The 72,089-nt window shown below is 36.5% G+C and overlaps 3 long non-coding RNA genes across 5 annotated transcripts; all 3 read right to left on the bottom strand.

Moving 5' to 3' along the window:
• Nucleotides 1–12,540: 12,540 nt before the first annotated feature.
• Nucleotides 12,541–16,231, bottom strand: LOC140140846 (uncharacterized). Its single transcript, XR_011857310.1, has 3 exons — nt 16,219–16,231; nt 15,190–15,319; nt 12,541–13,894 (listed from the first exon to the last, which is right to left on the bottom strand). It is a non-coding gene; the product is annotated as an uncharacterized lncRNA (long non-coding RNA).
• Nucleotides 16,232–16,661: 430 nt separating this feature from the next.
• On the bottom strand, nt 16,662–23,054 carry LOC140140845 (uncharacterized). Of its 3 annotated transcripts, none has more exons than XR_011857308.1 (4): nt 22,397–23,054; nt 20,348–20,551; nt 17,706–17,857; nt 16,662–16,752 (listed from the first exon to the last, which is right to left on the bottom strand). It is a non-coding gene; the product is annotated as an uncharacterized lncRNA (long non-coding RNA). The 3 variants fall into 3 exon arrangements; XR_011857309.1 differs by lacking the exon at nt 16,662–16,752 and adding an exon at nt 16,869–16,999; XR_011857307.1 differs by lacking the exons at nt 16,662–16,752; nt 17,706–17,857 and adding exons at nt 18,995–19,045; nt 19,761–19,914 and having other exon boundaries at nt 22,397–23,053.
• Nucleotides 23,055–54,852: 31,798 nt separating this feature from the next.
• On the bottom strand, nt 54,853–70,486 carry LOC140140256 (uncharacterized). The gene is made up of 4 exons (XR_011857230.1): nt 70,387–70,486; nt 69,664–69,777; nt 61,616–61,732; nt 54,853–55,630 (listed from the first exon to the last, which is right to left on the bottom strand). It is a non-coding gene; the product is annotated as an uncharacterized lncRNA (long non-coding RNA).
• Between the last annotated feature and the right edge of the window lie 1,603 nt (nt 70,487–72,089).

The raw sequence follows: 72,089 nt of genomic DNA, 5'->3' as shown, positions 1-72,089 counted from the left end.
TGTTCGCCGTCAAATAGCGGCGAAAGACGGAAAATGGTCAGTTTCCATTGTACATTGTTTGCCGGTAAACACTCGATGTACAGCATCAATAGACACACCTCGAAAGTTTGCCGGCGAAAGGTCATGCACTGGGGTCAATCCCCGGGTCAATCGCAAAGCATTGTGGATTTTTTGTAGTATTTTCTTAATTTTTTGGCTAAAATAATTTTCTGGCTATGTAGAGCTGCCGGCATATTTTTTTTACTACCATACACCATAGATCATCTTAAAAAAGCTCCCACAGGCAGCACCTGTACCTGTTTCTGTGTGTTTACTTGTTTAGGGGTAATAATTGCATCAATTAGGCTTACTTGTTTAGGGTTGGGGAAAAGACAATTTCTTGTTTAGGGTAGCAAATCATGCTACTTATACTTGTTTAGGGGTGCAAATTTCAGTATACTTGTTTAGGGTGCTTTTTGAGAGTCCACGGATGTGCCTGATACCCCCTTCACCACTACAGTGGCCCCCCGGGCCAATTTTCTATGCTTTACCTCAAAAGTAAAAGGGGACATTTCAACCAGTAAAAGCTAACATTTTATGGAAAATAAATACTAATCTATTTTGACAGAAATGTTATAATATGGCTTTAATAGGCCTACTGACTTTGGTGACAAAATGTGACGGGCAGAGGACCCGACTTCAAGCAAAATAATCACAGACCTATATAGATTGACCCAACTGCGATTTATGCATGGACCTACTATACATGCAATTTAACGTATTCCCTTCTCCTGTTCTCCCTTTTCTCTTCTTTCCTGCCGCCCCCCTGAATCCGCGCCTGCCTGCTAAAACATGTAGTTCTTTCAACCAATTTGTCATTCAAAGACACAAAAACAAATCTTTAAAAGACCCATTTTCAGCAATCTCCATGACCACAGCCAGCGCTGTGAAAAGAAAATCGAGATCAATCTGTGACCAGATGACTGACTGTACATAGGCCCGGGCTGTAGGCCTATACCGGTTACAATAATTGGGCCGGCTCCGACCGGAAGTTCCAACAGGTGCTGTGTATGTGTTTATATGTTTATTGTGCATTCACATACATACTTTAGGTATCCCAGGCAAACCTTAGTTAACACATTTGCTAGTCAGCGAAATTCGCCGAGACCGGGGCCCAAACACATATTTACATAGAAATTTGAATTTTTTTTTTCGAGAACAGGTCCGTGAAGGAAACCTACATAAATATGTTTTCTATACTTCACTTGACCCAAATATATCATTTTTTATGGTGATGAGCCAGTCGCACATGGAATTTTAGAGGGATTTTGATAGCAGTTCCATTAAATGAGACTAAGATCTAGAAACACCCCTAAATGCCGTTTTGGGGAATTTTGCTAGCAGAATCTTTTTGATGAAAGTCAATCTTTAACAAGATGTAACTTTGTTACGGAAAGTGCTATGACAAAAATGTTTTCAGTTTTGGCTTTCTTTACTCAAGGGCTTTAATTTGACATGTAAAATGATGCAGTTTGATGGCAAATTTGAATTCACCTAGCATACCTACACACTTAGCCATCGGTACGAAGAAATCGTTGCTCCAAAAATGATTGCAAATTACACATTTGTAATCATTTTCACCACAAAATATCATATGAAAACACAGGTGAGCAATGTATGAATATATGGAGTGGTCAAACAGGGTGTTAATTATTTTCAATATTAAAGGAGTATTTCGTGATCCTAGCATCCTCTATTTATGTCATTTTTCATTAGATATCCACGAAAAAACCTATTCCCAAAATTTCAGTTGATTCCGATTTTGCGAGTTATGCTCCATAGACAATGCATTGTAATTCACGATATCTTTGCTAAAAGAAATAGAAAAAATAAAAAAAAAATATTTTGTACATAAACATTATGTAGCCAGAGGTTTCCAGTGATATAAAAATCTCAACTTTTTTTGAGAAAAGTGGGGGATGAGGCGGTGGATCACGAAATGCCCTTTTAATATTCTGTGACATTTAAAAAAAAAAAAAAAAAGCGCAGTGATTTATAGTGCGCTAGGCGTTGATCCACAAGCCTCAGCACACTTTACAGGTTGTCGCTGACCACTACGGCCCCACATCATTTAATAAACCATTAAACAACGAATCAGGGACTTTGCTGCTTCAAGAGCGCACACCCTAGACATTCCACAAATAACCATCGCAACCAGGATCAGCTCCCCGAGTTTCATACGGGTTACAACGAGACAAATTAGCAGTAAGTTCCTTGTCCAGGGGAATTTCAAGCTAACTCAATTTTTCCACGAGAGCGTACTAGGCAGTGGCGTAGCCAGTGGGGCCGGTGCCCCCCTGCTCGTCATGGCCGTCGGTACATGTAAAGCCGTCGGTAGACGGAAGGTGTTGGTGAAAAAAATTGGGTTAACAATAGGCTATTATTCACCGGAAAAGGGGGAGAATTCTCAAAAAAATGATGAAAAATTGTGAATGATATTGAATTTTACATAAAAATTGTGTGGTTTAATGTTGATATCGCTTATTAGACTTTTTTTTTTTTTTTTTTGCTCTTTAGTTTCTCAAACCATGCAAAAAAATTTTGGGTCAACAAATCACAACTTCCGTCGGCAAAAAATATTTCCGTCGGTACATTTACAAGTTGTGCCCCCTCGGTTCAAAAATCCTGGCTACGGCCTACGCCACTGGTACTAGGCACCACCAGGGTTCGAACCCGCAACCTATCGCACCATAGTTGAACGCCTTATCGATTGAGCTAACTTGACATTTATAATGAAAACAATTAACATTGAAGACACCCTATGCATATGTATGGCACCTGCTACGAGAACATCAAACGTTCGAAATTTGTACAACTGGGCCTATACTAAATACACATTCAAGGCTTCAGCGTTTACAATTCGATTCATCACTCAATCATCATAGCAATGAAACTGAAGTCAATTCGTATATTCCCAATACTTACAAACTACTGCAACTACTTTAATCTCGTTTGTTCTCCGTCTAAAGGAAAATCGCCCCAAAAAATCACAATTTCGCACAAGTTTACTTCATAAACTTTTAATTAGCATCAACGCTACATTTACGCATGCGCAGATGGGCAAACTACTATATACAGCTTGTCGATTTACATCTAGGGAGCACACCACTAAATAAATGTCAGGCCTGATAAATGGATTTATAAAGTTATAGATAATAACGAAGTTCCCCTCTGGGCTTACAACAGCGACCCCTGTTATATTTTCATTCCAGGGCTCAATGCACGGTGGACCTGAGCGTCAGTATTATATTGTCTATTATTATGAAGAGTATTATTTATTTTCTTTTTAAATATATTGTAAATATTTGTACTTGTAACTTGTAAGTTTAAGATTACAACTTTAATTGTAAATATTTATATTTGTAACTTCAATATTAACTATACCAGTTTGTTTGGTGAATGTTAATAAAATATATTGATTATTGATAAATGTCTAGGCTAATAAATGTCCTGATTCAATATATCATATAGGCCTACACGTAAAATACAAGAGTAATTTTTCCTGGATTTCCTTACAAAGTATAGGTAAAAAGAATGAAATATGCTTTTTTTAGCTGTTATGCCGCTATTTTTCATAACTTAGCATAATTATGGGGATAGAAATCTGTATATGAATGATGTACGCATACAAATGAATAAAAATTAGCCTAAAATTTCAATTAGATTAAAATTTAAAATGAGCAGATATTGGCATAAGCATGCATAAATTTGCATAAGTGTGCATAAATTAATATAATTATGGGTCTAGAAATCTATAGGAATGGTGTAAGCATATGCATACAAAATTATTCGAAATCAGCCTAAAGTTTCAATTAAATTAACCATTAAAATGAACAGACACTATCATAATCAAGCATAAATTTGCATAATTGTGCAGAAATTTACATAATTATGGGGATAGAAATCTGTATATGAATGATGTAGGCCTACGCATACAAATGAATAAAAATCTGCCTAAAATTTCAATTAGATTAAAATTTAAAATGAGCAGATATTGGCATAATCATGCATAAATTTGCATAAGTGTGCATAACTTAAGGGATCTGGAATGAGCGTTTTGAGCGTTTCGGCAGTATTTTTTAAGGGACATGAGAGCACATCAGACATATCGAATTGCATTCTGAATACGGAGAATGTCTTTCTGATATCAAATAATTTTCATTTTTTGAAATTCACGATATGATACAAATTTTATGACAAATTGTAAAAATTTGTTATTTTTCACATTTTTGATATAACAGTCCTCGAAGTAAATTTTATAAATCTAATGATATATTCTTAAAGTGTATGTAGCTGGAAGGAAAAGCCATAAAATGTGTATTACATTGCGAATTTCAAAAAATCAAAATTATTTGATATCAGAAGGACATTCTCCGTATTCAGAATGCAATTCGATACGTCTGATGTGCTCTAATGTCCCACAATAAATACTGTCCAAACGTTCATACCCCAGCCCTTAACATAATTATGGGTCTAGAAATTATAAGAATGGTGTACGCATACAAAATTATTCCACATCAGCCTAAAATTCCAATTAAATTAACCATTAAAATGAGCAGAAATGATCATAATCATGCAGAAATTTACATAATTATGGGGATAGAAATCTGTATATGAATGATGTACCCATAAAAATGAATAAAAATCAGCCTAAAATTTCAATGAGATTAAAATTTAAAATGAGCAGATATTGGCATAAGCATGCATAGATTTGCATAAGTGTGCATAAATTGACATAATTATGGGTCTAGAAATCTAATGGAATGGTGTATGCATACAAAATTATTCCAAATCAGCCTAAAATTTCAATTAAATTAACCATTAAAATGAGCAGAAATTATCATAATCATGCATAAATTTGCATAAGTGTAATTAACATAATTATGGGTCTAGAAATCTATAGGAATTGTGTACGCATACAAAATTATTCCAAATCAGCCTAAAATTTCAATTAAATTAACCATTAAAATGAGCAGAAATTATCATAATCATGCATAAATTTGCATAATTGTGCAGAAATTTACATAATTATGGGCATAGAAATATGTATATGAATGATGTACGCATACAAATGAATAAAAATCGGCCTAAAATTTCAATAAGATTAAAATTTAAAATGAGCAGATTTTGGCATAATCATGCATAAATTTGCATAAATTAATATAATCATGGGTCTAGAAATCTATAGGAATGGTGTACGCATACAAAATTATTCCAAATCAGCCTAAAATTTCAATTAAATTAATATTTATTCCATCATCTTTATTCAAGCAATTTAAACATACAAATTTAAAAGAATAAAGAAACCAACAAACATCCAAGACAACTGGGGCCTTTACTGACCACCAGGCATGGCGTGAACGAAATACAAATTACACATACACAATCATTAAAACACCTAAAAAAGATACAAAAAAAAGATACAAAAAAATATATTAAAATGAGCAGAAATTATCATAATCAAGCATAAATTTGCATAAATTTACATAATTATGGGGATAGAAATCTGTATATGAATGATGTACGCATACAAATTTTTAACAAGGCGGTTCTCGAACCACGAGTCTCGCCTGCTTTCGTGACCACCTGCTTTTGCGATTACTTTTGGTAGAGGTAAATGAATTTGGTGGTTATCGGCTGGGCACAATTATCTGGCTGATGGTGATTGGGCTTTAAATGTTGACTGTAGGCCTACCCACCAAGTTTCATGCCCCTACAACAGTTTGTACTCATTTGACCTCAGATGACCCCTAGTGACCTCGAAATGACCTTCCAAAAATTTGGCTTTAAATGTTGACTGTACCCACCAAGTTTCATGCCCGTACAACAGTTTTTACTTAATTTGACCTCAGATGACCCCTGACCTTGAAATGACCTTCCAAAAATTTGGCTTTAAATGTTGACTGTACCCACCAAGTTTCATGCCCGTACAACAGTTTTTACTAATTTGACCTCAGATGACCCCTGGTGACCTTGAAATGACCTTCCAAAATTTGGCTTTAAATGTTGACTGTACCAACAAAGTTTCATGCCCGTACAAGTTTTTACTAATTTGACCTCTGATGACCCCTGGTGACCTTGAAATGACCTTCCAAAAATTTGGCTTTAAATGTTGACTGCACCCACCAAGTTTCATGCCCATACGACAGTTTTACTAATTTGACCTCAGATGACCCCTGGTGACCTTGAAATGACCTTCCAAAATTCGGCTTTAAATGTTGACTGTACCAACCAAGTTTCATGCCCATACGACAGTTTTTACTAATTTGACCTCAGATGACCCCTGGTGACCTTGAAATGACCTTCCAAAAATTTGGCTTTAAATGTTGACTGTACCAACAAAGTTTCATGCCCGTACAAGTTTTTACTAATTTGACCTCTGATGACCCTGGTGACCTTGAAATGACCTTCCAAAATTTGGCTTTAAATGTTGACTGCACCCACCAAGTTTCATGCCCATACGACAGTTTTTACTAATTTGACCTCAGATGACCCCTGGTGACCTTGAAATGACCTTCCAAAAATTCGGCTTTAAATGTTGACTGTACCAACCAAGTTTCATGCCCATACGACAGTTTTACTAATTTGACCTCAGATGACCCCTGGTGACCTTGAAATGACCTTCCAAAATTTGGCTTTAAATGTTGACTGTACCAACAAAGTTTCATGCCCGTACAAGTTTTTACTAATTTGACCTCTGATGACCCCTGGTGACCTTGAAATGACCTTCCAAAAATTTGGCTTTAAATGTTGACTGCACCCACCAAGTTTCATGCCCATACGACAGTTTTACTAATTTGACCTCAGATGACCCCTGGTGACCTTGAAATGACCTTCCAAAATTCGGCTTTAAATGTTGACTGTACCAACCAAGTTTCATGCCCATACGACAGTTTTACTAATTTGACCTCAGATGACCCCTGGTGACCTTGAAATGACCTTCCAAAATTTGGCTTTAAATGTTGACTGTACCAACCAAGTTTCATGCCCATACGACAGTTTTTACTAATTTGACCTCAGATGACCCCTACATGACCTCAGTGACCTTGACGCACTAACCAATACAAACCGGTTCTGTCTCGGGTCAAGATGCACCCACCCACCAAGTTTGAGGAACGTGCGACTCATAGTCTCCGAGAAAATAGGCGGAAGGCAAACTTTAACCAAAACTTTAACCAAATTTGTCACATACACACACACATACACACATACGCACATCTGCACGGAAAAGTGATTATATAGTCTCCTGCCTTATCAGGCGAGACAAAAATCGGCCTAAAATTTCAATTAAAGATGAGCATTAAAATGAACAGAAATTAAGCATTTTTTATTATTATTTGTGTATAAATTTACATTTTTGTGGGGATAGAAAATTATTCAAAATCGGCCTAAAATTTCAAACTAACCATTAAAATGAGCAGAAATTGGCATAATCATGAATAAATTTACATACTTATGGGCCTAGAAATAAATAAGCATATGATGCATACATTTACATAATTATGGTGATAGAAATCTGTATGAATAATTCAGGTATGCAAATTATAAAAAATCAGAATAAAATTTCAATTAAAAATGAGCAGAAATATAACAATCATGCATAAATTTAAATAATTATGCCAACTGAGCCTAGAAATCTGCATTATTTTTGTAATTTTTCAAACACTAAAGATGGGATATTTATCCACATTTAATGCATATTATTCCAAATTGGAGGCGACACATAAGAATCACAATAAGATATTATGCCAAGTTAACATTAATATTTTATTACATAAAATAAGAGAAAACATTTATAAACACAAACAATATTTGAAATATTTACATACAAATATGGATATGTTATGAAAACTTTGCTTTCCTATTTGGTATGGTACTATTATGTGCAGCAGGAAATGTGTGGAGAAACATGATTTCATGTAATGCAATTCTATAGCAGGTATATAGATTTGTGGAGCTTAAAAGTCATCATAAACATCTACCAAAGAGTAATTACCCCCCCCCCCCCCTTAAGGGATGGGGTATGAAAGTTTGGACAGTATTTATTGTGGGACATTAGAGCACATCAGACATCGAATTGTATTCTGAATACGAAGAATGTCCTTATGGTATCAAATAATTTTGATTTTTTGAAATTCGTAATGTAATACACATTTTATGGCAAATGATTAAAAATTTAACAGTACTCGAAGTAAACTTTATTTTTAAAGTGTATGTAGGCGGGATGAAAACCGACGATCAATTGAAAATTTTGACCTTTCGTATTGAAGATATGGATTTTTTACCCAAAACACAAAAAAAAAAAATGGGGTCTTTTTGGGAAAAAGATCCCAATCTTCAATATGAAAGGTCAAAATGTTCAATTGATCGTCGGCTTTTCCTCCCAGCTACATACACTTTAAGAATATATCATTAGATTTATAAAATTTACTTTGAGGACTGTTATATATCAAAAATGTGAAAAATATCAAATTTTAATAATTTGTCATAAAATTTGTATTATATCTTGAATTTAAAAAAATGAAAATTATTTGATATCAGAAAGACATTCTTCGTATTCAGAATGCAATTCGATATGTCTGATGTGCTCTCATGTCCCACAAAACGCCGATTCCAGATCCCTTATGCATTTGAAGCAGAATTTATTTCTGTGCATTATGACAACCTCATTCGAGAAATTAAAAAAAAAATGCACTTGTACGGAGATGGTGATGGGTTCAATGCACGCCCATGCACCTTCGGGACTCCTGCATTAGCTGCATCAACATCTCAGTATGTATGCACTATTTTGTACAATTTCACTCCCAACAAGTGATACATGTTTATAGAACAATGAACAATGAGCATTCTATTTAGCAATATTTCATTAATTAGATGTTATAATGATGTTAGACATTAATGACTGTGCATCATTTGTTTTGCGGGTATTGTGAAAAATTTGCTTTTGGAACCGAGAAATATCCTGATGAGCACAGCCCCTAAGGATATTCCAAGGTCCAAGCAAAATATTTCAATTTTTCACAATACCCTGAAAAATAACTGATGTAAACTCATTCAAAACACTCACGTCACTTTCAATTTATTTGATTTAAAAAACTACAATTTTAACTTTACCTTTAAAAAAAATGAATAGCTGACAGTGCTTAATTATGGAATGGACATGTACAAAATATAGTAGTTGTGAGCATGCAAATTGTGTGTTTGTTTTGTTTCGGCAAAAAAAAATACTGTCTTGAATAAAAAAATCCAGAAAATGTGAAATCTGGGTCGGTCAGGCCCATTGAACAGGGTATGTCCGTATGCACAAAATAAGTCTTACTTTAGACCTGAACTAACTATGGAGGTTAGACTTGGGAAGGATCCCTTTAATCTTTTCTTTTCCTCCTTAACTTCTAACCAAGTCCAAAAATTAAACTGTATCCATTTGATATTAAACTGCATGTATTTGCCCTTAATTAGGGGTTCATTCATAGGATTGAGGGCATGATTGCTGTTTATGCCCGAGGCGTGAGCCGAGCCTCAATCCTATGAATGAACCCTCATACATACCTAACATTCTTCGCAATTCAATACAGATGAAAATAATAAGGGTTTACAAGTTTAAATAACATTTCCATACCGCTTTCCTTCATAAATTGGAAGAAAATGAGTAGGCCTACTTGCAGGAAGCAGCTCGGCTCATGAGGTCAACGGCCGGGAGTCAACGCGTGATACGCGTCATCTTTTGCGCTCCACTAGCAAATCGTGGATCATGTTAATTGGGTTCCAAAGCTGCGTCACGCAGCTTGTACTGGTCATAAACGGAATTTATGACCAGCAAAAAAGGGCCCAAATCCAATCAGAAACGTCGTTATATCGTGAGTATGTATGTATGAACAAGAAATAATATGGAATAAGGTATGTAAATACCAAAAAGTTACTTCTTCTTCTTCCTATATATGTGCATACCTCAAATTGAGTATTGTCGCACGGGCTTAACGTGCACAGTTTTTTTTACCTAGGCTATGCCCGATCCTGGAACCTAGGATTGATTGCAGATATCAGAACCGGGGATGGTCCCCCTTCTCTTTTCGAATAGCTCTGACACTTAACGTGCACAGGGTTTGACTCTTCCTGTACACGGGACCAACGGCTTTACGTGACTTCCGAATCACGGACGAAGCACATACACTACCTATATCTGCACGTGATAAGCAGTGTATGGGGGCGAGAAGAAATTCTTCAATTAAATTCTGAAATTAAATACTGAACTGAATTGAAGGATTCCTGACCATATAGGCACTATTTTGGAGGGAAGAGAATTTTCACCTAAGGCAAGCCCAAGGCTCGAACCCTCGTCGATCGGATCTCCCGCCCGCAGCGCAACGCCTTAACCACTCGGCCATCTCGCCCTCACAGAACTACTTCTCCACAGAACTAACCTCCATAATTAGACAAGGTCTTAAGGTAGACCGGGTCTAAGTTATTTTGTGCATACTGACCTAAGGGATTGTGATTAGGGACCAATCATGTATTAGATTTAAATATCCCTAAATATGTGGGTACTGGGTACTGAATTGTTACCCTACATTTACAGCGCAGTAGAAACGACTCGATAAAGGTGAAAGGATTAAAATGCAGGTGACGGTGAATGCAAGGTAATGCAAGGTGCTCAATATAAACACGCTAAATGAAACAGATTATAACAGATTATAACTATTCTTTCTAAACCTTTCACATATTATGGTGATAATCTCAAAAATCTACTAAAGTTGGATCTTTTTAGTTGTTGAAGTTGAAGTTGATAATAGGCCTAACTGTAATTAATGCAACAATATTTTCAGATAAGGCCAAAAAAGGTTTGTCTCAAAGCTCACAAGTTCTTTGAAAACAAATGCGAAATGTGATTTCTTTTTTTATTATTTTATTATTTTTACTATTCCCTACTCGGTATTTTGATGGTGTTTTGAGAAAAATAGTCTGATTTTTCCGGAAAAACCTTAAAAACTTTGGTTTTTTTATACATTTTTTTTCAAATCTCTGTTACAAATGTGCGCGCAAGCTTTGAGACAAACCTTTTTCTTTAACAACTTTTGTTAGAACCATATTTATTTTATTTTTAAAACAACCACATTAAAACAGTCCACACTTGAAGAATTTTGTCAGTTGAAACATGAAATCACATATGTTTAAAAAGAAATCGGAATGGCTGAGAAATTAAAACGTGAATGACTTTTGGGTTGATTCAAAACGTTGCAGCATCATTTGCCATGTAAAAGGATATGTTTTGACAATGCAAAATGCTCCTCTAAAATGGAAAGATCAGCATGATCAGGAATCATTCTATGGCACATGTGCGCCACTGACTTTAATAGAACGGAACGTACTTGGCTATATTAACACCTCATATTCAATTTGAATTTGCAACTTTTGAATTGTCAAATTATATCAAAGGGATGCATTTTTTGGCTGCCACCACTAGCAAGTCAGAAAATCCACCTTTTGTCAAGAAGCGGTCGATTACTTGACTTTTGACTTGAATCTTAAATCTTAAATTCTGCAGGAAATTCAAGACAAAATCAAAACATGGACTTTATCTCTTTTTCATAATGTCTAGGAATAAATACCAGACCCATTTGAAGAGGTAGGAGGTCATTTCAAGTTATTCTTAACTCACATGGTTTAGGAATAGAGAAAACTCCTTAACCAAGTGACATGGTGATGATTTGAAATTACCTCCACTTGATTAGGTATTTATTCCTAGCTAGGGTGCATTACATGGTTATGGGCCTGCAGACCATGACTGCATTAAAAAGCTTTAAAAGAAACCAAGTTCAAAATGTTAACAACATCAAATGCAAAAGCCACATGAGATAATAATTACAAATGAAAACACAGAATTGTTATCTTTGGTAGACTGTGATTGACAATAGCAAATGATGTTTACTGCTCTTGCTTTCATGTCCAAACCTTAAAGCCATAATACCGTATATGATTTTGGTCAAATTTCAATCCTGTTATTCTTTGTCATATATTATGAAATATTATTAGTAAGGTTTTCTGGTAATTTTAAGTCAAAAGAATGAGGTAAAATGAAAGAAATACCACTTACTATCTGAACTATGTTGTTCTGTGGGTGGTTTTAATGTCTTAATTAAGACTAATTATAAAATTGCTCTGTTTTCCTACTAGTCCAATGAAATTGGCTAAATCCAATTAGCATTACAAATATGCTGAAATATCAGGTTTGAAAAAAATTAGCCAATTCATTTTAAAAGATTGTACATTATGGCTTTAATATTAATGTAAGTTGTAGGAACTAACAAAAATATGTTCCAAACTACTTCTTCAAATATACTAAAATGCTTGAATAACAATTCTAGTTTACTATACATTTAAAGCGGGATTCAATCATGTTTCATTGTTGTTCATCACCGATTAACAATGATGCATCCGCATGGTTTACTTCGAGAGAGCAGCTTTAGATCGTAGTAAACCACACAGACGCGGCGAAATGCGAGTTGTTAATCTGTGCTGAACAATGGTGAAACATAGTTTCAACAACGAAAACAAGCTAAAGATCATTAAATTCACATGATTCTTTCACTCTGAATGTCAGCTTGTCATTGTGACTCAATCAGTTGATATTATAGCAATAAAACTGAAGAACAAAGCAGTAATGTTTAGCTGGCTGCTACCTCCATGTTACGCAAAAGTTCCAGGCATGATGAATTTTACGTGCTAATGCGTAATATGCAACCTGGCGTTCACTTATATGCTATTGGACTGTGGATTCATCACCGATTAACAACGCTTGGCTCCTGTACAAACGTAGGAAGAGTTGTTGAAGACTTGATCCAAGCACAATGATGAGAATATAATGTCAGGAAATAAAATGAAGTGGCAAGTTGCTGACAATTCTTTATTGTGATCACATTACATATAAATGGTTCACAGGTTCTAAGTTCCCTTAAGTTGTTCATAAACTTTGAAAATATTCTACAAATTATTATAGTAATCTCTCTTTATTGAGGGTAAAAAATAAATTATTGGTGGTCGGTTTTATTTTACACATGGTCCAATTCACAATGTCAAACATTGCATCAAAGTTTGGAACATTTTAATTTCACAAAGCTTGCAGAATGTATTCTACAGTATGTCAGACCTGCTGGATTGTTTGAAAGTTGAATGGACCAAAGTGCAACTTTCAATCAAAACTGCATCTTTTCTTACATGAGCCATTGTGACCAAACAATGTGTGGCCAAAAATGCTTATGATAATTAATAATTTGGTAATTTGGTAAAACAATGAGGGAACTGGTGAACCCTTTATTTCAAAATCTTTCATTTTCATGAACGTCAACTATAATCATCATCGATTACACTCAACTTGGCATCCCAGCCAATGACAACTCTCTTGGCAGTTAGGTCAGAGGTCAAAATGCTTTTGTCATCTGCTTTGATCCAATCAAAACTTGATTTGACTTGATTTGCTTCTTTTGGGGAGTCTTGTTAGATGTTCAAACCACTTTGGTCTCTTGCTTTGTTTATTTCACTCCATTTGCTGCCATGGCCAGTCTCTTTCTCCTCTTTATATCATCTGATGTGTCCAGATAAGTGCCTAAATATTTGCATTTTTCCCATGCAGTCTTACCATTCCTTTTTATTTTGTGTTGTTCAACCTTGTGCACCGACTCAGACAACTCGTACAATGACTAACTTTAGAGTTTCTCAGCACTTCAGAACTTTTCACTTTCCACTTTTTGCAATGATGAAGGTCAGGTGAAGGCACCTTATGCATGATAGAAAAAACAGAGAAGTTTGCAGAAAATTGCCAACTATATACAATGTAGATCACCCTATACGCCAGGCATCTCTGAAATAAAACACATTTTAAAAGCTTAGTCAAATTTTTATTTTAAAAAGTCAGATCCAGTTCATATTTGTATAAGGATTAATAATCAAGACCATATATTTTCTGTTTCTAGCCTTTTCTAATGTATTTCTTTAAGAATCTTGCCACTTTTTCATTTTTAAAATTCTTGTTTGCTTGAAAGGTATCAAGAGATGCACTCTGCAGACATCAACAATTTTTATTTTGTATCATATATCATAAATTTGGATCCTTGTACTAGTTGCTATAATAACTGTTTTGTTTCCATTTCAAAACTATTTTGACTTTGCAAACAGCTAATTAACATGGTATCATTTTCAGTATTTTTTGCTATCTACTGCTGATAGCAATGACAAATTACACATCACTAGCTTGATGCATTACTGCATTTTTTCGCTTTATTTACAAATGTTTTTCTTATGTATTGAATAATACAAAGTAATTTTAAAATATTGCTTGGATTTGAAAAACAACTGCATGATTCTTGTGGGTTTTGTTTTTCATTTATTGAATTTGAAGGGACTGGGGAAGACATTGTGTTTCACTTTAATTTATAAATTATCACTTGCCTCATTAACTGATTTGTTGGATATTTCAACAAATTAAAAATGTATTCAGTGTTCTGATTTTAGTTTGGATGGAATGATTTAGAATTGATATATTTTACTCCATCAACGCTAAACTGAATATATTAAGCAAGTTTATGCATGTACTATGTATTAGGTATAGTTTGCATGTTAGTCACTTGGAAAGCAACCTTTATCCAAATCCAGGTCGATCCTTCATGTAATTATTTCGTGTAAACTAATCCTAACCCTAATCCTAACCCAAACCCTAATCCTAAACTAACCCTAACCCTAATTTCGTGTATAATTACATGAAGGAGTAACCCAAATCCACACCACCCCTGTTAGAATTTGCAAATATCTTCCACAGGGATATCAATTTCAAATGGAATGAACACATTCAGCAGCAGCTCCATTTGGATTTCATACACCCTCTGAGAAAGATTTAACCTTAATCTTCCACTGAAGGAGGATGAGTTTCAAATAGAGCTGCTAATGTACATGTTTCTGGCATTTGAAATTCATAACCCCCTTGTGGTAGATATTTCCAAAATCTTCCACAGGGGTAGTGTGGATATTGAATGGAATATATGGCCTAATACATAGATAATGCCTTGATTAACTTTGACAAGAAAAATAGGAAAGAATCTTGTAGATTCTAAGCCTAAAAAGCCTGAATTGAAAAAGTTGCAAAAACTACATGTATCTCACCAGGAATTCCACAGATCATTCTAACAAAATGATCAAGGTTAATGGATACCGTCTAACAGAAAGATGCCAATGTTGCAGTTGGTGCAGTTCTTTGACCCAGAACCCATGGAATTTCCCAGGTAGAAGAATGCTGCAAGGCAAAAAATTACAAAGCTTGTCAGTAGCCATAGTAGAAGTACATTTAATACAAGACAGGCTGATGATTCCAATATAATTATGTGGTGTTGTTGCCACTGAGTATGTAAATATGTAAACATTCCAAAGTTTGCTAGAGGTGCATGGTTTTCTCCATATTTCTCCATGGATGAGGAAGCTATGTGCAAAACTTGCTATTCGTTCACCACGAAATTTTCCTTTCCCCGCACAATTTAATTTCACAAATTTGAGGTTTTCCATGCAATTCTCTATGAAATGTTAATGAAAACGGTCCTTTTTTGAAGCGTCACAGCCATGCCAATCATTTGCTAATTCTTATAGTTTTGCATATTAATGAATCATCATGCCAAAATAATGTTTGTCTTCACATGTATGAAGAAACTTTGATCTGTTGGAACAGCACACAAGTGCATTTAATACTAGTTGGGGATGTACAGTAGGGGTGAAAATAGTGATTCTGTATGCAACCTTGTCAAATGTAGGGACACTCCAAATAGAGGGCTTTTTCAAAATGGCCACCAAAATGCCTAAAAAATTGCCACAAATTGTGTGATTTAGGTATCATAATGTTAAAAGAATATACTACGTTGACATGTTTTTTCTTCTTCCTGTGTGTTTCATGTGTGTTTTATGTGTAAAAGCTCCACACAATTTGCTATTTTTTTCTACACAAATTATTTGTCCATGAACACAATGCCACAAATATGATCAACAAACCTCTACACTCACTGACTGGTTCAAGCGTGTAATCGTGAACCATGATCAGTGGTAGACTTCACTTTGTTGAAAGTGAAAGCATGCAATGGGCTATTCCATTTAAAATCAAACCTCCTGTGAAAGATTTTGGAAATATCTTCCACTTAACTTACTTACTTGACTTATTTCGGTGGTGTCCTCAAACTTTTTGTTCTCCATTGCTATCCTGAAGTCTGCTGCTTCCAATCGATGATCATTCAGAATGTCTACATAAGTTATAGTGGGTCTTCCAGATTTCCGCCTCCCATGCTAGGGTATCCAATGAACCATTTTTGATGGGGGCTCCTCACTTCTACTGATCTTGTGGCTTAATTTTGGAAGATCTCCATAAGGTCTGCATTTGATATGTTACTTGCAGGTATTTGAAATCATCGACCCCTCTAGTACTATACCGTCATTTGTTGTGATGCTTTCTCTCTTGTTATTGTAAGACATGAACTTTGTTTTACTTCCATTCATCTTCAGGCCCACTATTGCAGCTGAAGTCTCAACTCTGTGAAGCAGTTCTTGTTGTTTTCCTCAGACAACAGTGCAATGTCTCAAAGTCTGTCACCACCACCTCTCCTGCTTCACCTCTTTTCCAGGTGGAATCCTAGCTCCTCTTCGCTTCCATCAATAGCCATTCTCAGTTTCCACATGTACCTCCACAGTCTACATAGAAAAGAACATTAAAATTCATTTAAGACCTGCTGCTCATTTTTTTTTTAAAGCAATTATCAAAAGTTTTACCATTTGAATATATCTTTTCATTCAACTTTTAAAATCTCATTAGATTTATTGGAATGACATGGTTCAACATCAGGCATGCAACCCAACCAAAGTCATATCAAATCAAAGGCATATCTGTATACTTCCCCTTAAACTGTTAAGCCTCCCAGCACTTTAAAGCATACACTTTCTGCAAGATAAGGGTCAGGAGAATCTAAATTTAATCTAAACAAATAACAAATAAAAATTGCAAAAGCAGCATCTAATTAAGAAAAATGGCCTATGATGAAAACACAAATATTTATATGTGAATACAGATTAAACATTGAGTTATATTATTACATAGTACAGTTTTGAATGCTACCAGACTCTAGAACAGATGATGGGAGGTTATTCCACTCTGATATGGTATTTAGAAAGAAACTGTATTTGTACACATTTGATGATACTCTCATGGACCGGAACTTCAGGGGATGATATTGTCTAAAAGTTAGTTTAGACATCTGATGCATAGAAAACCCAGAGTCCTATAAGATTTCATAGATAAAATGCCGACTAGATCACCCTTTGGAAAGCTCAGTCAAAGCCAGATCCTACTCATTTTTGATACAATCCAATGGGCCCTAAACATTAAGCAAATTGTTACTACTAAAAATTAAGCAATTCTTTGTTTTTAAGCCTTTTCAAATGTATTTCTTGAATTTAAAGTTTCCCATTTTAAATTTTGTGTGGAAAGTCATCAGGAGATTCCTATTTACAGATACACACCCTTGTGTTTGTTCATCTTCAAATTGACTGAAATACTTTGAATCAAAACACAATCACAGAAAGATTAGTAATATTTCTGCAAGCATTTTTGGTCTGCAAAATTTAAGACAAATGATTATGCTTTTTACCTCATCCGGTTTTGTCCATTTATATAGTAAAGAGAGAGCAGTGGGACTATCATGCTCCTTAGGTCATCAGTCTTCTTGAACACTGTTGAGGTGTGTAGCAAACTCCTTTATTTTGATGCCTTAGCAAAGGTGTGGAAAGATGCCTGTAGGCCCTAAATGAAAAAAAAAAAAAAAAAAAGCAATATTAAACAATGTATTCTTTTTATCAGTATTTATTTATACCTACCATGCTGGCACAGATAGTTTTGATAAACAAAGCAAGAAATGGGAAAAAATAGTGCAAGAGGAAGGAGAGAAGGCCACTCCCCAAAACAATTTTGTACAATTTTACTCTTAGCCCTTACTTTGAGAAAGGAAATTGGAATTCAATCTCAAGCCCACATGCAAAGGCTGTTGTTATACCCCCTATGGGCCTGCCAGAAACCCTCTCAGCCTGCCTAAAGATCCCCAATTTTAACGACCCATGGCTCATAATTATTGCACATGTAAAGAACATGCATCATTGGCTTAGTTATGAATACACATTAAAAAACTTGTTTTCTTCAATATGAAAGGTCAAAATTTTCAATTGATCGTCGGCTGTTCCTCACATCTACATACACTTAAGAATATATCATTACATTTATAAACTTTACTTCGAGGACTGTTATATATCAAAAATGTGAAAAATATCAAATTTTTATAATTATATCGTGAATTTCAAAAAAAAGACAATTATTTGATATCAGAAAGACATTCTTCGTATTTAGAATGCAATTCGATATGTCTGATGTGCTCATGTCCCACAAAAATACTGTCGAAACGCTCATTCCAGATCCCTTAACTTACTTACTTGACTTATTTCGAGTGGTGTCCTCAAACTTTTTCTCCATTGCTATCCTGAAGTCTGCTGCTTCCAATCAAGCGTCATCATTCAGAATGTCTACAAAGGGTATAGTGGGTCTTCCAGGTTTCTGCCTCCCATGCTTGGGTATCCAATGAACCATTTTTAATGCAGGCTCCTCACTTCTACTGATCTTGTGGCTTATTTTTGGAAGATCTCCTAGGTATTTGAAATCATCGTCTACTACACCATCATTTCTTGTGATGCTTTCTCTCTTGTTATTGTAAGACATGAACTTTGTTTTACTTCCATTCATCTTCAGGCCCACTATTGCAGCTGAAGTCTCAACTCTGTGAAGCAGTTCTTGTTGTTTTCCTCAGACAACAGTGCAATGTCGTCAGCAAAATCAAAGTCTGTCACCACCACCGGTACAAGTCTCCTGTTTTTCCATGGAATCCAGCTCCTCTTCGATCAATAGCCATTCTCATTGCAAAGTTTCCACATTTACCTCCACAGTCTACATAGAAAAGAACATTAAAATTCATTTAAGACCTGCTGCTCTTTTTTGACAAAACGCAATTGTCAAAAGTTTTACCATTTGAATACATCTTTTCATTCAACTTTTAAAATCTCATTAGATTTATTGGAATGACATGGTTCAACATCAGGCATGCAACCCAACCAAAGTCATATCAAATCAAAGGCACATTTGTATACTTCCCCATAAACTGTTAAGCCTCCCAGCACTTTAAAGCATACACTTTCGACATCAAATTAAGAAAAATGGCCTATGATGAAAACACAAATATTTATATGTGAATAAAGATTAAACATTAAGTTACATTACATTATTGCAGTTTTGAAGTATTGAATGCTACCAGACTCCAGAACAGATGATGGGAGATTATTCCACTCTGATATGGTATTTAGAAAGAAACTGTATTTGTACACATTTGATGATACTCTCATGGACTGGAATTTCAGAGGATGATATTGTCTAGAAGTTAGTTTCTTGAAATGTATTTCTTGAATTTAAAGTTTCCCATTTTAAAGTTTTATCTGAAAAGTCATATCAGGAGATTCCTTTTTACAGATACACACCCTTGTGTTTGTTCATCTTCAAATTGACTGAAATACTTTGAATCAAAATACAATCAAAGAAAGATTAGTAATATTTCTGCAAGCATTTTTGGTCTGCAAAATTTAAGACAATTAATGATTATGCTTTTTACCTCATCCGGTTTTGTCCATTTATATAGTAAAGAGAGAGCAGTGGGACTATCATGCTCCTTTAGGTCATCAGTCTTCTTGAACACTGTTGAGATGTGTAGCAAACTCCTTTATTTTGATGCCTTAGCAATAGGTGTGGAAAGATGCCTATAGGCCCTAAATGAAAGATTGAAAAGAAAAAAGCAATATTAAACAATGTATTCTTTTATCAGTATATTTCTACCTACCATGCTGGCCCAGATAGCTTTGATAAACAAAGCAAGAAATAGACAAAAAATAGTGCAAGAGGAAGGACAGAAGGCCACTCCCGAACACAATTTTGTACAATTTTACTCTTACCCCTTACTTTGTGAGAAAGGAAATTGGAATTCCAATCTCAAGCCCAGATGCAAAGACTGTTATGTTATAACCACTATAGGCATGACAGAAAACCCTCTCAGCCTGCCTAAAGATCCCCCAATTTTAACGACCCATGGCTCATAATTATTGCACACATAAAGAACATGCATCATTGGCTTAGTTATGAGTACACAATTAAACAACTTGTTTGTTTTCAACAACAACATCTTCTATGAACATTTTTGTATACCTTAAAGTCAATCGCCTTTAGTGTATCTATTGGTTAACTGCATGTAGAGTGCTATAGCAAAAACACGCATTGGCCACAGTTGTTGAATGCTGTGTTGTTCACTGCTGCATCATACTCTGCCATATCAAGCCAGTCATCTTTGTCATCTTTTTATGGATTGTCATCTTCATCAATACTGGGATTGCCTGCCTGAGGAAATTAAACCTGTAATTTCAAATAATTCAAAGTGTATTAATAATTTTAATCTAACTAGCCATGACAAATGAAACGAAGTATTACAGGAAATTTGGAAGTAATGCATCATATAATTTTGCTTTTTCTATTGTAAAGATTAGTTAGTATTTAATACTAAGCAAGCTCGGTCCCTGTGTGTGATTGTGATTTACTATATCCAAACATATTAAGTACATTTAATTATACATAACCACCTTAAATGCTGCTTTCATGTTACACAGTGTAACATCAGGGGTGTTCAGAAATAAATTTTGCTGGTATGGCCCGATTTACCTTTTGCTGGCACCTGTGCATGGCAACATAATTGCCACCCTGGCTAATTGGATTTAAGACATCCCTTCCCACAACTGTAACCCAAGTTTTTTCCAAGCTGTCCCACTACCAGGAAAAAAGCACACGAAAATTTGAAAAAGTGTGTGCGTAGTGCACGAAAGTTTGCTATTTCAATGTTAAAATTTGGAGATGAACCAGACTCACCGAGTCAGTGATCAAAATTTCCAAATCGTCCACTGATCTGCTACTAATAAAAAGAACATTAACAGGACAAATGTGCATGAAACGCGCGAAAAAATTGCAATTTTAAATGCTGAAATCGTGCCAAAGGAAAATGCATAGGCGTTTTACAACTTTGGTTACTTTTGTCCCGTTATTTTGATCCAGCTAAGGAGGTTTTTTCAGGCATGAGAGGAGTTGCCCTAGCACTCATAATGATTAAGGCTTACATATAGAAAGGATGGAATTATAATATTTTTAAGATTCATGTTTAAGTTTGAGATGAAAAAAAAAGGAATTTCCAATGGGACGTCTCACAGATCTACTGACAGAATGGCTTTACCAAGATAAATGCACTTTGCAGCAATTTGGCATTTGAAAACCCTAACACTTTTGATAAGTTAAAGAAGATATGAAAAAGGAGAGAAGATGAACAAAGAAGTCACTTGGCACCCCGGGGATTCGAACTTTTGACCCCCCCTTGCATGCCAACCACATGATTACGGACAGGTAGCTACAGAGGTTATCACTGCATGGGCAGCAATTCTGTGAGCATATAACACTTAGGGTGATTGTGTCATCGCAGACCCTGGATTCATGAATGCGCAGCATTTTTCATTGTGGTATTTTGTGGGTTTTTTTGTGTTGGGGTTTATGGACCAAAATGCAGTTCATTTTGGTCTAAAATAGGAAAATGATCATAAAATTTGTCAGAACAGTTCTATCAATACAGAGTAGGAGAGGACACTGACACATGCAGTGCCGGATTTACCTTTTTGGGGCCTTAAGCCAGGCCAAAATTGGAGGCCCCAATCTCCATGTGAGGAAGGCATATGTATTCAAGTAGCCAGGTTTTTTTTAAAGGTAAGGGTGCATACTTTTAGAGGCCTAAGATCAATAGTGCCAGAGACAAGCATATTTTATTCCTATTTGAGACATTTGCATGTGAAGTACACAGAAAATTTTATATTTCAGACAATTTAAGCTAAAAATAAAGGTAAAAAAAACTTTCTTTGTCCACATCAGCTCAACGCGCCTGGCCAACATCATTGTAGGCCAACAATATAGCGCCCAAATTACAAACTTATTGTAGTTTTATCCCTCGCTCTCATGGTGATGTGAGAGACACTCATACTCTAACCCCTTGTACCACACCCCCTCCCTCCTCCCTTCTCTCTTCCTTTCTCTTTTCCTTTTTCGAGATCGCCAGGGGGTGTCAAGAACACTTTTCATACCTTTTTATATACCCTTTGTATATATAACCCAACATAACAGATGTTTTGTGAACAATGTCGAAACCGGTGTTTTCTAGGTATGTCTTACCTCAGTTTCTTTTTGTTATTTGTCTTGACCTCCTCTTCAATCTTGATCATCTTTTGAACAAGCAACAGTGATGTACATATATAGCAGGTTTACCAGAGCTTGAAAAAGGCATGGAAGTATTGGTTCTCTACAATAGTGAAAGGCTGTATCCACTGATGAGGTTCAGGAGGGACTCTCTCTTCTATTACTACTTCTAGTTATGGTATGTGTTGGGTCATTCATGATTTCTGTTATCATATTTCTGCCACACGAAGGAGTCCAGCACCAGCAGTTGTATTTTGTTGATATTCAGTGTAACTGCAAAAATCAAAAATAATGGTTGAATTAGTTGAATGAATGGATACTTTTAATCATGTGACTTCACAAGGGTTACAAGAAGACAAGTTGAGTGGATCCAGTGTTAATAATATCCTTCACATATTTAATGAATATGGAGTGTTTGATATGACAATGTAGTGACACAGAAGCTAGCTCACAGATTGTCATCTGGAATCTTAGTTTAGACCCAGATACCAGGTTATTCAAGTTCTCTAACCCGATATAAGACACACACACCTACCCCCCCACCCCCACACACATCTAGACCCAAATGCCAAGAGCAAAATTGTACAGATTTGTTGTGAATGGACATTATTTTCCTCGCTCTTTTCCTTTTCTTTTCATGCTTGACAGCTTGGTTTGAGCAATAGCCTGTTTCCATAAGGACCAAAGCATGTGTTCATCCAGACTGACTGGTTAAACAAACAAACAAATAAAACAAACAAACAAATATCGCACCCTCTAGTTAATTGTGACCAGATGTAAACAAGATTTTGAGCCGAACAAGTGAGGTAAAAAGCATAAAAAAGTGGAATTTACTACTAGCGCCCATGCATGTTACTCCCACTGTTGTAATACGATACAATCCTCTGGGTGTGTTTATGTGTATCCCGCACGCCGTGTACGTACTGTGCATACATGTTTGACTAATATTGCCATTGTAATAATAAAACACCGGTTCCATCGTTTTATTCAAAATCTCGGATTTTGACAAAACTACAGCACCTAAAAGTCTTGATTTTTGTAGAGTATCTTTATTGACTAAAGTAGATTACAATCGTGCAAAAACGGAATTGTTATAATATGGCTTTAACATAAATTGAAACAGAAAACATCTGTACCAACTGGTTTTTGTTTTGTGACGGTAAATTTTGTATGTTTAGATCAAGTCACAATCGTAAGCCCGAAAACCACTTCAAGGTAGATGCATAGTCCAGCTGCAAGTTGTTCTTTTATAAGGTTACATCAGGAAATCCAAATTAATCAATTTTCATTCAAATTGATGTTAAATTCTTTCTCAACATTCCTGATTTAACAAAATTTTGAATTTTGACCCCTGTATTATCTTAAATATCCCACGGGTGATAATAGTTGTGCCTCATACTCCAGTCCCAAATGTGCAAAAGACTTCCCCTTACCCTAACTTGCATATTTGGTTTTATTGTACATGGTGGTTCCGATTCATTCTGCATCACCCGTAGAACAATAATCAGCAAAAGAAAATGTTTCATAAAACTGGCATAACCATCATATATGCCTTTCTTTGCAGCTGGACTACTGAGTCGGGAACACTTAACGGATACAAGACGAATGTTGAGGGCCTCGTTCCTCAAGACAAGACACCCCATGGCCATTGGCCCAGCTTACAAAGGCTCAAGAGGGCCGCGCACGTTAGAGAACACGCTGTGCATCTGTTTATGTTCTCGCCCCACACCATAGCGGGTAACCAAGTGGCACAGTCCCCTCGGAGGTGACATAGACGAAGGACATCATGTAAACCAATCCCTCGCTGGCACTATGACATTCAATAGAGGCATCGTACTCTACGGCATCTTCCCAGACAAACGATACAAACGCTAACATATATTGTATAGGAGGGATGCACGTACCATAGCAATGTACTAATTTTGAATTTGCTTATTTTTTTTTACTTTTACAGTATTTTCTAAATTTGGGTACATATTGACAGCTAACAGCCTTGCTTCAACTAGAATTCCTAAACCAAAATCAATATAATTGAATACCTAAGTGGAAGAAGGGCCCAACTTCATCAAAACTGTTTTTGAGATATTAAGAAAAAACTTAAATATTTGTAAAAGTTTTATAGACAGAATGTTTTCATCTTCAAGGGACTTTTAATACATGAACATGCAATATTACATACATTCAAAATTATATACGTTTCCATGGCAATGTACAGTTCTTAATACGAGCTGAAGTTGGGCCCTTCTTCCACTAATATATTATAGGTGCGAGTTCCGTAAGCAGATGTGTTATAAATAGCTAAGAGGCGTTTGATAATCATCCATTACTTGCACAAGTAGAAGCATGAAAATATGTTAGCAAGAAAGTTTATTGTAGAGAAAAGTAGATTTCTTGGATGAACAAAATTCCTCTTTAACCCAATATTTGTGGAAGATGGGCCAAACTCCATGGAGTTGGGCCTTTCTTCCATGAAAACCATGATTAAGTGTATGTGGAAGACTATTTAGAGAGTGGATTTTGGTTCATCTTTCACACACAAGAAAGAACAGTTTGCAGGCAATAAAATGCTGGGTCTAACTCATTTTTGTAAAAAAATTGAATTAGGCCCTTCTTCAATTCAGGTATTGTGCCCAACCTCAAAATGTCCGAAACCTTATTGTGCATGTACTATGATAGTTGTCGCGCAAATAAAATGCAGTTCCTAAAGTTTTATTATTGATTTTGTGTTATCATCAATCAAGTCAGCATCCTCAACACCATCCCCAAGAGTCATATCACCTTCATCATCACCCTGCCAAAATATTCTGTCATCTTGTTCCAACTTTGCCAATCTATCTGTGAGAGATCCTTATAAAGTCTCCATCAAGAGTCAGTAAGATTAATCGAGACAATAGGATATGTTGTTGAAACTGGTATAGAAGAGTCTTGTATCACAGACAGGAAACTCAGAGACTAACCCAACCTGTCCAAGCCATGTGTAGGAGAATAACATCAGCTGAAATGAGCTACAGGGAACCATGCTCACCCAAGTCAGGAATCTCTTGCGCCGATGCGCTTGCAGTGCACGCTTATGCACTTGCAGTGCACAGATGCCCTTGGCTCGCACCAAGCACTTGCCCCTCACAAATCAAGCCAAACTGAGCTTCTGACAAAGGCTAGGTAAGGGTATGGTAGGGGTACCTGATCAGGATGCTGGAATCTAGTGGGTAGTCCCACATTTGAGACCTACATTTACAGGAATGTTGCTACCGGGGGGGGGGGGTGGTCTCAACTTTGGTTTAGGTAGGGATGAGCCGCTGATACTTCAAAAAGTACCCGACCGTAAACCAAAGGACTAGAAATTCTACCAATTTTTTTATAAATTTTTGCAAATTTGTGTAAGGAAAAATTTGCACTTTTTTGACAAAATTTTGAAGAAAAAAACACCCTTTCAAATTTTCATGAAATTATGGCCATCAATAAACCAAAATGGCTGAAAATCCACCGAAGTCTAAATGGCTGAAAATGTACCCCGAATCTGCCGTACATCCCCATACCCTCATTTCCAAAAAGACCCTCCCCCTTGGTTTTTGCTGTCCAAATGGGTCATGTTTTTCATAGCAAAATGACTAGGTGACAAAATAAAAAATTCTACGCCGGGCAGTCGGACTTAATGACCAAGTACTGCGCCGGGCAGCCGGACTTGATGACCAATGAAGATGGTGGGATCTAGAGGGTGCCTATACACTTGGGGAAAACATATATAGGGATGTGCTATCCAAATAGGTTTATTTGCCAAAACCTTGCTTGACATGGATCAGGCCCGTACGCAGGATTTTTTTGGGGGGAGGGGTGCTGATTTTGAAAAAGCGTACTTTTCCCAAGGGGGCGATTTTGTGAAAAGTGGACTTTCTTTCCAAAATATGGACCTTTTTTGATATGAAAACCATAAAAAAACCCTGATTTACATGTAATCTGTAATTTATATAGGCCTCTTGTCAATATATACATGTATTTGAATGGGGCTTCAACTTTGTCAATACTGCCGTCTCTTCATTTTTTGTCAAATTTTTCATTTCAAAAATACCAAATGACAATTTGAATGACTTATCCTTTACTTTTAAGCAATTTATTATCAATTTTGATTTTTTTTATACTTGCGCAGCTGGGATCACTGAATGGTTCTTTAATCATAAACCATTCACTTGACCCTGGCAGACCAGGGTAGAGTTAGGAACGTTCCAATGAGTCCATTCTAATAGCACCTAACTTATACACAAGATTGACCACAATAATATGATTGAATTCCTGATGCAGAAAAATACACTGAATCAATTCTGAAGAAATTGTGTTAATCGTATAGGGCCAACACACTAGCTACTAAAAACTTTTTCTTTCATTTTTTTATTGGATTTTGGTCTAATTGTAGCTGAGAGTTTATATTTTCTGATATTTATTTTTTTTCTGAGGAAATGGTGTTCATTGTCAGATATACACCCTATATGCATATTTTTGATTGGTAAAATTGGAAAACTTATGCATGTGAATAAGTAACTAAAATTTACTCCAGTCGGCATTATTTAATTACCAATTTTACGATTAAGGGGATACTACACCCCTGGCCGATTTTGTGCCTATTTTTGCATTTTTCTCAAAAATTATAGCGCATTGGTGACAAGTAAGATATGTATATGATAGGGGCAAGGACAACAACTACTGCATTGAAAATTCAGCAACTCAAGGAAAGTAGTTCTAATTTGCAATTCAAGTTGCATAATTCCACAACTTTGTGCTGGAAAAACTGGCATAAAGAGACAATGCCCATGATTTTGTTTCAAATGGATACCGATAGTTGTTAGTTTACATCTTAGCTTTACATTAAGTGGCAAATTTAATATCCCAGATTACTGAACTCACACAGGTTGCCAAAAACATTTTAGAGAAGAATATACTGCTCCTGTGTGTATCATTCAGCAACGCCAAATTTGCATATGCAAATTAGGAAATATGGTGGTTTGGAAAAGCTTCTCCTACCTTAATCATTCACTTACCAAAACTAGTTTACCATTATACTATTCAACCTGTGCTGTTAATATACATGTTCTGCTGCTATACATTAAAAACAAATTTGCACAAAGGCATTTTGCATCATTCCACAAAGCTTGCCCTAGAAGCTTAATTCATTTACACAAAACCCGCAAGAATAAAGCCCATAAAATTGAAATCTTGAATTATATATTTGAAACATGATTTAAAATAACATATATTTTGATTTCAATCAATCTACACTTTAAAAGTTGAATAACAAGTAATTTAATAACAAATAAATATAAAAAATATATTTAAATGCTGAAAGAATCCATGTGTTTTGTTTCTTTGTTACTTTTTAAACGTCTTTCTGACTGTCTGCTTCTTCTTGCATTATGTACAAGATACACCAAAGTGCAGTTGCACTGGGTTGCAGAATTGTACAGATAAAAAATATCTGCCAGAGATCGCTACGTGGACATTTCTGCAATGACCCCTGAGGTATGTGCATCTAACCATGGTGGGGTGGGGTGCAGCACTTAAATATACCTCCACTCCCCTTGCGTGACAGGTAGTACTGGGTTACGTTGTACCAGTAGCAATTTCTTGACCTGACCGATCTTGATCGACTGTGATTCTACCTGGGTCTGTTAATTATTTTGAGCAACATTGGGGCCTATGTGTTTTAATTGTATTTGGGAAATAAATAAACATAATAAAGGTATGGCCATTTACTGCTACATGCCAAAGGCTACATGCTAGTGAATTCATCTCCCAACTAGGGCAGGAAATGTCAATATCCCTGCACTTAGTAACCCCTCAAAACTTTGTATCATTCCACAAAGCTTGCCCTAGAAGCTCAATTTATTTAAACATAACTGAGAGAATTGAGCTCATAAATTTGAAATCTTGAATTATATATTTGAAACATGATTTAAAATAACATATATTTTGATTTCAATCAATCTACACTTTAAAAGTTGAATAACAAGTAATTAAATAACAAATAAATAAAAATATATTTAAATGCTGAAAGAATCCATGTGTTTTGTTTCTTTGTTGCTTTTTAAATGTCTTTCTTGCTGTCTGCTTCTTCTTCTTGCGTTATGTACAAGATACACCAAAGTGCAGTTGCACTGGGTTGCAGAATTGTACAGATAAAAATGATCTGCCAGAGATCGCTATGTGGAGGTTTCTGCAATGACCCCTGAGGTATGTGCATCTAACCATGGTGGTATGGGGTGCAGCACATAAATATACCCCACTCCCTTGCGTGACAGGTAGTACTGGGTTACGTCGTACCAGTAGCAATTTCTTGACCTGACCGATCTCGATCGACTGTGATTCTACCTGGGTCTGTTAATTATTTTGAGCAACATTGGGGCCTATGTGTTTTAATTATATTTGGGAAATAAATAAACATAAAAGGTTTGGCCATTTACTGCTACATGCCAGAGGCTACATGCTAGTGAATTCATCTCCCAACTTGGGCAGGAAATGTCAATATCCCTGCACTTAGTAACCCCTCAAAACTTTGTGAAAAAACTTGACATGTGTTTCGTTTTAGATACCTTGAACAAAAATGTGGCAATTGCGGTAAAACCACAACAGGAAGGTAGTGCATTTTCAATTTTTTGCTTTTCATATTAAAACGCTGGAGCAATTCAACTGAAAGCATAAACAATCGGACCACGCCCGGGATCAGGCCTCTTTCAATGAATGCTTATTAATGTTATTTAACATGTTCTGAGTATAAGTACTTCGAGTTAATAACTTTTATACAGAGCTATAAATACAACTCAAAGCATGAAGAAATCAAACCATGCCCATCTAAATTGATTAGGTTTTTAAATGTTCAAAAGTAAATTGTATACAATGAATACTTATTAATATGATCTGAGTATATAAGTGCTTCACCTCCAAACAAGAACAGTTATCACAGACTGGATGTTTTTGAAATGAGTTTCTCTTTTTCAAGGTTTCTTCAATAACAGCTGTGGCATACATGTATATCATTAACAATAACCATGTATTCCCAAGCTGGTTAAAATTGCTTATTTTGAATTATCTTTTAGGTATTGAATTAAAAATTTAAAGCAAACATTGCTGAACATTAATGAAATTTTTTGGCCTTGGGTTGTTGCAATCCACAACAATACCCTTTGCTCAACTTCAACAAAGACTCATTCAGTGAATAATTAAGTAATTTTTCCTCTGTTCTTCCATGAGACCCAGTGAACGAACAATTAGCAGACCACATAGATAAAGAATTAAGCCCATAAATTTGAAATCTTGAATTATATATTTGAAACATGATTTAAAATAACATATCTTTTGATTTCAATCAATCTACACTTTAAAAGTTGAATAACAAGTAATTAAATAACAAATAAATATAAAAAAATATATTTAAATGCTGAAAGAATCCATGTTTTTGTTTCTTTGTTACTTTTTAAACGTCTTTCTGACTATCTGCTTCTTCTTCTTGCGTTATGTACAAGATACACCAAAGTGCAGTTGCACTGGGATGCAGAATTGTACAGATAGAAAATATCTGCCAGGGATCGCTACGTGGACATTTCTGCAATGACCCCTGAGGTATGTGCATCTAACCATGGTGGGGTGGGGTGCAGCACATAAATATACCTCCACTCCCTTGCGTGACAGGTAGTACTGGGTTACGTCGTACCAGTAGCAATTTCTTGACCTGACCGATCTCGATCGACTGTGATTCTACCTGGGTCTGTTAATTATTTTGAGCAACATTGTGTTTTAATTATATTTGGGAAATAAATAAACATAAAAGGTTTGGCCATTTACTGCTACATGCCAGAGGCTACATGCTAGTGAATTCATCTCCCAACTTGGGCAGGAAATGTCAATATCCCTGCACTTAGTAACCCCTCAAAACTTTGTGAAAAAACTTGACATGTGTTTCGTTTTAGATACCTTGAACAAAAATGTGGCAATTGCGGTAACCACAACAGGAAGGTAGTGCATTTTCAATTTTTTTCTTTTTCATATTAAAACCGCTGGAGCAATTCAACTGAAAGCATAAACAATCGGACCACGCCCGGGATCACGCCTCTTTCAATGAATGCTTATTATTGTTATTTAACATGTTCTGAGTATAAGTACTTCAAGTTAATAACTTTTATACAGAGCTATAAATACAACTCAAAGCATGAAGAAATCAAACCATGCCCATCTAAATTGATAAGGTTTTTAAATGTTCAAAGTAAATTGTATACAATGAATACTTATTAATATGATCTGAGTATATAAAGTGCTTCACCTCCAAACAAGAACAGTTATCACAGACTGGATGTTTTTGAAATGAGTTTCCCTTTTCAGGGTTTCTTCAATAACAGCTGTGGCATATATCATAACAATAACCATGTATTCCCAAGCTGGTTAAAAATTGCTTATTTTGAATTATCTTTTAGGTATTGAATTTAAAATTTAAAGCAAACATTGCAAACATTGCTGAACATTAATGAAATTTTTTGGCCTTGGGTTGTTTGACCCCTCGCATCCATAACATCACGGACCGGTACCACAGGTTATTGCTCAACTTCAACAAAGACTCATTCAGTGAATAATTAATGAAATTTTTCCTCTGTTCTTCCATGAGACCCAGACTCATGAGTGAATAATTAGCAGTTCTTCCACCCCAGTGAACGAACAATTAGAGACCACATAGATAAAGATGTGGTCAAAGAGCAGACATCATATGTGACACAGACGTCATGTTACATGTCACTACAGCCCAATTCGAGCTCCTCAATTTCCCAATCTTGCCAAACATTCAGCAGATTAGTTACAAAACTACAAAGTGAAGCTGCAGAAATGGCCTACAAAACGGCTCCTTAGATTCAACACAGGGAAATGCAAAACTACGCATTTTGGAAACGCCAACCCAGAAGTTAATTACATAATGCATGGTTTTACACTTGGAAGCCATACAGGAAGAGAAAGTCCTGGGTGTTTAACTGACTAGGGACTGCAAGTCGAGTGTACAATGTACCAAAGCAACCCAGAAGGCACTAAGGAGGGTAGCCAGGTTCGTACAAAGGCCAGGTTCGTAGTGTTATGGAGTATGCCTCACTATGCTAGATGAGTGCCTCAACCACCACCCTGAAGCTCCTTGACTTCATACAGAGCAAAGCATTGAGGATTATTGGTGTTGTTGAGCAGCAGGCAAGAATGGATCTTAACACCCCCTCTTTACATCACACACAACAGGTGGCTGCTGCATCTGTGCTCTACAAGATGCACACCAGCTTGTGCCCACCAGACTTGAAAGCATTGCTGCCCAAGCATTATGTGATCAGACGAGCCACACGCACCAGTCTCTCAATGCCAAGTCATGCACTGACTGAGCCAGTCTCAAGAACCGGCAGAACTTTCGTCCATTTTGCAGTCCATGTTTGGAATGGACTCCCAGACAGTGTAGTTGGAGAGATCACTGATTATGGAGCTCAATCCGTGTACATCAACATCTTTCAGGATGATGATTTAGTAGAGGGTTCTTGTCACTCTCCTAAGCTGCTGTGAATAATTGATTAGCCCATAATGATTACTAATAATAGTGCCCTGTTGCCTATATAAGGCCATGAATTATCTGCGGGTTGAACATACATTCAAATTCATTAACAGAGACGGCGTCACCAACAGAGCTTACATCACACCACACCTGGAATACTGTGTTCAAGCTTGGAGTCCTGGATTAAAGAAAGATTGCCACTCTGGAAAAATGTTCAAAGGAGAGCTACTAAGTTGGACCCAGATATCAGAGACATCGGATCCACGAGGAAGAAGTGGTTAGTGCACTTTCATATCCCAATGTTTAAGGCAAAATTAGATATTGGATGAGAAGGATGTCTTCAATAACAGCTACACATAACATCATACACATATGCATATTACGTCGACATCAGTAAACCATGTATTCCCAACCTGGGTAAAAATGTTTTTGAAAAATCTTAGGGTATTGAATTTTAAACTTAAGAACAAACATTGCTGAACATACTAATGAAATGTTGGCTATCATGCAGATATCATTGCTGTATTCAATGTTAAAATGTAAGAATGTGTTTGTTATTTAATATTGCAATATCATCCACCAGTGCAGCATAAAGATATGTACTTGAGGAAGCCAACTATCAAAGTGGTGGGTTGCCATTTGTGTATGAATTAATTCATGTTTAAAAACGTAGAAATTCAAGTTGTTTATTAAAGAGTCATCAAATTTGAATAAAAATCACTAACCAGGGTTGTAGCTACAGTGAACTACACTCAGTTTTGGAGCCCACCACTCAGCTGCAATTTTAGCACTGCAGTCCATCACTCAAGAGGCCAAAATTGCACCATTTGAGTGAATTAGTCAAGAATTTGGTCCATTTTGGCAAAATATTGCCAAATATGCAAAGTTTTCATCAAATGCCACCCAGCACCAAAAATATCCTTGCTACAACCCTGTTTCTAACCAAGTGCTAATGATCACCTCAATAAGATTACCCGTACATGTATGTAAATCATACTTTTGAAGGGCATCTTGGCCAGAATAGCAGTGGGCGAAAGCCCTTTGGCCAATTTTCAATTTTGGCCAAATATGCAAAATTTTCATCAAATGCCACCCAGCACTAAAAATATCCTAGCTACAACGCTGTTACTAATCAAGTCCTAATGATCACCTCAATAAGATTACCCGTATATGTGTGTAAATCATACTTTTGAAGGGCATCTTGGCCTGAATAGCAGTGGGCGAAAGCCCTTTGGCCAATTTTCACTGACAGTAGATTTCCCTATTCCAATGTTGCGTACTTTGAAGTTTGATACATTTTATGTATTCCAAAGTACTATCAATCCTTAAAAATAGTGTTTCAATGACTATAGAATCTGTGCATGCAGTGAGGATGATTGAAGTTTATTTTCAACAAAATTGATAGAAACGTTCATGAAGATAGATTAATTTCAAAGGCAGTGATTATGATTTGGTGTAGAGTGGACCTAAATATCCCGTGCTGTGTGACTTTTGGCATTGTCTATGCATCAAAATACTGGGCTATTCCATACACCCTCTATGCATGGTAGACATGACCTTAATCTCCCACACAGATTGCAGGATGTAGATTTGAATGGAGGTTTTTTTTTGACATCTTAATTTTTTGACATCTTAATTTAACCTGGGTAGATAATTTTTTTTAAACACTGTTCTCCCAAGATGCCAAGGGTAGGGTGTTTGGATCAGGCATATTTTTTTTCATCTCACAAGTGAGCGAAGGCATTTAGGGCCTACCACCATATTTAAATTGTATAGCCTATGGGAAACAAACATATGCATGTTGTTAAGGATGTTTTGCTTTACTCTAGAGTATACATTAAACACTGATTAAGTGATTTGCATGTTTCTATCTGTGATTTATAGACTGCCGCGACACACAGCCTTAGATATACAGTGATGATTTAGTGTAGTCGAGTGGACCTAAATGGCCCAGGCTGTGAATTTTGGCAGTCGGAATCAGTGCTTAAAGTATACTCCAGGGTATACCCATCATAAAGCTATATTTGATTGGTGCAGAAGCAGCATTAAACAATAATGACAATAACAATTTTGATGAAGATTTGGAAATCCATGTTTAAAGATTACCATGGTTACCTCATCTTCCTTGATATGAATTTGAATGAGTAACAAGTTACAAGAGATTCAATGTTTGGTGCGAAGGAGTTTGGTGTACATCGTTTTAGAAATAGTGAATGGTGAATGATGAAAGGTTCCAAGTTCCAGTGATGTTCTAAAGTCTTGGGCAGATGGTTGAAGAGGTGCAGAACTCCAGTCAATAAATCAATATAATGCAGAATTCCTATCATTTGATTGCTGCTAGAACTGGCTCACAAAACATCAAAGTTCACAATCATTCATGGGGTCCACTCTTCCCCGCTATCAGTTCAAATCTCAAGATCTTGGTGATGAAAAGTGATGAAAGTTGCCAATGAAAACGGTGATGAAATGGTGATATTCTGTAGTTTTTCAGTTCAGTTCAGTGTTATTGTCAGTGAGTGTTTTACTTCATAATGGATGAAATTAAATTCATCATCAGGATGGTGATATTCTGTAGTGTTTCAATTCAGTTCAGTGTTATTGTCAGTGAGTGTTTTACTTCATAATGGATGAAATTGAATTCATCATCAGGATAGTCTTCAGGATTTGTAAGTTTTCACTCCAATTTGAAAAATCTTGCAGTAATTCATCCTTCATAAGTTCTGTAGTGGTACACTAAGATTGTTAGTGTTGCCCTTCAAAGATGAAACCGTTCATAATTTGACAAGGGTCTTCATTTCTCAAGTTTTTTGATACATCAGCATCCAAAGTTGTGTAATTATTGGCTATCATGCCAGTCAGTCCTTTTTTCAATGATGACTACACCACAGCGTATCTCTCCTGTCACAATGATATCCCAATTAGGATATTTCACAAGTTTCAGCTACAAATCATGCTGCCCTTTATACATGGCTATGTGCAACGGCTTCATTGAGTCACTGCTATCCATTCACAATGGTAATTCCTATCAACACTTCACCATTCACAGAAAGCCACCAACTGCTTCTTTGTTGTATGTCATTATTGCTTTTAATTCACAAGTTAATTAAAGATGGACAAATGTTGCTGCACAAAATCATGGACTGAGAAAGGTGCGACAGCTTTGACAACAATGTGTCTTTTGATGTTTTTTTGATTATAATTATATTTCCATGTAAGGCCAAAAGTCAGTATCTGCACAAATCAAATGCAAGCTTCCTACTAAGGGACGCACCATTTGATTCTCGGGGTAGGAAGTTGGGGTCGGGGAAAGAATTTTTTTTCGCCGCCAAAGGCAAGTTTTTTTTGTTTAATTTCATGCATTATACACAGTTAGGTGGGGGAAGTTGTTTTTTTTAGTGTTGGTGGGGAAAGTTTTTTTTCCTCATGTAGTGGGTGAAGTTTTATTTTTCAAAAACTTCCTATTCCCACCCTGAGAATCTAATGGTGCATCCCTAATAGTTTTTTTTCTCACTTGAGTCTTATGATTACAACATATGGTAAGATTCAAACTACATCATATGAGGAATATTTTTTCATAACATCTATAATACTATTTTTCACCCAGATGTGGCAGTGACGTCAGTGCACATTTCATTGGGCACAGCTTCAAATTGCTAGCTTTCGGTCAAAGCACTGGCATAGACGCACACATGCTTAAAGATGCCGAATAGATACGAGCGCTAAGCAGCCGTCTCAACTCATTGACATCACTGTCACATCAGGTCGTAAAGTCATAAATATAAGTAAAAATATTGTGTGACTTAATGGCATTTTAAATCATGTATACCCAGCATAAAGCTGCATGTGACTGATCCAGAAGCAACATTAAACTTCTGCATGACAACTGACTATTTGGGAGAGTTAGAGAATTCTTACCTAAGGCTTGAACACTCACAGATCATATTAAAATGTAGATATTTATATAGCGCTTTATGCAGTAAACAGCCTCAAAGCGCTTTACATTTATTCCGCCGTTATTAGAATATGTCGGAACCACGTTTGCTGCCTACAAATGGCGCAGGGTTCATCAGTACAACGACTGTGACTACCCCTAACAGCTTCCCATTGCACCTGGGTGGGGTGAAGCAAGCGAGACAAAGCGCCTTGCCCAAGGGCGCAACACGTTGGCGGGACGGGGGCTCGAACCCACGCACGTCAAGCAAGCTCTCAGATTATGAGTCCAAGGCCGTAACCACTGAGCCACCGTGCCCTCTAAATATTCTCCCGGCTGATGGTGCAGTGCCCACTTGGGCCTTTTTTTTTAAACAGCAGCCAACTTCTAAGTGCTTCTTTGTTGTATTTAAAAGATTTCTCCTTGTTTTAGTCATAAGTTAATTAAAAATTGACACATTTTGCTGCACAAGCTCATAGCCTGAAAAGTGCAACATGTTCAACAACACATGTTGTATGATATAATTTTGATATGTTTCCATGCAAGGCCAAAAGTCAGTATCTGCACAAGATCATGGCCTGAGAAAGGTGCAACATGTTTGACAACAAATGTGTCTTTTGATACATATATTCCATGTCAGGCCAATAGTCAGTATCTGCACAAATCAAATGCAAGCTTCCTACTTATATTTATTTTCCTCACTTATGGTAAGAATATTCAAACCACATCTTATAAGGAATATTTTTTTATAACATCTATATAATTTTTCACCCTGATGTGGCAGTGACTTCAGTGCATATTTCATTGAGCACGGCTTCAAATCGCTAGTGTTCGGTCAAAGCACTGGCATAGACATGCACATGCTTAAAGAAGCCGAATAGATGCAAGCGCAAAGCAGCTGTCTCAATGCATTGACGTCACTGCCACATCAAGACAAAAAATGGTAAATATGGAAAAATGAGTAAAAATATTGTGTGACTTTTGGCATTATTTTTATGGACGATTTGAATCATTTAATTTTGAAAGCACTTTAAATCATGTATATCCATCATAAAGCTGCATGTGACTGATCCAAAAGCAACATTGAACATTAACTTCTGCATGACAATAATAATTTGGATAAGGGTTTGGAGAATTTGCCTCACAGAATATTTTTACATTTTGTTTTTTTTTGGGGGGTTCTTTTTTTCTTTTTTCTTTTTTTTTAATTCTTTTTCTTTTTTCTTTTTTTCTTTCTTTTTTTTTTTCTTTTTTTTTTTTTTTTTTTTTTTTTCTTTTTTTTTTTTTTTTTTTTTTTTTTAATTTTTTTTTTTTTTTTTTTTTTTTTTTTTTTTTTTTTTTTTTTTTTTTTTTTTTTTTTTTTTTTTTTTTTTTTTTTTTTTTTTTTTTTTTTTTTTTTCTTTTTTTTTTTTTTTTTTTTTTTTTTTTTTTTTTTTTTTTTTTTTTTTTTTTTTTTTTCTTTTTTTCTGTTTTTTTTTTTCTTCTTATTCTTCTTGCATATATTGACTACGCCAAAGTGCCAACAACTACAACTACCATATATCATTACCACAGTTTGAAGAATAATCTATCTTGTAGTATTTCTATGCAACAAAGACCATATTTTTGGTATACCTTTCAGCAATCAATAATATTTTTCAATTATTTTTGAATGTGATGTTACTGTATCAAAAATGAAGTTTAAAAAATATTCACAGTGCACAGCACTGTCTTGAGTGTGTTAACAAAGGAGATTAAAGTATGTATCATATAGGCCTTCCCATACAATGCAGTCAGTTTCAAAAAGAGTAGGGTGTTTACCCCTAACTGTCAAAATCACCCCCCTTTTGTTCACAGGGAGCCTTTAAGATTAGCATTTTTTTTTAGGATACCCTTCTGCATAAGCAGAAAAATCAAAATAAATTGTAGTAATGATTAAATTTTACAACCATCTGTTTGAAACACTACTGCATAATGAACTTCGGAGCAAAAAGTGAATTAGATCCCCTACTTCAGAAATTTGGATAAAAATAGAAGACTATGCTAAGCTTTCCAATATTGAAGTGATCAATTTTACAGGGTTTGCCTAGATGGTAAACAGATCAATGAAAATTTCTGAAATCCAAATGTTTTGATGATTCTTCAGAGAAAAAAACATGAATTTTACTATAGAATTTGCCTCCCCCATCCTGACATACAATGCAACCCACTACTTTGTTATTACTGATGACTCTTCAAATTGGAATTTGAAATATCTAAAACGTGAGTACGACCTGTAAAACATAATTTAACAATAATATACTTGTAAAAAAGCTTTAAAATGTTTGTATTTGGGAAGCTGACCACAGTAAATCATTCAGTCAACAGGTTTACATATGTCTATCAATGAACATGCACACACATCACATGAAAAGACAGGTGACAGCTGGAAAGACCATTATAAGCTACCATGGATGCTGGGTAAATAGCCAGGAGTGGATTGCTCATTAGTATACTTGTGAAATCTGTGGCAAAGAGTGCTTCTCAACATGGAAGGCCTATGTTCTCAAGCAGCAGCCGGCCAGCACACCAAATCCACTGCATGAAGGCACAGGAGAGTCCAAAGGAGTAGTTGGCGCTCAGGTCTGCACTCCTCAATTTTGAGCTATGGTTATTGCATGGAGTACACTGAACTATGCCATTTCATGGAAATGAGATTTCTACCATACATGAAATTCATTCAGATTTTACAAACAAAATCCACTGTCACCATCCAGGATTTGAACCTAGGACCACCAGTTTTGAATGAAGCTGGTGCTCTACCAACTGAGCTAATGGTTCAGTGATTTTTTTTTATTTTAAAAATCCAAATAAATTTTATATGTGCTAGGAATCGCATTTCCATGAAATGGCATAGTTAAGTGTACTCTGTGCAACAACCATTTGACCTCAAGTTGTGGAGTGCAGACCTTAGAAGCGCAAAATACTCCTTTAGACTCTCCTGTGCCTTCATGCAGTGGATCTGGTGTACTGCCGGGCTGCTGCTTGAGAACATAGGGTAGGAGGTAGGAGATATACAGAAAATGAAGCAATATTTCCAGAAAGTTATCTGACTCCACAACAAAGTTAACCATGGCACAACAAGGTAGATAGCTAGGCTGGGAAAGAACCAAAAATGGACATCAGATGGAACAAACTCCAATAGTGCATCCAATTTGAAGGCAATGATCCTGTGTTGGTAGCTTCAAGGGTTCTAGCTTTGAAGCCAGGCCCTTATGCACTCTATTTCAAGAGACATGTAGGGAATAGCTTTTTCTGAAGGATTTTTATCATTTGCCTCTATGATCGGGTTGATCCTACGCCGGGATCCTATGTGAGCCTAAGGGCCCCAAATGTCAAAACAACAACAAAAGGGCCAGTCATTTTCTTCAGAGCTCAGAGATTGTGCACAGATTGTATATACCTAATAATCATATTGTTAAATAATATATTTGAGCCCCATATGTTATTATGGGCCAAAACAAAAGGCCAGTCGTTACTTAGTAAATAGAGCAGCTACAAATGCATGTGAGCATTATATGTCCTTGTATGTACATGAGCCACAAGGTGAAGTCAAAAACATACTGGGCCCAGAGTCAAAAATGTTAGAACATAGGTCAAATATAATGGGCCCCAAATATTAAAACAAATGGCCGGCCATTTATAAAAGTAGCTTTGGGGCTTAGTTTTGGTACACTGATAGCACTTGAGCATTATCAAATACAAAGCCCTCTAGTTTTTCCTCTTTTTTAAGAATTATAAGAGTCTGGAAGTATCCCAAGTAATGTTTCACATGAAATTAATGAAATAGTTATTTATAACTATAAAAATCATGAACTTGAAGCACTCATACTCAGAACATGTAATGATTTATAAGCATTCATGTAGCAACATCCAAATAAAAATTTACACTATATATTCTTTGGACATTTAAAATCTTATAGCAATTATCAATTACCATTACTCCCAGGTTGGAAAAAGAACATTGTCATAATAATAAATAATAAAACAGTATTTATCCACGCTTTCTGAATACTCATATCCCTCAAAGTGTACCATGGGTCGATATGCTGCCAAGCTCCTAAGCTTAGGGCAGCGCAAGTTGACCTCACCTCAATGCTGAGTGTGACAGGCCCTGCGCTTTACGAAAAGGCCTGCAACTTTTACATCAGGGTTTTACATTATATTTCAGGTATATTATATATCCCATATTTAGGCACTATTTCATGCTTTTTTCACAAAGTTTACAGGCTAGCTTCTTGAGTGGCATCTCTGTGTAAATGTTGGTATTACTCAGTATTTTGCACCCAAGGCTGTAAATTAATTTACAAGAATTTGACAGTATATGACCAACCTGAATTATATTGACCTATTTCCCAAGTATAAGGGCCTAATTAAAATGTTTATTTCGCCAATTCTTAATGACAAGGGTTTTTATTTTATTTTATTTTTTTTTTTGCAACAATGGGGCATGTAGAATCACCATTGGATGGTGGTATAAAGAGTAAAAAAAGTCAATAAGAACAAAACAGATAATGTTTTCTTTCAACATCGTAAGTGTAGATTGATTACAGGAAATAATTATCATAAATTATATTGGTCCTAAAATACAACACCTCACTGCAGCTCTAAGGTGTCCCTAAGTCATCAATTTCAATTTCATTTCAATGGAAAGTGGTAGGTATATGGTAGGAGGTGCAGGATTGGCTCTTAATAACGCCGATAGTTAGCACCAGCGCTAATGCTTACAATATCAATGAGCAGTAATTATCATTCATCCAGGTAGTAAACTATAATGATATTTGAACTATAATCTAGTCAACTAGACTTACTATTTTTGAGTGGGAAATTTTCAAGTCCAATCCTGAATGCATGATCATCAGCCCTACTGATCATCTGGCAGTAAAAGTTCATTGACTTATGAAACGCATGTTGTAGTATCACTGGTCACCACCTTTGAGTTTAACCTGAGAAGTATCTTCCTGATCGCTGAACTGTAGGCCAAAGAAGCTTATTTGTGTAGTAGGCCGCCTCACCTATTAGGAAAAGCTCTTCCGTTTCAAAGAAGCATACAAACGGAGGAGCTTCACTTGGGGAGGCGACAGAAAGCAGATGGTATAAGCAGTGAAGATACCTCTCAGGTTAAACTCAAAGGTGGTGACCTGTGATACTACAACATGCGTTTCACAGGTCAGTGATCTTTTTTGCGCCAATTATTGATATTGCTAATTACTGTTATGTAGCGTTTTAGCACTATGACTCCTATTATCGGTACCTAGTGCAAATTAGCGTGATGTACGTAGCGTTTTAGCGCTAATAACGCCAATTATCAGTACCTAGTGCCAATTAGTGTGATGAGTGTTTTAGCGCTAATAACATTTATTATCGTTTCCTAGTGCTAATTGGCATGATGTAGCATTTTAGTGCTAATAACACTAATTATTTTTACTTAGCATTCTGCCACTAATTTGATCAATTGAAGATGCAGTCAGTTGCGCAATTAGCACTTTAGCACTTATGAAGTGTAGCATTTTAGCGCTAATACCACACTAATTAGTGGTACCTAGGACTCTGACGCTGATTTGCCCTAGTAGCGTGATATATAGCGTTTAACTGCTAATAATACTCACTAATTAGCGCTGCACCATTTCTTTGAGAGCCGCTTTTGTTTTAAACCAAAAACTTATGGAAACAACAATGTTTATAACAAAAAACACAAGTCTGAAAACTGTCCTAATTACAATAACACTTAAGTCCAAGTCGCGGTAATTACATTAACATTAATACAAAACTGCACTCAGTTCAAGAATCGCCCTAATTATGTTAACGCTAATACAAAACTGCCGTCATTAATATAGCTCTAATTAGCGCTAATAGCGCAATATTATACTAGCTAGTTACAATGATTGCACCATTGCTTTTCACGTTGTTATATAAACCAAAATTTATGGAATGATAAGTATGATGTTTATAACAAAACCGCATTACCAGAGCTACATCGCCAATTGCGCACCTCTCACTAACAACATCTTCAATTTGTCAAAAAAAGAAATGTGTCTTGACTGAATTTGCACCCTTTTAGGCTAGTATTGCAATCAGCAGTAAATTATTTTCAGGCTTTAATTTCATGCTAACAGCGGTATTAGCAAAATTGCGCTATAATACGCTTAAGGTCCAATATCCTGCACCTTCCTCGGTAGTGATGAAGAAATTGACATTACACTCATTGGTACATGCCAACCAAAAGACTTAACTTTTTAGGTGCTGTTTATGTTTGACTTTAATCATGCATGTTCTTGAGAAGCAATTTTGAAATGTTGGGATAGCAATATTTCATGTTTATTCTCCATGCTTTAGATGTGTATAAGTAAATATTGTTATTTTGGGGGGTATTTTAAGTCAAAGTCCATATACAACAATGTCAGAATGAAAATATCCACTGATCATCCAGGATTCGAACCTGGGACCTTCGGTTATTAAGCCGATGCTCTACCAAATGAGCTAATTGACCAGTGATTTTTTTTGTCTTGTCATTGATGTACATGGTATTTTGGACCTAAAATATCCCAAAATAACAATACTTATTATAGCGCATCAAAAGCATGGAGAATAAAAATGAAAGATTGTGATCCCAACATTTCAAAATTTCTTTCCTAGGCATCAATGATGAAGTCTAACGTACAACACATGTTGCTCTACAGGTGTTCCTATTTAAAGATTATAAACTGTCCAAAAGCTGGAAATACAGGGGCATATGGAAAGAGCTTGATGATGAAATGTCTCCCAGGTTAGAAAAAAAAGGCACCACTAGAAAATCTTGAAGCTTTAGAACCACCCTCTACCTCTATGCACGTCGCTGGCTGCACTGTCTTACGGCACTTACAGTTAGCAATCATTATGGTGTTACCAGATTGGCCAGACTTTATCCCATATTTAGGCACTATTTCATGCTTTTTCACAACTTTCTAAAAGACAAATTTGGCATAAAACAGCCTAAACACAATAAGTAAGAAGACAACATCAAACTCATCAACAGAAGAGATATAGCAGACATTGCAAGAATGAGTTTAAAACAAGCTTAACCCTAACACGCCCAGGTACAACCCAAATTCTACTTGATATATGCGCTGTTTGTGCGTGCATCCCACATGGTGTGATGACGCAATCGCCCTAAGTGATATATAGGCATGGTTTCGCTGGCCAGCGAAGCCCAAGACCTGTGGCAAAGTGTCACTGACCCAGTATGTGCTGGGCATGCGAGGGGTCTCCTTTCTTTGTTTTCTCTCTTTTTTCCTTCCTTCTTTCCCTTCCCGTCGCCAAAAAGCTCCTAGTAGGTTAGGGTTATTAAGGCCCCCAAAAGTTTTTTTCAGAAACCTGCATGGCGCGTGCATTGGTGTGTGAAATTGAATTTGCCGCTACCTGCATAGATCACTGTTTGATTTTTTCAGTTACAGCAGCCACATATGTACTAACAGCACAAGGTGAATTGTACAATAGTAAACTATTTTTGGTAATTAAATGATTAAGGTAGGAGAAGCTTTTCCAAACCATCCTAATTTCCTAATTTGCATATATGCAAACTTTGTGTTGCAGAATAATGTGTACAGGAGCAGTATTTTCTCCACTAAAACATTTTTGGCAAATTGTGAGTTTAGTAATCTGGGAAATAAAATTTGCCACTTGGTGTACAGCTTAGGATGTAAACTAACAACTATCAGTATCCATTTAAAAAAATCATGGGCATTGTCTCTTTATGCCAAATTTTCCAGCACTAGGTCACATTGTGGAATGATGAAAAGAGAATTGCAGGATGATGCTGTGCATAAATTCCCTTAGAAAATTAAAAGTAGTCCATGTTTGATAAATAAAAATGAAAATATCAAAACATTTGAGTAATATGTGTTTTATATACTTAGCTAATTATGTTAGCTGACAAATATCAATATTCATCCAAAAATATTAATCACCAATTTGTTTTAATCCAAACATTTGTTTTGCAAGGTCACATTACAGAATTAACATTAATTTTGGAAATGAAATTTAGCACTGAATGTTAGCCATATGATGTACATGTAACCACAGATACTCATTGAGTATCTTTGATGTAACTTAACAACTATCACCATCCATTAAGAAATAATCATCACCGTTTTTATTTTATCATAATTTTTTTTAAATCTATGAATCCTTGCATCATTCCGCAATGCGTTGCAGAATGAGGTTTTGCGGTGAAATGTCACCTACAATGGTTCAGGCAGTGCTGAAACATCAATACTGTAAAGTTTGTTATGTGCAATGCATTTTTGAATGTTTTAACCCAAAATTATGTAGAATTTTTATTCCAAACTGGTACATTATAAAAGATTTGCAGAATTATGCTCAATATTTGGCTATATACAAAACATCTCATAAGAATGATTTAAAATTGGTAACATAACTAGTTTGGGTTCCTTTTTAAATCATTGCATTTACTTATTGTTTCTAAGGATTAATGTACACAGATGATTATCTCTTACACACACAAGCGCGCCTCACGACGTTAGTTAGTCGTGTGTGCGTGTACCAGTTAATCATCCATGCACAAAAATACTTTTCAAGAATTGTTGGGAAATTGCTGTATTCCGTAAATTAAATGGGGGAGGCAATTAAGGTGTAAGTACATGTTGGATACACAAGTATGCATATACAATTAGTCCATGATCTTAATCATTTGATAATGATTTTAAAATTATTCTTATGAGACCTTTTGTATTGAACTTAAGTAGAGGGTGTTCACCGCCTCACTCCAGAATTTAAGTTACATGTGTTTATAATTATAATATTATTGGCATTTACAAATTTTCTGCTATAGATTAGGTATAAGTTAATAACATAATACTTTAAATTACAATCAATTTAAATTACTAATAAATATCAGATCTTCATTCAATCAAAATATTTTACAATTACATCATGAAGTACATGCCTTTAATAATGTATAAATGAAAAACAAAAATAAAACACCATAGTTTTGTGATTTGAATTGACTGTATTTTTCCGCATCATAAAATAAATTGTATATCATGATTGCCGTGTTCAATCAGTTAGGCCTAATTATTTGATTGTTGTGTTCAATCAGTTAGGCCTATTTATTATTTGACTTATTGGAACCTTGAAATCTCTACCCAGGTCTGCCAGGTCACATGAATGGAAACTCTTATACATAGGCCTATAATTTTTAAAATTAAAATGCTATAGTGAATAATAGCCTATGAGGATTGACACAGGTCAAGAACTAAGGGCCTATATAGGCATATAGGCACTATAAAACCACATGGGCCAATCAATGGTTCACAGCGGCTTGGAGTGGGGGAGTTGCTCGCCCCCTCACCCCAGATACACACCTAAGCAGTGTGGTGGGGAGTGCACTATACTTGACCCAAACTGAAAGCATCCTGAGATTAAGAACAGTTCACTAACAGCTCACTAACCTCACATGTTGGTGTTCTCTAAATATTTATGTATATTACCTGCTGAATCATGATCTTGAACATTTTGAAATAAATGACACAAGAGTTTCAACATTTCCATGGAAAATTATTCCCCATAGGGTTATGCAGGGGGGCAAAATTTATTAAGTGCTATTATCACTTCTAATAACCGGTGTCTAATTATTTTCATTTCGATGAGGGTAGGATATGTGCTCCTTTTCTTAATTTTAAATTTTAAATTTTTTGCATACATGCAGGTGTCGTATGTTAGACTTAATCATGCAAAATAAAACTGACCTGAATGTTCTTGGTAAGTAATTAAGTTTGAAATGTTGGGATTGCAATCTTTCATTTTTTCTATGTGGTTTTGATGGATAAGTATTGTTATTTGTGGGTATTTTAGATCATAAAGTCCATACAACAATGTTAAACATGAAAATAAACCCCTGACAATCCAGGATTTTAACCTGGGACCTTCGGTTTTCCTACCGATGCTCAACTAAATGAGCGAATTGATCAGTGATTTTTTTCTTGACAAAACTCTGATGGAATTTCATGTTTGACATGGACTTTATGACCTAAAAATACCTATAAATAACAATACTTATCCACATCAAAAAACATGGAGAATAAAAATGAAAGATTGTGATCAAAGGCCATTTAGGGGTAATGATCCCCCATTAAAAGGCTAATTATCATTCTAAATTTAAATAAATTGTTACTTAAGCTGCATACGTTGCATAAACTTGTTGCCTACGTGGCTTTAGAGGCAAAGGGATTGAAGCCCTAAGCCCTATTATTCGATAAGGCTCATTATCATTTGTTGCCTATGGTTTGAGAAACAAAGGGATTAAAGCCCTAAGCTCTCATATTCATAGGCTAATTATCATTCTATATTAAAACTTGCTTAACTTGACTTAACATGCTTCCACTTTTTTAATGGCTTCAAAATAAAATTAATTTAATAGGACTCAACATTTTCGTGGAACTGCAAGATCGTACTGTAATATGCAGTGCAACTACTTATAATGTTACCAGGTAACTTTTTTAAGATACTTGGCCTTAATAATTACACCGGTTATTAGATATACTTTGAATTCAAACTTTACCCCCTGCATAACCCTATGGAGAATACTTTTCAATGAAAAATTTGAAAGTCTGTCATTTATTTTTATCCCAAGTCTAATGTTTTAAAAAGTGACACCAATCCTACAGTCAATCAATGTTTGATAATGTCTCATTAATTCAACCAGTATTTCATAGCCAAAATTATTGAAAAATACTGATATCCAGAATTTGAGAACTTTTGCAGCCCTAGCTACGAATCACTAACACACCACTTTTTCAGTTAAATATAAAATATACCATAACATATTCTGCGACACCCCACATACAAAGTCATAAATCAAGGATAACATATAATTTTAAACATCAATTGCTCTTATGATATTATTTTTTATCAAAGTGAGGCAAAACATTTATTTTCAAAGAACTCCCTAGCCTCCCCGATAATATCTAATGGTGCGTCCCTAAAACAGCTGAAAACCCACGCCTATTCACATTTACCAATCAAAAGAAAATATAGTTTATGTAGTTTCCTGTATTTTTGTACAGGTTACTTTTCAATTGAGGCGCTCATTAACTCCACATTGAGAGTAGTTCTGCATGAGTGATCAATAACAATTGTGTTATTTAATTTGTTCCTATTTTGGGCAAAAGGTGTAGATCCAATGCTCATGTATAATATGGATGCTTTTTGATCAAAGTGGATTTATTTTGGAACTTTTTGTAACAAAAATTCAAACAAATTTCAATATGTTTGCAGGATAAGATTTTCATTCACATTTGTCAAGCTTGAAGTTCTGGTGTTTTTTTATGGTCATCAAGACCCTTCAAATGTGGCTGCCCTGGCACAGAATTTTTAATTTTTGTCACCTAGTTGTTTTTGTATGAAAACCTTGATCTATTTGGACAGAAAAACCGAGGGGGGGGGGGGTCTTATTGGAAATGAGGGTATGGTGATGTGTGGCAGATTCAGGGGTACATTTTCAGCCATGAGACTTGGGTGTATTTTCAGCCATTTTGGTTTATTGATGGCCATAATTTCATGAAAATTTGAAAGGGTGTTTTTTTTCTTCAAAATTTTCTCAAAAAAGTGCAAATTTTTCTTTACACAAATTTGTAAAAATTTATAAAAAAATTGGTAGAATTTCGAGTCATTTGGTTTACGGTCGGGTACTTTTTGAAGTATCAGCCGCTCATCCCTCCCTAAACCAAAGTTGAGACACCCCCGAAGCAACATTCCTGTAAATGTAGGTCTCAAATGTGGGATACCCACTAGATTCCAGCATCCTGATCAGGTACCCCTATCACATCCCTACCAAGCCTTTGACAGAAGCTCAGTTTGGCTCGGTCTGTGAGGCACGAGTGCAAAGTGCAAGCCAAGCGCATCTATGCGAACCGCAAGTACATTAGCGTGAGCCACAAGCCATCAACTCAAGAGTATCCCAACTAGGATGAACTCAGTTCACATGTAGTTCAATTCGCCTGATGCTATCCTACTACACAGCTATCCCAAGTCAGGTTAGTCTATGAGTTTCCCATGTCTGTGACACGAGACGTATCTCTACCATTTTCAAGAACACACCTTTGCAGGACTAATCCTCCCTGGTTCTTGATATCGACCAAATAAGGTACTCTACCATACAAATTGGGTTATTGGAAGAAGACATCAGAATGCCTTGACATGGAATAATGATGATACATGATAATGATCTGACGATGAGAATTAGATGATAACTATCCTGATGATAAACCAAAATCAATAATGATATTTCCTTCACCACAGGCAACACTGGGTTGGTGACAAATACCAGTGGCAGTAAGATTCATAACTGGCCTGACATAAATACAACCCACCCCACTTGTGGTAATCTTTGGGGCTATGCAATAATTATGAGCCTGTGGGGGAATTGGGGAAGGGAAAAAAATGTTGGGCAAGCAGGGTGGGGGGGGCAAGCATTTTATGCACTGCTTGGAAATTGTACCCCAGGTCTCATAATTATTGCACAGCCCCTAATAGAACCCCATGAAGTTGATGAAAGAAAGAAATAATAGAACTAGAGCTACTATGGCTCACGAGCCACGAATATCAGGCGATGGCTTCTGATTGACCTCATTAGACCTTTGACCTTGGGTAAACTCAGGTTAACTACTCATGCTCTCTCAAATCAAGGATAATCCACAACCAGGCTTACTTTAACATATGACCTTTTCTGACCTTTGACCTTGATGACCTTTGTGGTTTCACACTCCCAAGTGTCTGGGATCATTTTCTGCAAATTACAGCCTGAGCAGAACAACTTAAAATTTGACCTGACCTTTGACCTCAGATGACCTTTATGGTTTCATACTCCCAAAATGTCATGGATCATTCTGATTGACCTCATTAGACCTTTGACCTTGGGTAAACTCAGGTTGACTACTCATGCTCACAAATCAAGGATAATCCACAACCAGGCTTACTTTAACATTTGACCTCATTTGACCTTTGACCTTGGATGACCTTTGTGGTTTCACACTCCCAAGTGTCTGGGATCATTTTCTGCAAATTACAGCCTGAGCAGAACTTAAAATTTGACCTGACCTTTGACCTCAGATGACCTTTATGGTTTCATACTCCCAAAATGTCATGGATCATTCTGATTGACCTCATTAGACCTTTGACCTTGGGTAAACTCAGGTTGACTACTCATGCTCACAAATCAAGGATAATCCACAACCAGGCTTACTTTAACATGTGACCTCATTTGACCTTTGACCTTGGATGACCTTTGTGGTTTCACACTCCCAAGTGTCTGGGATCATTTTCTGCAAATTACAGCCTGAGCAGAACAACTTAAAATTTGACCTGACCTTTGACCTCAGATGACCTTTATGGTTTCATACTCCCAAAATGTCATGGATCATTCTGATTGACCTCATTAGACCTTTGACCTTGGGTAAACTCAGGTTGACTACTCATGCTCACAAATCAAGGATAATCCACAACCAGGCTTACTTTAACATTTGACCTCATTTGACCTTTGACCTTGGATGACCTTTGTGGTTTCACACTCCCAAGTGTCTGGGATCATTTTCTGCAAATTACAGCCTGAGCAGAGCGACTTAAAATTGGACCCGACCTTTGACCTCAGATGACCTTTATGGTTTCATACCTCCAAAGTGTCAGGAATCATTTTTTGCAAGTTACAGCCTGATCAGAGCAACTTTATATTTGACCTTTGACCTCGGATGACTGCGGGTTCATACTCTTGAAATATTAGGGATCATTTCCTGCAAGTTCAGCTTGCCCGGAACAATTTGACCTGACCTTTCTGTCTGACCAACCTGGTCTCTCTAATATTCACACTGTATGTGACTGAATCCATACTTGTATTAAATCAGTCATACGGATTTGACAAAAGAAATATTAGAAGCAGAAGAAGTGATTCGAGGGTTTCCCAATATACAGGTGGTGTAATGCACCACCTACATAAAAATGGAAGAAAAGAAGATGCAGTAGCTGCAAAGGCAGCCAAAGAGAGGAGAAGAGAAAAAAGCTATGTAAAACAAGTTGGGGTTCTTCATATAATACCACTCGGGATTGTTCAAAGATACTTTGGTGGGTATAGAGTTTTCATCCTTGGGTTATCTCTTTTGTTCTCTATTAATGTCTAGACCTAATCATTTTTTTCATAATTTTGATGTCTGGGCCTAATAAGTTTTTCATAATTTTTGATATCTGGGCCTAATATATTTTTTTCATAATTTTGATGTCTGGGCCTAATATTGTTTTTCATAATTTTGCTGTCTGGGCCTAATAAGTTTTTTTCATAATTTTGATATCTGGGCCTAATATATTTTTTTTTCATAATTTTGAAATATCTGGGCCTAATATATATTTTTTCATAATTTTGATGTCTGGGCCTAATAATTTTTTTTTCATAATTTTGATGTCTAGGCCTAATGACATTTTTTCATAATTTTGAATGTACACCATGCACTTATAGCAATAAATTAAACAGTGTTATTATTCCTATATATAGGGTATTCATATATTTTGTTAAAACAATAAATTTAATTGTGTCCTCTATTAGGCCTGCCAGTTTCATTCTGCCAAATTTTTAACCTAGCCGTTTAAATTAGTAATAAACCAAATTAACTTGGGTCGGGAGGGAGGGGATGGTAAACTTTATTTTTATTTTTTACTCAGCCTTAGGCCTAAGTTTTTCATTCAGCTACATTTTGAGGTTTGTAACTTTGCTGTTTATTAAAAATGTATTAGTAATAAACCAACTAAACTAACTTTGATCTTATTTCACTTTATTTTTTTGATATCTAGGCCTAATAACTTTCTCTAAATTTAAATTTGCACCATGCACTTACCCCCGGTATATAATGGTGAGCCTGTAAATTAATGACTTGTAATCAATCCTTTTTTTACATTAAAATCCGATTTTGTTTTATTACTATATGTACTAGTCTTGGCTTTCATTGATGTTAACAATACTGACTGAAAATACGACTTAGCGGGCCTATATTTAGCAATTTCCTGTAATTTCCTTGATAGGCCTATAATGCCCTAGACGATCCTATTCGAACAGTGCTTTCAGATTTTGTTTGTTAAACTATTTTCTGTTTGTTTCCTTACTTTTATTATGTTTTTTCTTTTTGTTTATTATATGTTTTATTTATTCATTTTTCTGGGCCTAATAATTTTTTTTTTTTATAATTTAAACCAAACTATTAAACTTGGGTCATTATTTTTATTTTTTACTCAGCCTTAGGCCTAAGTTTTTCATTCAGCTACATTTTGAGATTTGTAACTTTTCTGTTTTAAAATGTATTAGTAATAAACCAGCTAAACTAACTTTGATCTTATTTCACTTTAATTTTTCTTTGATGTCTAGGCCTAATAACTATCTCTAAATTTAAATTTGCACCATGCACTTGTATAATGGTGAGCCTGTAAATTAATGACTTGTAATCAATCCTTTTTTTTTACATTAAAATCCGATTTGTTTATACTATATGTACTATTTTCATTGATGTTAACAATACTGACTGAAAATACGACTTAGGCCTATATTTAGCAATTTCCTGTAATTTCCTTGATAGGCCTATAATGCCCTAAACGATCCTATTCGAACAGTGCTTTCAGATTTTGTTTGTTAAACTATTTTCTGTTTGTTTCCTTACTTTTATTATGTTTCTTTTTTGTTTATTATATGTTTTATTTATTCATTTTTCATTCACCTGATACTTTTGTAATTTTCAGTTTTTCAAGCTCATGTAAGGGCAAGGTTAGATCATTCTCCAACCACAGCAAAGTATTTCTGAACACTCCTCACTGCTCACTGAATTAAGTAATAAGTATGCATAAGCTGCAACACAAGGCTATCAAGAACCTGCACAACATTAAATTATTGTATATTGACTTGTTATCAGGAACCATGCTGAAAGCAATTGAATACATACCTGAGTGGAAGAAGGTCCCAACTTACAAAAATGAGTTAGACCCAGCATTATATTGCCAGCAGACTGTTCTTCCTTGTGTGTGAAAGATGAGCCAAAATCCACTTTCTAAATAGTCTTCCACATACACTTAATCCTGGTTTTCATGGAAGAAAGGCCCAACTCCATGGAGTTGGGCACTTCTTCCACAAATATTGGGTAAAAGAGGAATTTTGTTCATCCATGAAATCTGCTTCTCACTACAATAAACTTTCTTCCTAACATATTACATGCTTGTATACTTGTGCAATTAATGGATAATTTCCAAATTACTGTAGATATTTATAACACATCTGCTTACGGAACTGACACTTGCAGTATATTAGTGGAAGAAGGGCCCAACTCCAGCTCCTATTAAGACCTGTACAGTTGCCATGGAAACATAAATGATTTTGAATGTATGTAATACTGTATGTTCATGTATTAAAGGTCCCCTGAAGATGAAAAAACATTCTGTCTATAAAACTTGTCCAAATATTAAGTTTTTTCTTAATATCTCAAAAACAGTTTTGATGGAGTTGGACCCTTCTTCCACTCAGCTATTCAATTATATTGATTTGATTTAGGAATTCTAGTTGAAGCAATTAGATTTGTTGCAATATGTGTCTAACTTCCCCATTATACCTACAAAAACAGTTGAAGAAATAAGTTTACCAAAATCTGGATCTTCTAAACCATACAGGTACATTGCGTAAAAGTAAACAAATTTAACGCCCGCCCACTAATTTTCCTCACCACAGACAGCATTGGCTTGGTGATAAATACCAATGGCAGTTGTTTCATAACTGGCCTGACAGACATACAGTCTTACCTTGTAATATTTTCTTACATTACATACATTACACTACCCCAGGTGATCGCTCCTTAAACTACTTTACAAACTGGGGCTCGAACCCGTCTCTCAGGGGTTGTGGATATCCCCAGCCCATCGCTTCTTAAACTACTTTACAAACTGGGGCTCGAACCCGTCTCTCAGGGGTTGTGGATATCCCCAGGTGCTAGTTACTTAATTTATATCTACACGATGCTGGGGCCCTACCCATCTCTGAGGGGTTATGGACATCCCCAGGTGATCGCTCCTTAAACTACTTTACAAACTGGGGCTCGAACCCGTCTCTCAGGGGTTGTGGATATCCCCAGGCGCTAATTACTTAATTAATCTATGTACACGATGCTGGGGCCCTACCCATCTCTCAGGGGTTGTGGACATCCCCAGGTGATCGCACCTTAAACTACTTTACAAACTGGGGCTCGAACCCATCTCTTAGGGGTTGTGGATATCCCCAGGCGCTAGTTACATAATTTATCTCTACACGATGCTGGGGCCCTACCCATCTCTCAGGGGTTGTGGACATCCCCAGGCCATCGCTTCTTAAACTACTTTACAAACTGGGGCTCGAACCCGTTTCTCAGGGGTTGTAGATATCCCCAGGTGCTAGTTACTTAATTTATATCTACATGATGCTGGGGCCCTACCCATCTCTCAGGGGTTGTGGACATCCCCAGGCCATCGCTTCTTAAACTACTTTACAAACTGGGCTCGAACCCGTCTCTCAGGGGTTGCCGATATCCCCAGGTGCTAGTTACTTAATTTATCTCTACACGATGCTGGGGCCCTACCCATCTCTCAGGGGTTGTGGACATCCCCAGGCCATCGCTTAAACTACTTTACAAACTGGGCTCGAACCCGTCTCTCAGGGGTTGCGGATATCCCCAGGCGCTAGTTACTTAATTAATCTCTACACGATGCTGGGGCCCTACCCATCTCTCAGGGGTTGTGGACATCCCCAGGCCATCGCTTCTTAAACTACTTTACAAACTGGGGCTTGAACCTGTCTCTCAGGGGTTGTGGATATCCCCAGGCGCTAGTTAATTAATCTCTACACGATGCTGGGGCCCTACCCATCTCTCAGGGGTTGTGGACATCCCCAGGCCATCGCTTCTTAAACTACTTTACAAACTGGGGCTCGAACCCGTCTCTCTCAGGGGTTGTGGATATCCCCAGGCGCTAGTTACTTAATTAATCTCTACACGATGCTGGGGCCCTACCCATCTCTCAGGGGTTGTGGACATCCCCAGGCCATCACTTCTTAAACTACTTTACAAACTGGGGCTCGAACCCGTCTCTCAGGGGTTGTGGATATCCCCAGGCGCTAGTTACTTAATTAATCTCTACACGATGCTGGGGCCCTACCCATCTCTCAGGGGTTGTGGACATCCCCAGGCCATCGCTTCTTAAACTACTTTACAAACTGGGGCTCGAACCCGTCTCTCAGGGGTTGTGGATATCCCCAGGTGCTAGTTACTTAATTTACATCTACACGATGCTGGGGCCCTACCCATCTCTCAGGGGTTGTGGACATCCCCAGGCCATCGCTTCTTAAAACTACTTTACAAACTGGGGCTCGAACCCGTCTCTCAGGGGTTATGGATATCCCCAGGCGATCACTCCTTAAACTACTTTACAAACTGGGGCTCGAACCCGTCTCTCAGGGGTTGTGGATATCCCCAGGCGCTAGTTACTTAATTAATCTCTACACGATGCTGGGGCCCTACCCATCTCTCAGGGGTTGTGGACATCCTCAGGCGATCGCTCCTTATCACTCTTTACATGTAACTATTCTTCCAAACCATATAGGTACATTGTGTAAAAGTAAACAAATTTAATGCCCACCCACTAATTTTCCTCACCACAGACAGCATTGGCTTGATGATAAATACCAATGGCAGTTTGTTTCATTACTGGCCTGACAGACATACATACATATCCCTTGCGGTAATATTTTCTTACACTACATTAGACTACCCTAAGGCACTACATCAGGTCCAAACCCGTCTCTCGGGGTGTGGACTGCCAAGCGATCGCTCTTTAATTACACTACACGCTGAGGCTCTAACCCATCTCTCGTGGGTTGCGGCAGCGGACATCCCCAGGCAATTGCTCAACTACTCTGAACGCTTGGACCCTAACCCGTCTATCGGGGAGTTGTGGACATCACCAAGTGATCGCTCCTGAACCACTTTACACTCTTGGGGAGTTGTGTGGTCAGGAAGGCCTGAAGTTACCTCTCCTTAATCATTTAAGAATAATGATGATGAAACAAGTGCCATAGATTTTTCCTGTTCCACTGTGTCACCCTGGCCAACATCACCTGTTTTCCTGTTCCGCTATAGCAGCATACCTTTATAATCATACTCGACAATTATCATACAAAACAGGTGCTGTAGATTTTGTTCCAATGTAGCACTTTCTGAAATGCCAATTTTCTACAAGTGTATACATGTACCTGACTTTCTGAGAAGTTAGAGAGCCTGTGAAACCACTTTGAATGGCTAAGTGATAAGGGGCTGTGCAATAATTATGAGCTCGGGAGGGGGTAAGCAATTTTTGGCAGACATTTACATGTAATGGGGAACCTTGCCGCCTTTTAAATAAAACATTCTACAAGGCTTAATGTAAACACTACAGAAACATACAAATACAAATATGCAATACCATTTAAAGTTTGCAAATTGGGAACCGAAATATTTGACATGTGCAAAGGATTTTTGGTAGGGGGGAGGAACAATTTTTGACACGCCATTTGAAAATTTTACACTCCCACGAGGCCACATTATTATTACACAGCCCATAACATTTTGCACTTAACTTTCAATGTCCTGGTCATGCTCCAAATACTGTTTCCACTGAAAGTGATGATGATCTGTAATGATACATGTACAAAGACACTCAGGTTCATGAAACTTGTAAGTAAAAAAAAAATCAATAATAACTTCTTGTATAAGTCATGAAACTTGTAAGTTAAAAAATCAATAATAACTGTATTCAATATGAGCCATAACATGTACAATCCATGAGGTGGAGCAACAAAAGAGCATCTGCAGATATGAACTTCTTTCACAACACTTCCACAATAACCATGATAACATAACAAAGATGTGCAAAAATATCAATTTTCAAGCTATTTTGCATCAATCGATGGTATGCAATATGAGGTCACTCATAACAGAGTCATCCTCATATAAAATTCTGTTCTCCATAAGATACCACAGGAAAATTTGCATGATAGTACAATAAAACGTGTGATAGGCATAAATGGTTGTGGAATCAGAGACCTGTCCTCTGTCATCTTAAGTTATCTCAGAACTGTGCTATTTTAGTCATTAATAGGTTAGCATCTTTCATTTAAATCAGAACATGCCAACCCCAACGAAGAACATGGTCCCTAAGGACACCACATTGTCTCCAGTTGCCATATATACTTAAAACCGGAACTCATCACCATCGCACCTTTCACGCAGTGATTTGGTGTAATGCGCCCTTGAACTGCACAAGAAACTGCAAAGAAGATATCACATTGCAGAATGGAATACTTACAGAGGGATGCAAGCCATAGTCCCCAAAGCACTTCAGCCAAATATGCTGAGAAAGCTACACACTAGCCACTTAGGAATTGAAGCAACACTGCGAAGAGCCAGAGATGTATTATACTGGCCAGGAATGGCAGGACAAATCAAAGACATGATAGCCAAATGCAGTGCTTGTAACACCTACCAAGACAAACAGAAATCTGAACCAATGATGTCTTATGAGATACCCAGTAGACCATGGTGTCTTGTATCACAGGACCTTTTCTCATACAGAGGAGCAGAGTACCTGATTACAGTAGACCACTTTAGCGACTTTTGGGAACTCGACCGTGTAGAGGAAACTAGATCAGAAGTAATCATAGAAGCAAGCAAAGCACATTTTATGCGACATTGTGACGCTTGACAAAGTTATTACAGACAAGGAAAAAAAAAAAGTTGTTTGTTTGTCCTCCACCGCCCGCTCCTCAATTTAAAGGCCTGACCAATATTTTTTTTTTTTTCATTTTTTTTTTTTTTTTTTTTTAAAAAAAATTTTTTTTTCGATTTAGAGTATCTCTGGACCTAGCTAGAGCTAAATGCTACAATCATTCATGGTGACTTCAAAAAAACCAACATTTTGTTTCTTCAATATGCAAAGTTATAACTTGTGTTCATGTCATAGTCTATTATTTTTAGTGACTTCAAAATACATTGAATTTGAAATCATTAAAAGACTACGAAATTATACTTTAACTGCATATTAAAGAAACAAAATGTTGGTTTTTTAAATTCACCATAAATTATTGTAGCATTTAGCTCTAGCTAGGTCCAAGAATACGCCAAATCTGAAAAAAAAAAAAAAAAAAATCCGCCATACGTCCCTCTTTCAAAGCTGTGGAGGACAAACAAACAATTATTTGTTTTGGCCTAATGGACCACAGTTTGTGGCACAAGACTATGAAGACTTCGCAAGACAATGGGAATTTGAACATATAACGTCATCTCCGTATCATAGCAGGGCAAATGGCAAAGTGGAAGCGGCTGTAAAGATTGCAAAGAAGATGATTAAGAAGACAACAAGTTCAAGACAAGATCTATATCTAGCAATACTGGATTGGAGACACAGCCCCAGTGCCGGAGAAACACACAACAGCCCAGTACAGAAGCTCATGTCACGAAGGACAAATACCTTACTTCCAACACCACAAGGATTACTACAACCACAGGTTGTAAAGGGAGTTCCGAAAGAAATTAAACTCAGAAAGCAACAAGCGAAACTCCAGTATGACAAAGGAATGCAACCGCTACCCAAACTAGAAATAGGTCAACAAGTCAGAATGCAACCAAACAAACACCACAGTGAATGGAGTTTAGCAAAATGCGTAGCAAAAGTTGGACCGAGATCCTACCTTGTAGAAAACAAAGAAGGGCAAAGGTATCGGCGAAACAGGAAATTTCTGCGCACAATGCAAAAACAAGACAGTCAACCAGTTATTCCGCAAGATTTGTCACCACCACCACCTGCAATTAAAGTCAACACAACACCAGCAGAGAAACGCACAAAGAAAACGTAAGAATCATCTGCTGCAAGTAGACCAATACCACCAGCTGCAGAAACAGTTCCAGAGAAAACACCATCAGCAATGGTTAGCACACCCAGAACAGAAAACAAAGCACCAACTCCAATCAAGTTACCAGAGAAACCAGCATCACCAAGAAAGTCAACCAGAACCAGAAGAGACATTAAACCACCTACAAGATACAAGGACTATGTGAACTAGTATGTGAAGAAAGAAGGAACTGAGAACTTGACACTGACAATTGATTTTTGACCACAAGTTATATAGCATATTTTATGCTAGTTTAGAATTTAGAGTTTTGAATGTCTTTTGGCATTACTTTTATAGTTCATTGTTAAGCATACTAATCAAGGAAGTTTTCCAAACTGCCTAGTTATGTTCATGCTAAAACGTTTTGGACAATTTCATGATTTGAATGTTTTCAGAACATTATCTTGCAGTTCGCAAGAAATCAAAACAAACCAAAAGTTCCAAAATTAATGTTTGGCACAAGAAAATGGCAACATTTATTGCTGTAATTACATCACAACATATTCCGGGTGAATGTGAATATTGCACCTATACACGCAAAGTACATCACACAGACCTGGTCAGTCTGACTCATAAAGTATTAATTTTGGATTTTGAAAATTTTGGTGTAGGCTAATATCTCTGAGAAAATAGGTGGAAGGCAAAACCTAACCAAAATGGTGGAACACATACATGCACTACAGGAATCAGGATTCTCATAAGAGTAGCAGCGCTGCTACTCTCTCGAGTACCTACGTCAGCCACCAGACCCTTGTGGCCCAGGAGGCCAGTACTTTGAAGGTACTCCGAGTACCAACACTGGTACTCGCCCATCGGGCACTCCACAGCTGAGTACCAACTACCAACGTGGGTACTCTGGCAAGAAAATGAGGCAAGCAAGCAGGTTGCCATTTCTTATTTGTTTCTGCTGCCATATTGATTTATATGTTCTTGATTTATGTTTCTTATTTGTTCATTGGGCATTTTTTAAGCAGATAAGTTAAGTAGGCCTATTAGTAAATGAGTGAATAAATAAGTAAATAAACAAATACATATATAAGCAACAGAGTAAATAAGTAAATAACTAACTAAAGGAGAAAGTAAATAAATAAGGGAAAGGTAAACAAATAAATAATTAAATAAATAATTACCCAAATAAATTACCCAAATAAATAAATAAATAAATAAATAAATAAATAAATAAATAAATAAGGAGATAGGTAAATAATAACTGCATGAGTACATTGTAAGTAAATAAACAAGGAAATAAGAAAATAACAAAGTAAATAAATAAGCAACTAAATAAATAAACTTATATCTAAATGAGTAAGTAAATAAATAAGAGAAATAATAAATAAGTATATAGACAACTAAAATAAATAAATAAATAGTGAAATAAGTAAAGAACTAAGTAAATTTATAAGTACATATTTAAACTAAATAAATAGGTAAACAACTAATTAAATAAATAGGTAATAAATAAATCAGTAAGTAACCAAAGCAAATAATGTGTTTTAAAAAATGAATAAAAAAGCATATGAACATGTCAATAAAATACATGATGCAATCGTTTCTAAACATTTCTGAAAAATAATAAACTTATTAAATAATTTTAAAATTACATAAGATAAAAATTACAGATGAAAACAATCAAGCTGTGCAACCAGCCAAGCAAACAGCTAACTAACCAACCAAGTAATCATTTAAAACAAACCTATACAAAAATCAAAGCACAAGAAAATAAATAACAATCTTCAGGTTTTGGAACAAGGCAATTTAAAAAGAAAGATCTTCACATAACATCGGTCTAAGTAACATTTAACTATTACTAAATATTATCATTATAACAACCATGATGGCAATTTGGTATTAACAAATTAAAGTGTTATTTTCCTAACAGAACAAACGGAAAAAAAAAAAAAAAAAAACGTGATTATAACACTGTCGCCGGCATACGGAAAAACTGCACTGTCCAACAAGCAATTGCATCCATCATAACAAATTAATAATTCCACTTCAACGTGTTTGCGTGCAAGCCTTGTTGAACGCATAGTCAGCCCCGTAGTTGTACCATGGGCGTGCGCGCCTTGAGGTCAATGAACTTTACGATCAAAGGATTTTGGCAGCAGAGTACCTCGCAGGTGAGTACCTTCACTGCTACTTCACTGCTGACACATGGGTATACCATGGATGTGGTTACTGTGCATGTACTTCCACTGAAGGGCCATCGAAGTACCCCAGACTATGATGGTGTGCCTTTAAGTCACCTACTCGGTACACCGCGGGGGTATCTACAGTATGGTGGCCAACGCTGATACTTTGGTGTAGTACCAATGTCAGCCACAAAGGGCTAGGGTACTCAGTAGTAGCCGCGAAGTACCATTGCAGCAGAGGTACTCCGTCGCCAGTATTCTTGTAGTGTACACATACATACAGAAGGAATACACTATTGCAATATCCCCTTATGGCTAAAGCCAGGGGGATAACAACAATACATCATTTCAGCTTCTTATTTCCCTTATAACAAAAACGACTCATTTTCAGCCAGTGACTGTAGACCATAGATTTTGTGCTAATGCTGTTACCATAGACCTAGAAAGGAACCCAGTCAATGCTGTTACGTAATCAAGTGCGTGGTATAATCAGTGGTGTAACCAGTGGGTATGGTACATAAAATATTTGAATCTTGACATACTAAACACATACAGTAAGCCAAAAAATTAAGGTACCAGTTGTGTTCATCCCTGTATATCCTAAATAATGACAAATATGTCAAAATTAAAACAAGCAGCTAATACCTGAGCTCTTTAGCTCTGATTCAAGACCCTATTTGTTGAAATTGGTTGAGAATTAAAGAAACGGTGATCTAAAACCTACCGAAAAGACGAAATCAAAAGTTGCACTTTTGTGTTCTAATCAACGAAAACATGACGCTACTTTTAACGTGCTAATCAATGGAGGCACAGCGCTGGTTCCCTTATTCGCGAACGCTTTGTGTACAAATCAATAGCGCATGGAACGGAAGAAACTGCAACTTTTATATTGGCACCTTCCTTGGGGTTTTGGATCGCCGTGCCTTTTATTTCTTGACCAATTTCAACGAATGAGGTCTTAAATTGAAAGTTAAAAGATTCCGCTATTGGCTGCTGGTTCCAATTATGACATATCTGCCTTTGTTTAGGATATACAGGGGTAAACATAACTGGTACATTAATTTTTGGCTTACTGTACTTTGTAAACAAATAATACTCTGATTATTTATGGAAGAAAATGCTCAATGAAATAATATATTAAACATAAATTTTGTTTTGTCAACAATGAACATCTGTTCACATAAAGTTTTAAGTAGAGTTTAATGTCAAATATTGTAATATTTGACATTAAACTCTACTTAAATTGCATAGTAACTTCACAGAAGTATTATAGTCCTGGCAATCAAATCATTCAGAAAATACAAGATTGGATTGAATAATTAAGTACTTGTAAAGTAACAGTAAACTATACGTTATGAATAAATATATTTGAAATAAAATGCAATGTTTTTAAGGGATTGCCAGAGCCATTTTATTTTAGTTTTAACCATTTAATTCAAAAACTTTAGTGTACTAAATATTGGTAAATTTTTAGTTTCTTCGATTTCTTCCACTTATAACCCCTTCACACCTGTGACACTTGAAACATAATTCAGAATGCTACAAAGAAGCCTATCAATCAGGCCTATGTATGTTGACAATTAAGAATAACTCTTACCTATGAATGAATGATCCTGATGGGAGTGATCGCAGCTTAGCATTCCAATTTAGACAACTTCTGCTGAATCTGCTCCCAATAGATGAATGACATCCACACAATGACATATCTTCAAATCTGCAAAAAATTGTGTGATCATAAAAATATTTATAAATATAAAATATGAAGTACAGACCAGTGAACATGTCATTGGTTTACCATGAATCGCCATACACTGTACCGTATTTTACTTGAGAACTCTCAGCTAAGAATAAATTGCAAACAATAGTTATATAAAGCATTTGAGGCAAGAGTCCTTTGCTATCATTTTTCGGTAGATCAGCAGCATTGTAATACTTAGTCATAATTATGACTTTAAAATCTGCCACACATGTAGATGCCACAGTTAAATCGGCTAAGATAGTGAGTTTTCTTTCATATAGACTTCACAAGACATTACCAGAAAACTTTGACAGTTGTTGCTATAGATGTTAACTTCACTTTTAGTATCTCTTTCCTTGTTGAGAAAATTACCGTTGTGAAGATAGGACATCTGGGCCCTACTCTGCCATGTTTGGCTGAGTAACGGTACATGAACACTGCTTTTTGTGCAGCTATGTAAATTAGTCGATTGTGTTATTTACAGCTGCACAAGTTACGTGTGTAATTTTAGTGAACATTGACCGACAGAGGGTGTCAAATATAGGCCTATTTGTCGCTTTTGAAAAACAGCAATTCATGCGCATGCAAATACGACGGCGGTTTAGTACAGTGATCATACGTGCGATTCAGTTTACTGCAATTTAAGCGATTGTGTATAAATACATCTTTAGAAATGACCGGCGATTGTGTGTTCTCAAGTGGGTTTTTTCATATTTATTAGCAACCTGACACACATTTGTATTGTTTCGATCAAGCATTGAAATGCTTTCAACTTTTGTACTGGATCGTTCAAGCTAGCCCGACACATCATGGCCCTATTGGTTCCTTCCTCACCAAAGGGCCATGACCTCCATACTATATTGCAAAAAGCGGGGCACCCGTGGAGGCAGCCAAGACTGAACTCATGTCGCAGTTTCAAAGGTTCACCCTGCTTCAGTTTTGTGATATTATCCCTAAAAATAACACTGTGGAAGACTTCCTGCATCTCTTTTCTTCATCAACTTGGCATTTCCAGCAAAAAAAAAGCAATTTCCTCGCCACCGTTATGTATGACCATGTTCTCTCTAAATTCTAGATTTTTATTATGGTGACGATCGACACGGTCACAAATTTGGTCATTTTACAAAGGTCTTCAAATGTACTGTACACACATTTTTCACACATGCACCAAATATGTTTTGTTTAAAAGAGAATTTTGTGATCCTAGCATCCTCTTTTTATGACATTTTTCAGTAGATATCCACGAAAAAAGCTTATTCCCAAAATTTCAGTTGATTCCAATTTTATGTTTATGAAGTTATGCATGATTTAGTGTACTACACTGCTCCATAGGCCACTGTTCTAATTTCGTTCTGGTATAATACAAGGAACTTATACGTTGTCCTCATTCACAAACTGATACTATCTGTCCAGAGGCAATTACCGTATGCCAGAGTGTTGAAGGAATATTACACAGTCAAGAGTAGGCTCAGTCACCCATTTATTGGGATCCCTCAGTCTCCCAAAATATCAAAATAGCAAAAGTGATGTGCACATATACTTACTTAAGACTGTCTTTTATCATAGTAGGGGTGGTACAATAATTATGTGTACCCGGGTGGTGAATTATAAGGGGGCAAAGATTTTTGGCAGGCCAAAAGGGGGCAAAGCATTTTTGGCAAGTCTAAAGGGGGGGTCAAGCAATTTTTGGCAGGTCGAAAGGGGGCGAAGGCGACTTTTTGGCACAGATATTTTGGGCACTGTTTCTATATTACGCCCTTGAAATAAAGGAAAACGTTAGGAACATGTTCTAATGCAAAATTTCCAGCTCACTGCGCTCGCATTATATGATAAGACAATTTAAGGTTTTAAATTCAGGTTCCCAAAAATCTTGCATGTGTAAGGGGGGCAAAGATTTTTTGGCACGTCAAAAGGGGGGGCAAAGATTTTTTGGCAAGGCCAGAAGGGGGCAAGCGATTTTTGGCAGACCATTTTGAGAATTCACCACCCTCAGGGTACACATAATTATTGCACCACCCCTTATGCACATTGCACACAAAGTTTTGGCAACTTGTCTAGAAAGGTCCAATTTTGCCAAATTTAATCGCTGTGCAAACCTATGCAAGTCCCATATCACATGATCACATCGTTATCGGCGTTTGGCTGGTTCTCACCAGCATCATACATGTGACACAGCCAGGGGCGGCGCCAGGGTATTTTGATAGGGGGGGGCAAAACAATTTTGGAAATTTGTTATGCAGCGGGGTAGCGCTGGCCGTCGCGCTTGCGCGCAGGAGGGGGGTGTCTGAGGGGGGATGTGCCCCCTCAGAATTGGGAAATTTTCAAAATGAAAGCACAAATGAAGCCATTTGATGCACCATTTTCACCCCTTTTAGGGTTATTTATTTATTTTCTAACCGCATATTTTTATGGATTTCATTCACGGGGCCGACTTTCAGCCCGCTGGTTTTAGGCAAATCCAGCACCTTTTAGCAGCAGAATAAGTTCATGGTACAAATGTGCGAGAAGTGAAATATGGTGGAAATGTAAAATAAAGTCGCGCGAAGCGTGAAAAAATTGGCACTTTTTAGTCTAAAATGGCCAAATATGAGGTTACTTTAGTCAGAAACCAGGAGCGTTGGAAGGTGCCCCTATGATCACTAAAAGTCGAAAAGGTCCACTTTGTGTGCGTAAATGAGCGAGAAAAAAATGCTTTTTCAGTCACAATTCTTGGTCAAAATTTTAGGAAAAGGTCCAAAACGGGGCCATCATTTCAAAATCAGCCCCAATAAATCCTGGCTACGCTGACTCCCTGGCCGGCCGTAATGAAGCCAATTGCTTATATTTACGTCAGATATTGGTGCATAAATGTTTACACTATTTCTGATACAATGTGATGAAACCCCGTAAAAGTTGTGTAATATCGGACTGAAAGTAAACTTGCTGCATGACACAGACTTGCATGTGTTGCCGCGCCAGGAAAATGACGTAGCCAGGATTTTTTTAAGTTGTTGGGAGAAAAGGCAAGAGAGAGGCCATGGGACTTTTATGGGGGAAAATTTGCCGAAAATGGGCCCAAAATATAAAATCAACAACTTTAAAACCGCGTAGGTCAGCATTCCACAAGAGGCAAGATCCGAAGGGGGGAGTTTCCTCCTTTTAACCATGGCCAGGGAGGGAATTTCTCCTTTTCTTCTTCTCCTCCTCTCTTTCTCTCCCTCCCTTTCTCTCTCCTTCTTCTCTTTCTCTTTTTTCCTTTCGTTTACCTCTTTTTGAAAATTATAGGGGGCAATTGCCCCCTTGCCCCCCCCCTGTGGCGCCGCCCCTGGACACAGCTAAAATAATTGACCGGGAATCGGGGATCATAAAAAGCGTCAACCCTTTTAAAATATGCAATGAGACAGTAAACTTAATGGCAAGCGGTCCGAATTTTGAGCCATACAAGTTTACGTAGTGAACTAGTATGGTAGGGGGCCTATACCAGAACGATATTCAAATTTGGCAATATTTTTGCTAAACGAATTAATCTGCAAGAAATTTTTGGCACATAAACATTTAGCCAGAGGTATCCAGTAGTATCAAAATCTTGTGAGAAAAGTAGGGGGATGAGGCTGTGGATCACGAAATGCCCTTTTTTAAGTCTTATCTTCACGTGAGGAATGGTTAGAAGTGATATTTTGTTTTTAAAAATTGGATACTGTGTACCCTGGACCAGATATGCCTAGGCTAGGAGCGGAGCCTCACCTAGTCAGACCTTCGTTAGGAACAGGCACATCTGAGCGAGGGCCGAGGGCGCTATTTATTTTACTTGATAATAAAGCCCTATGTAAGTCTGTGCCATTTTCCGGGGCCATTTTGTGCCACTAAAAATACCATTTTTGGAGAAAATGATGAATAAAACCAAAATTAATCTTTTTCAGATGCTCTAGTTTGCATTGACAAGAGATACAATGCTTTAGGAACCAGAATGCAACATTGACTTCACTTTTGATTTTTTTTTTTTTGTGAGATATGCCTTGGTGTAAGTCACCTTGGTCAAAAAAGAGGTCAAAAAGGGGCATTTTTGGGAAAAAATTCTATTTTGACCCAAAATTCATCTTCTGACAAAAGGGAAATTGTTCACGGTTTGACAAAAACTTTCATCCCTTTTCAGCATCGTTGTCACCCAAAGACCCCATATTTTTTTACGAACACATGCTCTGTCACCCGAAGACCCCCTATTTTTCCATTTGATCTGTCACCCAAAGACACTTACAAATTCAATTTGAACAGCAACTTTCATTTATCACTGATTTTGTTACTTTATATTCTGAAAAAATTATTTTCGAGGTTTTTGCGACGCTGTTTCGGCTCTCATCCAAAGATTCCATTTAAAAAAAAGGTCATGTTCTCACCCAATGACCCCATATTTTTGACATTTTGCTATCACCGAATGCCCCTTAGTGCGAAAGTGCCAGCGCTACACCTATATTCATTTCATATTGAAGTGCCCCCCGGTACCGGTATATAGCCTAATGTTCCGACAGTAATTTCATCATAACTTCACTTAGCAATACAGTAGAAGATTGGTTTTGGTGTCAAATTGTTTCTGAGAAGTTCCTCTTCCAATAAACAACAAAATTTTCATGTTAATAGAATTAATTTGAAATTTTTATGTCTGTCCCTACCTTCGCACGAAGGACAGTGGAATTTTATAGTGACAGAGGTGTGAGTACCTCGGGGCTCGGGCTATGTTCAAGCTAGGGTAGCGCTATTGCTTTTTGGGGTCCCGGACCCACCAAAATAGAGTTCGGACCCCCTGTTTTTAAATTTAAAGCAAATTCAGGGGTCCCTTCAGACCTAGTTCACTTGTATGGCTCAAAATTCGGACCGCTCGCCATTAAGTTTACTGATTTCTATGTTTTGAAATTTGTTGATGTTTTAATGATCCCTGATTCCCGGTCGATTATTTTAGCTGTGTCACGTCATGTGCATGACGCCGCACTGGTAGGTACCAGCCAAACTTCAGAAAGAAAAAAAACATGATCGCCGATAACGATGTGATATGGGACTTACATAGGATTACACAGAGATATTTCTTGCCAAAATTTGACCATTTCTAGGCAAGTTGGCCCTACTTTGTCTTCGAAAAAAAAAAAAAGGACAGTCTTAAGTAAGTAAATGTACAATGATTTTGATGTTTTGATGTTTTGGGAGACTGGGAGGGATCAGAACCAAAAGATGATGGAGCCTATTCTTGACTGTGTAATATTCCTTCACCACATTATCGTACGGTAAGAGGCTTATACGATGGACAGATAGTTTGTGAATGAGGACATCATATAAGTTAGTTGTACTACTGCAGAGTGCAAACCCCCAGTTTTTCAACCTAGCGTTATTGCAGACATACTATTTATGCTGCATTTGTGCAACTCGGACTCACCAAACTCTCTTCCGGACCCCTACTTTTTAATTTTCTGCAAGTTCGGGGATCCCTGCGGACACCAGAGTTTTTAGTTCTAGCGCTACCCCTGTGTTCAAGCATGCTCAACAATTTTTTTCAATCTAAGTGCCTCTGGCCCTAGTAGTAGTAGAAGTAAAAACGGATACTATGTAGGTATGACAGGGAAACCTCAGTTAACACATTTGCTAGTCAGTCAAAATGGCCTAAACCGGCAATACAAATTTACATTGAAATTTAAAAGAAGCTTTTAAGAAAGAAACCTTCCTAAATATGTTGTCTATACTTCACTTGACCCAAATATATAATTTTTTTGGTGATGAGAGACTCGCACCTGGAATTTCAGAGAGATTTTGATAGCAGTTCCATTAAAATAAGGTTCTATCGTAATGAGACTAAGATCTAGAAACACCCCGAAATGCCGTTTTGGGGAATTTTGCTAGCTGAAACTTTTGATGAAAGTCAATCTTTGACAAGATGTAACTTTGCTACGGAAAGTGCTATGACAAAAAGGTTTTCAGTGTTGGCTTTCTTTACTCAAGGGATTTAATTTGATATATAAAATGATGCAGTTTGATGGCAAATTTGAATTCACCTGGCATACCTATACTATGGCCAGTGTTCTAGGCTATGTTGCTATTTATAATATAGGTATGCTAGGTGAATTCAAATTTGCCATCAAACTGCATCATTTTATATATCAAATTAAAGCCCCTTGAGTAAACAAAGCCAAAACTGAAAACCTTTTTTTTCATAGCACTTTCCGTAGCAAAGTTACATCTTGTCAAATACTTGGATTGACTTTCATCAAACAATGTCAAAAAGATTCAGCTAGCAAAATTCCCCAAAACGGCATTTCGGGGTGTTTCTAGATCTTTAGTCTCAATCAGGAGGGTGAAAGTGCATATAGGAACAATGCCAAAAACTACGTCACGCCGGTCACGCTATTGTTCGACTTAAACTACATCATTCGCCATTTTGTAAATATTAACGCATGATCATTGCTTTGAAGTTTCCACCGGATAGTCTGTGGATAGCGCAAGAGCATGCTTTGACCATGCGCAAAAAAATGAATATCATGAAGATGTTTAAGATTGATTCTTAGATGTTTCAAAAATTACCGTCCTATTGCATAGATTCATCAAAGAATGGTTTGAAGTACTAACCTTATTTAGTAATTTTAAAAAATCGGGAGAACCTTACAAAATCAATGTTTTTACCTGTCGGTATTACAACTCGTGAAACACATTAGTGATGTGCCTGGGTGACCTAATCTACCAACCTTTAACGCTTCCTCTATGAACTCTAACCCTCCTGCAATATGGCGCCTATTGTCTAGAGTTAAACTACATCTTTCGTGTGTTACGTAATACTACGATGCCTATCCCATTATATCGATCCCTGTCTCAATATGATAGCAGCTTTTTTTAATGGAACTGCTATCAAAATCCCTCTAAAATTCCATGTGCGAGTGACTTATCACCAAAAAATCATATATTTGGGTCAAGTGAAGTATAGAAAACATATTTATGTAGGTTTCTTTCTTCGGGCACAAGTTTTAAATTTCTATGTAAAAATGCATTGACATTGTCGGCGAATTTGGCTGACTTGCAAATGTGTTTGCCTGGCATATTTGACAAATGGTTCAGAATTCAACAGCTTGCACTCAGCCTTTGGCTTTGGCTTTTTTTATCATTCATTGTCAGAAATTGGATTGCTAACATTTTATTAGTATGGCATGATTTTACTGCATCTTACCTAATCATCAGCATAATAATACAATTAATACAAAGCTAGCACAACAAATTCAAAGACTCGTGAATTTTCGCCTGTTTTCACCAAAGTGCCATGCGCAGAAGAATAAAAGACAGCCCGTGTGCTTTATGGGCGCACACCACCAATAAAAGTGCACACCACCACTTGAGCGCCCCATTGAAACACGTGAAAGCGCGTCTTTTCTTTGAGAGATTTTTAGACCAAATTGAATATAAAGGCCAAGGTGACGTGGACTGAGATATTTTGGTTGGGAAATGTGATTTTGTGACTTTCTTTTTCCTATTTTTACCCACAGGGCCTAAAAACATAAACAACTTTATGAAAAATATTGACTTCAACTTTAATTTTTGCTCTGAATATAAATAGAGGGTACCGGTATATGAATATTTTAAATCTGTGAACAAAAATATTCCATCATGTGCTTTTCATGATTAAGCTTCTTTTCTTTTTTTCTATTTTTTTTTTTTTTTTGTAAAAGTTTATTTATTTGACAAGAAATGTATATCATGCATTTATATTATAAACTTATTCTGTCGCCAAAAGGTGCTGGATTCACTCATACGTCAAGAAATTTTCCAGCCCCCCCCCCCCATGTCAAAAGGAAATCTACGCCATTGCATCTATCACTTGGACGATGATGACAGCGACAATGGCCATGTTTTGATTGAGTTGACCATGATGGTAAAGATGAAGATGAAGCAAAATAGCCTACCTATGATTCTGCTTAGGGCCTATCTTGTTTTCTTTCTCCAACTGCGTATAATATAATTATGCAGGTTTAAGATATCCGTGTTCCGATCCTGGGTCCGATGCGGCGATGAAAACTCTGTACAATGAAAAAAAAGATGTTTAGTTTCAGCAAAGTATTCTAATACTTTGGTTTTCAGTTATTAAATAGTATATAGCATATATGAAACGTGCTTTAGAGAGACTGCCCACCCCCCTCATCGGCGTTTGGGTAAACAATTCACAACTTCCGTCGGCAAAAAATATTTTTTTCGGTACATTTTTAAGTTGTGCCCATTTATTCAAGATGAACCTCCTAAATGAGTTGGTTTGCTAACTCGCCCATCCACCCCAAGCGAATCGCAACTCTCGCTAATTCGCCCCCCCCCCCTCAAACACTGCACTGTAAACTTGAAAATTGGCCCGGTAAACTCATTATTTTACATTTACTTCGTGTAAAATCGCATGGCCTGGTGACGAAATGACATCTTAATATTTTTGTCTCTGCCCCTTAACCCCCCCCCTCCATTTCAAGACTGATTGACAGTAATGACTCTATCATACTTATGATTAGTCAAAGAGACCTGCGGACATTATCATTTTCATTGGTATTATCTGTTAAGAACAACAAATGATTGATAGGGTTCAATCTAACTAGTTACCATACTAGGACTAACTTATGATCTGAACAATATTTATTAAGGCTTACCTCGCACTTTGGCTTAATAATTTTCGATGTCCAAATGGTTAATTATCCATGAACTTCTTCCGTTTGGTACACCAATGATCAGTGGTATGGTACTACGTGATTACATGACGAACGGCTGGAATAAAATGTCAGGATCGCCACGGCGGGAAAACTGAATAGAATTACAGTCATGTGATGCAATCATAAACCAAAGATGGGTAAGTGTAAGTGTGATAAACAAACTCCTTTGACATAACAACTCGTGTACAGGTTGTAACAAAAAAACCTATAGTATATTATTTAGATAATAGTATGCCTACATATCACATGAATGCGTTTTAAAACGTTTTGTATGAAAACACACTACAACAATATTTTGTATGTTTTCAAAAAGTTATTGTAAACTATTTTTTGCAAACGTTTTCGCCAAATATTTTGTCATAGTTTTAAAATATTTCCAGTAGGTTATCAAAAAATGTGGTTTTTTTTAATGTTATGAAAACATTTTACCAATTTTTTTTTATATAGGCCTAACCCGACATTTGAACGTTTTCTGACAACCTTTTGTAACCTTTTGTGAATGATGTCTAAGACGCTTTATGTTTGCTGGGAAGTGCCCTCTGACGAAAATAAAAAGAAAATCGGGAAGGAAAGGGAAAGAAAATGGGAAAGGCGTCCGTTTCCCAGCAAAATTCACCCCGATCATGGGCCAAAATAGTGTAAAATGGCAATTTTTGCGTGATACGCGCAAAAATTGTCCCAACTGAAAAAAAACCCACAAAATTGAAATCAGACGTTACTGCAACTGCCACGCCTAACTGAACTCGGTCTTAAGGGGTCACACCACTAAATCAAGTTCCTAATCTTTTATGTGTTAAGAGGTACCTAAGAAATCGTCATTTTCTCATGGTTATAACGTGCTAGGGCATTCAAAACAAAAAATTTCTAAGAGATTGTGATATATTCTATCCTAAAACCACCATTATTTTGGTAGTTGAGTGGCTCGATTTTTAGCAGTGGTGCATTGAACATGATGTAAACCATACCAAAACCTACATCTCAGCGCCTCTATGCTGTGACGTCATTTGGTGCATGGAACTAAAAAATCTTCCTAAAATGTCAGAATTGTAATATTTTTTATTATTTTATGCTTGGATGATAAGAAAAACATCCAAAGAGCACAACTATCACCAAAAAAATAGGCACATCAGCTTTCATTTTAAACTTTTTTCCCATTAAAATGCACCTGGTATGGTCAGCGAATAAAAACACTGGTTGTTATTTCTGCAGTCAGATAGGGTTGAAACTGATTTAGTGGTGTGATCTCTTAAGGGAGCAAAAATTGTTTAAAAAGACCATTTTACATGATATTCAGTCTTTCTTAGCATATGTTGACCAATTAAAAGTGAAATAATTCAAGTTTAAATATAATTCTGAGTCATATTAATGCAGTATGTGCATTGCTAATCATGCGCTATCTACTGAAGATAGCAACATTAAGATATGATAATCAGGCAGGGCCTAAGTTTTTGCTTCTCAACCTTTCAGAAGTTTTTAATTTAGTCACAGGACGCATGTAACAGTTGAGACAAATGTTTATATATCCAGATCTATTGTCAAGTAGGCAATGCCATGTAGTTGAAATTACTAATGAAATCCAGCATCCCTATTTAAAGGCTTTTCTTGTTTGCTGTTTTCGTCATTAAATCTTGCTTGTAAATAGT

Source organism: Amphiura filiformis, chromosome 19 (genome assembly GCF_039555335.1).
Source record: "Amphiura filiformis chromosome 19, Afil_fr2py, whole genome shotgun sequence".
Classification (NCBI taxonomy): Eukaryota; Metazoa; Echinodermata; class Ophiuroidea; order Amphilepidida; family Amphiuridae; genus Amphiura; species Amphiura filiformis.
The sequence above is the reverse complement of the archived record's forward strand: the minus strand, read 5'-3'. Positions and strand labels throughout refer to the sequence as shown.